This window comes from Rutidosis leptorrhynchoides, chromosome 1 (assembly GCF_046630445.1).
Source record: "Rutidosis leptorrhynchoides isolate AG116_Rl617_1_P2 chromosome 1, CSIRO_AGI_Rlap_v1, whole genome shotgun sequence".
NCBI lineage: Eukaryota > Viridiplantae > Streptophyta > Magnoliopsida > Asterales > Asteraceae > Rutidosis > Rutidosis leptorrhynchoides.
In genome coordinates, this window is record NC_092333.1 from 45,438,333 (window position 1) to 45,510,000 (window position 71,668).

The 71,668-nt window shown below is 33.7% G+C and overlaps 1 protein-coding gene across 1 annotated transcript; it reads left to right on the plus strand.

Annotated features, from left to right (window-relative positions):
• The first annotated feature begins 33,960 nt into the window (after positions 1 to 33,960).
• On the plus strand, positions 33,961 to 53,971 carry LOC139864363 (uncharacterized). The gene is made up of 5 exons (XM_071852966.1): positions 33,961 to 34,636; positions 34,703 to 35,079; positions 52,523 to 52,750; positions 52,847 to 53,298; positions 53,587 to 53,971. Exons 1-5 carry the CDS (start codon positions 33,961 to 33,963, stop codon positions 53,969 to 53,971), a joined length of 2,118 nt encoding a protein of 705 aa, XP_071709067.1.
• Positions 53,972 to 71,668: the final 17,697 nt, after the last annotated feature.

The following is a 71,668-nucleotide window of genomic DNA, read 5'->3' on the forward strand; positions in this document are numbered from 1 at the left end:
GGAATCAACAACCACAAGATCCAAACCAGTAGACTATGCCACCGAACTATTACGACTACCCGAATCCGAACCAATCCGGAAGCTCTTACTTCAGAGGGTACAGTTGGTGGTAATTTTTATGGTTGTGCTCTCGCTCTCTTTACTCTTTCTATGGTTAAAACATTTGGTGTTTGTTTGTGAAACGTTTTAATTTAAATCGTTGGCATGTAATAATTATGGGTGGATGGTTTGGGAAGTAGTTTAAACAATTACTCGGTGATCAGGATGCGTTTGAAAAAAATTTAATTTGTGTCTTGAATGTTGGTATTTGTATCCGGAGGGCATGTGTTTCCTGGATAAAACAATTTGAATTTGATCATGGCATGTAATAACTCAACACTTTGTAGGATCGTGATGTTTTTATCTATGGTTTTGTGTGTGTTTGATGTCGCTTTGATATGTTGGTTGATTCTTAGAATTATGCATGTGTGATATTGGTTTTTATTATCGTTATATTGTGCTATTTTGTGAAGCGTCGAGATTATCTTTTGCATACGATGTTGATGAAGTAGGTTGTTTGGTTGAGTGTATCATTATGACGATAGATGTTGATATAACTTGGTTGATATCTTTGAATCGTTGTGGCTTTATTGTGGGCGCTCATACTCACCCGAGTATGGCCCCGCACATTCTTGTACCTTGTAAGCATACTTCAATTGTAGGGAATGCCATATGCACTTGGCTCCTTCTTTTGGCTCAACAAGTGGTGCAACAACATGCAAGCAATTCTTTGGTGAATAAGTTTCTCGAATGGTGACAACAAAGATCAATTGATCTACTCCGATTTTTATTTTCTCTTCTCTTCTCTATTCTAATTCAAAACGTCCCTCAAATTTCTGAAAATTTTTCGTTTAATACAATGAGGGCATTGCATCAAACTAAATGTAGGGGGAGAGTAAATCTCGGGTCATTGTGAACTTTCGGGTTAAACTTATCACATATTCTCTATAAAGATTAAAACTTGCATTGTTGATCAATTTTTGGAACAAGTTTTTAACCATTGCATTAACTTACATCATAAACACTTAAAATGGTTAAAACTTGTGAAAATTTTCAAACTTTTTGGGAAATGTAAAGTCTTTTTCCCTTTGTGCTTCAAAATTTAGGAAGTAAAGCCTTCCCTTGTGTTGACAAAATCATATGAAAGTGAAAGTAAAGTCTTTCACTTTTCATGTGATTTTGTGCTCCAAATGATAAACTCAAAGAGAAATAAAAACTTGTGCTTGAAAGTTAAAGTCTTTCATGCACATTGCTTCAAAAAACCAAGTGTTTAAAGCTTTGTGCTTTAACACTTTCGGATGATTCAAGTCCATCCACTTTGGTAGGGAGTAAAGTCTCCCGAGTTTCGTACTACTTGGTGTGGGACACTTCCTAATCCGCACCATTTCATATTGACGTTGGTTATCTCATCATTTCAAGATGGTTCAACCGGTGTATCATACCGTGGGAAAAGGAGCCACCGAGCTTCAACGTGTGCTATCTTCTTGATGAAGAGCAATGGCTTCTTGCTAGTGTTGCTAGACAACACAACCCATAGCCAAAAGCTATGGCACTCCGTTGATCTTTCAACTAATGGAAAGGTAGTAACTACTTCCTACCTTTTCTTAAAATAAGCATAAAAGCTTGTTATGTGGGAAGTAGAACAACAAACACTTGGAAGTAAAGTCTTCCAAGTATTTTCGGGTACCAAACTTGAAAGTAAAGTCTTTCAAGTCAAGTTTTTGTTCCAAGCTTGGGAGTAAAGTCTCTCAAGTTAAGTTTGTCTCACTTAGGGAGTAAAGTCTCCCAAGCCGGGTGTTAAAGGTTTCATCTTTATCACTCCTGAGTAGCTCACACCCACTCATCAAGGAATTCAAATTCCGCCCAAAAATTTGGAATTGATGGATCTCTTATCTTAGCCACGTGGGGCCCTAATTCCACGAACCTCCGTCAATGCTTTCGCCCTACTATGAGAGAAACCATAGAGTTGTGATATAAAGCTTGATGAGTGCCGGTTGACCCGAGCCCGGTTGACCAATAAAGATAGGGGTACCCAGTCCACTAGCTTTGGTGCACCCACCTTAACCCTAAACTTAGAATTGACGATATTATATTTGGAATTGACAAAAAATAGGTGTTTTGGGGGCATGGAGGTAGAAGAGGGATAGCCATCGCGGGGTTGACTAAAGGATCATAGTTTTCGGGGCATATGCTTACTATACGAAGGAATTCTTAGCGAACGGTAATTTTGACAATTTTCATGACCCATTCTCAATTTGGGTACATTTTGTGAGCTTTATGGTGATTTGAGCTTGTTGCCTATATTTTGAGTCACCTTGTTTGTATTGTGGTGAATTTGATTATATTGTGAATAGCGTTGGTATTTGATTTGATTGATAGCTATCTCGCGAATCCTACATAATTGATCAAGGTCGAGGAGGTCAAAGTTTTGATTGTGAAAAGTCTTAGGCTTGATGATTTGGTGTTTGATGGCCTCTTAGGTGATGTAGTTGACTTTGACCGGGGAATGATTATTTCGGGTAGACCTGGGTTTGAATTGTAGTTGATCTGGTGGTGATTGAAGATTATGGAAGCGTTGATTTATGCTCATGCCACTAATAGAAGAAGGAGAGTAGAAGAATGCTTGGTCCTCGCCAATTTCAAAAGGGTTTTGGAGTTCATTATAGCCAACGAAGTGCTCATCTCAAAAGGTACTTGTTGCCTAATCATTGCACTTTGGCTTTAATCATTAAACGTTAAACTTCTCCGAGCCTTGTTCTATTGATTTGCTTGCTTGAGGACAAGCAAGGTTCAAATGTAGGGGGTTTGATATTGCTCCATTTAGATATGTTTATTACGCAATATCGACCTCATTTTATTCGGTTTTGATGATCGTTGGGGCTTAAAAGTTGTTTTCCTGCGTCAAAGTGTCCACTCAAGGCAAAATGCCTAACTTGGTGTAAAATTGACCAAGAAATGCTCAAAAAGTGCAAAGAAAATGACAAGTGTAGGAAACAGCTCCAAAAGCGCCGCTCCAGACAAAGGAGCGTCACTCCTCACAGCCCAAAAGCACCGCACCTCAACTAAAAGCGGCGCAATAACACACGATTTGTCTCCATTTCTTCTCAGTGAGCAGAAGCGCCGTTCTTCACGACCAAAATCGCCGCTCCTATCAGGCCAAAAGCGACTCACCTGCAGTTAAAGCACCGCTCCTGAAGGAGAAGCGGCGCTCCTGACGCTGTTTCAGCCCAATTTTTCACCACAATTAATAAAAAGTGATAGGTCATTTTTCAAGAGAGCTGCAGTTTTACTCCGAATTTCACACACTAAACCCTAATTTCATCATCCATTAGAGTTCTAAGGTGATTTGGAGGAAGCAAGCTCAAGTTTCATCATCATTATTGCTAAATCTTTCTATTGTTATCATTTTAGGTTGTAATCTTCACTTTACTTTTACATATTTTGCATCAATTATTTGTAATCTTCACTTTATCTTCATCTAGTTTGAATCTTTGATTGTAATCTTTGTTCATCTTTATTTATCTTTAAATCTTAGCTTGTAATCACTCAAGATGATGTTTATTGATGCTTTTATGATTATTACTAGTGTAATCTTTGCTATGAGTAGCTAAATCACTTGTGTTTGCTTATCTATGAATCTTTAATGCATAAGATGTGCCCTTAATCTATTGAATGAGGTTGTTTTGAATGAAAATACATGAGCTAGTGTTATTGAGTTAGCCATGAGGTCCATTGCTAGGTTTGTTATTGGTTTTACTTTGATTACATAGGTTGAGTAGCTCTCTAAGTGATTTGAGAAGTGAATCAATTTGTGCTTCAACACCTTTGGTGATCTAGACAACTAGAATAGGAATTTCAAGTGATTGTGTTTCTATACTAAGTTGGTTTTCAATTGACCTTTGTTCATCATAGTGGTGTTTGACTATCTTAGGTGACTTTTATGGTTAAAGGGTTTTAAGTGATTTCAACCTGGGCATAATCTCAATAATCAACTCATACATTGCTTGATCTTGTGATACTAAGCTTATGTGAATTTGCAAGGTAAAATTGGATTGGGATGTTAGACCCAGTTATTTATTGTACAGGGAATATTTATGATGTACATAAGGTGTGTGGACTGAGGTGTAAAAGAAAAGCTTGGAACCTGATCAGACCTGTGTGCGCGCCGCGCAGGGTCAAGTGTGCGCGACGCGCACTTGGCCTGGCGATAGATTTCTGCTTTTTCTAATTTTGAGTTAAATGAAAGGTAGTTTGGTCTTTTCGTGTATGGGTGATCTCAGGCCACAAATGGCAGATTTGGGGACTCATTCCCCATAATCTTATCCTCTCATATTCATCATTTCCTCCACCTTTCAAACCCTAGTAAGAGAAACTCACTTTTAGTGTGAGAGAGCTTATTTTGAAGAGGAAGGAGTTGGATTCTCACCCAAGTTCAAGTGTTAAAGTTGTTCATCTAGTCACTAGCTACGTTGTGATTGTGGTGGTAAGCTCTAATCTTGGTTTCCTTATTTTAATTTGTGTAAGGGTTAGGGTTTTGGGTTAATAATGAACATAAAACCCATTATTGGTGATTTTGAGGATTCTTGGGTAAGATTGAGTCATGAAGACTCAAAAGTAACTAACCTAGGGTTTCAAAGTGTTGATTGGTGTTTATGAGTCTAAATTGGTTAGTTAATTACTAGCACACCTAGTTAATTGGTAAATGGGTGTTATTCGGGTTAGTGCATGACCCGAAATGGGTGTGTTGACTTTAAAATGGTCAATTGGGAAATGATTGACCTAATTTGGGGGAAGATGGGTGTGAGATACCCCGATTTCATGGTAGTTAGTGTTGTTGGACCTTAATCACTAGCTTTTAGTGATTAATGATGGTCTTGACCTTAATTGGACGGTTTTGGTGTAAATGGGTGATTTAATGCATTAAGTCATTAAATGCACTTGAGTAGGGTGGTGGTGTTAGTCTAACTAGTTTGGGTGTTGATCGAGTACTTATTGTATTAGGTATTTGGCTTTGAAGCTTGCGGAAGGATAAAACCGTCACCGAATCGTTAAGGTGAGTGGAATAATTATGCGTATGTGTATATGGCGTATTTATTTGTGAATGTTATCGTATGAACCACGAGCCGGTAGTACCATAGCATGTATGTGACGAGTGTCATGATGTGAACCACGAGCCGGTAGCATCAAAGTGTGAACCACGAGCCGGTAGCACTATAAAATCATGATGTGAACCACGAGCCGGTAGCATCAAGTGTGAACCACGAGCTGGTAGCACTATAAAATAAAGTGTGAACCACGAGCCGGTAGCACTATAAAATGAGGTGCGAACCACGAGCCGGTAGCGCCAAAGTGTGAACCATGAGCCGGTAGCACTATAAACGAGTGAGACTCAAATGCGTATGGTGTGAACCACGAGCCGGTAGCACCATAGCGTTATGGTTAACCATATTATGTTGTTGGATATTATTTAGCATGCTATATATATATATATATATATATATATATATATATATATATATATATATATATATATATATATATATATATATATATATATATATATATATATATATATATATATATATATTGTGTTGAGTATATGCTAATGTGGTGTTGTGATAGTGTACGAGTTGTTAGTATTATGAGTATGACGGCATGCTATTTGAGTTATATTTTCGTATGAGATATTTTGTTGAGTGCGATTGCAAATGGATGGGTTATATATGTGTATGTATAATTATTGCACTCACTAAGCTTTGTTTACCCTCTCGTTGTTTATCTTTTTATAGGCTCCGGCGGAGACAAGGGTAAGGGCGTTCGTTTGGATTAGAGATCTCGTTTTGTTTGTTAGAGGACGCTTTTGATGTGATAGCTTTTGGAGTTGACCGAGATTTGGGTAGTTTAATCCCCCAAACACCATGCTCATAGTATCGTTTGAAAATTAAACTAATGTGGTCGAAACTCATGTTTTGTACAAAACTCGTAATTTGGGTCGATGTGGGCCCGTTTTGTAAAACTTATTTTATTATTGAATCGTGATATTTTTACATATAAGAACATGTTATGAAAAGCGTTTCGTCTAAATATGTCGGGAAGTGGGTGATCTTTATTTGAAATTTGGCAAAACCGGACAGAAGATGGAATGGCTTGTGCGCGCTGCGCACTCATGGGGCTGCGCGCCGCGCACCCCATCTGTATAAAAAAAAAAAATTATTACGCGTGTTTGATTGTATAATGGGTTGGGTTGTTACAAGTGGTATCAGAGCATGGTCTAAGGGATTTAGGCGACTTGAGATAGGTGCCTAGACTTAGACTTGATTGTGCGTGCGCTTTATGCGAGACTTGTAGGATTTCGGGTCGGACCGGGAGTGGTTATTGTCTAGGTTTATGTGAACTAACCTTACGCTAATTGTTTTATGTTGTGGTTGCAATCATCAAGCGAGATAGACGTTGTACTAGCAAGTTAATACGACGTGCTCGTGTAACAATGATTAGCTACCATTGTTACGGGTTCAAATCGTGTTAAACAAGCGATGTACGATGAATGTCAAGCAAGATGGGGCGTTGTGGTATATGTATGTCATTTCCTTTACGTTTCGTTGTTTAATCGGTGTGCATTCTTTAGAATGAAGACGGAAGATGGGATCAGAACGGACGCGCCTACTCATGAAAGGAAGGATGAGTTAACGGTGAGGGTTGAGGCCGTGCTCGGACAATATGTCTTAGGTTTGGCCAACGAGGTTAGACAAGTTTTCAAGGAGTCAATCGAAGGACGAGTAACCGAATTCATCCGAGACCAAGTGACTAAGATTGTAAGGCAAGAGTTTGAGAAGAGGTTTTCCGAACCTCGAGGTAGTGGTGATGAAGAAGTACTTGCAAGGTTAGAGTCAAGTGCTCCTAGTAAGAGGATAAGAAGTGCGCCTGAAGGCGTCGGAAACGTGAAAAAGAGGAGTAAGAGAGGTTACGTACCTTCGTGCTATAATTGTGCACAACGGGGTCATTTGTCGCGTGATTGCACAAATGCACCTTCAAACAATGACACGTGTTTTAAGTGTCGGAAAGAGGGACACCGCAAGTCAGAGTGTCCCGAGTCATTTAATGATCAAGGTAAAGGGGTAATGGAGAGTGCGGGTAGCAAGAGGAAGGGAATGTCGGGCTCCAGTATGTCTAAATGCTATAAGTGTGGACAAGAGGGACATAAGTCTCGCGAGTGTTCGTCGGGCAAGACAGTGTGTTTTTATTGTCGAAAGGAAGGGCACCGAAAGTTAGAATGTCCCGAATTGGTTGATAGACAGATTTGTAAGTTGGGAGATTTCGCGCCTACGTGTTATAATTGTCTACAACGAGGCCATTTGGCACATGATTGTGCGAGTATACCTTTGAGCACGATCAAGTGCTTTATTTGCCACAAGGAGGGACACCGAAATTCAGAGTGTTCTAAATCGTTTGCCGATCGGATTAAGAGGTTAGAGCGCGAGTATTAGATGGATAGTGAAGCACAGAAGTCCAACGATGCTGCCTCAGGTACTTTCGTTTTCGATACAAATATGCCTTATGATAAATTGTTGAGTATCGATGGATTCGAGTATGAGTTAGGAGACTTAATCCTCGTTTCGAGATATAACTAGTCTCGAGTGAACGTGCATGTAATTAGTACACATAAGGGTCCGGGGTTAGTGAACTCGGTGACGATCTGATTTGTTAACGAGTTCAATGACGGTGCACTGGGGTGATGCTTGAGTCGTTGACTCGTGACAGTGTGACCTGGGTCAAATGCATTGTATAAATACGTAGTATAGTTATGGGTAGCATTCCTAATGGAATTACCCTACATTGACGATTGGAGGGACGGACGAAGGGCGTAAGACTTAACTTTTCTAAGCATTCCTTAGTGTTTGGGAAAGTGTTTCTACCAAGCCATGGAGACGGGCTTCGGTGTTCAGATGTTAGAACGTGTTCGCTTTCGTGTGGAAGTTGATGAACCATGAGGTTCATCAGGTGGATGAAACCATTAAGACCAAGTGTTTGATCTAGATGAATGTTGGTAATGGAGTCTACAGAACGCAACGTTAGGTGCCTCTTTCATACCAACTAGCGTGGTATTCGACTTCGATGGTGTTCCGGTTACATCGAACATAGGGTACCGGCAAGAAATCCTTAGGTGTTCGAGTGATGGTGTGGAAGTTACAAGCGATAGAAACTCGATGATTGCTAGAATAATACTCGTACGGTTAGGTAAGTGCTTTGGTTGAAGTAGCAAAGGATAATCCGAAATCCTTCGTATGCTCAAGGGTGGAGCAAAGTTTGGCGATGTGCGTGTTATGAGATGCAAGATGGGTGAACTTCGTCTCTCTTTTACGAGATGGTTGTGTAAGATATGAGTACCGCGATTGTTATGATAACATTGTTCACTCTTTTACCAGAGGATAAGCATAGGTGTATTGTCGGTCGGACAAATTCGGGTACAATGGGTCGAATGAACCCACTAGCTGGAAAAGTCTAAGCTGCTGGTAGCGGCGTTTTGTTATACGAGGTACGGGTTATGTTGGCATTAGGTCGTTGCTTAATTGATGTCAACGGGTGAAAGTGGGCGTCGGTTTTATGGCAAAATGAGTTCGCGAGAGTTCGTGGGCTATGATCGATGAGGAGATTGGTCGTATAGTTCGGTGCGCTGTACCGTGGCTCTATTGTTTGAGCCTTTTATTGTCTAGGCCTTGCGTTGTAGGTTTTTGGGTCGCTAAGCTCGTTTGAGTGAGACCCCTAGGATTTATCGATGGTGTCGTGTATTGTTGCGCGTGTAAGAGTTCAACAACTAAGTGTATGGTGATGAAACCGTGTAAGGGGTAACCAGAATGCAAATATATGTTTGATGGTATTGACATATTGGATTTGTATCCACATGTTAAATTAGTGATTTGGTGAGTAAAGTGTCGGGTGACCTCCCGGCGTAAGGATTCGGCTTTTCAAAGGCTACATGATACAATGTGGTGAGTGATTCCGTAAGATCTCACTCTTCGTTAACCACGATTACGATTCGATGCGGTGCGTGTAGCGAGTGTTCGTAGACTTGCTGTGAGAAGGTAACCATGATGATGGTTATGACAAAGTTGGAAGAGTATAAGCCTTGGTGTACCAAGCATCTCCTTAGGGATGAGTTGAAAGGGAAATAGGCTAGTTGTGCGACCTAGATGAATTGTGACTAGCGGGTGTCGCTAGAAAGTTGTGGGCATTGGTCCGTAAGGTTCTAGGAAATTGCGTGACTTCGAGTAGTCAGAAGACGCATGACCCGAGAGTATGCCCCGTAAGGGTCGAGCTCTTGATGACTCGGTGATAGTAATAGGAGTTGCATAACACTGCGTCAGGTGCCTCCTCATACCTGCTAGTGAAATGCTCTACTCCGACGGTGTGATTACTATGATTTTGAGGTACCGGTGAGAAACCCGAAGATACAACTGTGGTTTATTGTGGTGTTTAGTAGGCGTTAACACTTAACTGATTTGAAATATTGAGGTTTGAATACCTTATAGTGAGTCTTTGGAAGGGCTATTGTGTATGACCAACGTCGAAAAAGGTAATGTGCGTTGTGGAATGTCAAAATTCCGTGAGGTGTTACCATCTTGACGGTGAAAGTATGGGGTTAAAACCCTAAATGGGGGAGTCAGGTACCAGAGAATGCGGAAAAATCCCTATCTAGAAGACGTGATAAGCGAATAGTTGTCGCTTATTTAGGAAAGGGAGACTTTGATGATCTTCGAAAAAGTCCCAAGTTGGACATTGGAATGAATTGTGAAAGTAGCTAGCGACGTGAGTCAAATAGCGAATTTCCTGATGGTAGTTACGGGAGATTTTAGGAAGGCGTCGGGATGATTCCCGAGTACTCTATGGTTGGAAGCCGTGATGACGTAGGTCATCAGGAGATTATTCCATTTTTGGGTCGACTGTGAATGTATTGTACGAGTTGGATACTCGGTGTAGGAGCAAACGGTTGCGATTGTTTGGTCTCGTGGGATGGTTAGCCTTGTTCGTTGTAATATGATGCGTTAGTGTACGAAGCGAGAACCCGGATGGGTGATTACTACATGTGTAACCCCGCACTGGAGGCGGAAATGTTCAAAGGTAGAAGTGCTTAACTTCTAGTATTTGGTGCGGATCACAAGGACGTGATCCAATCTAAGTAGGGGAGAGTTGTAAGACCCAGTTATTTATTGTACAGGGAATATTTATGATGTACATAAGGTGTGTGGACTGAGGTGTAAAAGAAAAGCTTGGAACCTGATCAGACCTGTGTACGCGCCGCGCAGGGTCAAGTGTGCGCCATGCACTTGGCCTGGCGACATATTTCTGCTTTTTCTAATTTTGAGTTAAATGAAGGGAAAATGGCACCAAAATGCATTGAACTTTCATCAAAATTCTATTGTATGCATTCAACTTTCAAAAGTCCTATTGTACGCATTCAACTTTGTATTTTCTCTTATTGTATGCATTCAACCTATTATAACAGGTTACCTTCTAGGTCACCTTCTAGATATTTACATCTTTAGTCCCTTATATTTGTAAACTCTATTTTCATTAGTCCTTCTGTTAGACAAAACATTTATATCTTCATACATTCATCATCATCTATTATTCATCATCTTGATCTTGTTTATATCCTTGAAAAAGAACAGAAAACACAAAATGACTAAATAGATTATAATAAATTTATTATCAGCAAACTAAATGGGTCATTATTAGCAAAATGTGTAATTATAAGCAAACCACATGGGTCATACCTTATTTGTTCATCATAATCAAACTAAATGGTTCATGACTTTTTTTGTTCATTATAGGCAAACTAAATGGGTCATAACTTTTTTTGTTCTTTATAAGCAAACCGCAAAATGCTAAGAACAAAGTTTGGTATCAAAAGGTGCAAAATGGGTATGCAAACTACAGGATATAAAGTAAATGGTCATGTGGGTCAAATTTGCAATATAAACTAAATAGGCCAACTGCAAATGGCCCAAATGCATATGACCAAATGACTACTCAGTTTGCTTTCAAATGCATATCAGGTTACTTAGTTTTACACAAATGCTTATAATGTGCTGACCAGATGACTACTTAGTTTTACACGAATGCTTATAATTTGCATTTAATGACCAAATGACTTCACAGTTTTATACAAATATACTTCAGATCAAACGCAGACCAAACGCAGTTTGACATAAAATGCAAACCAAATGCAATAACAAATACTTAAAACCAATATCAAATACTTAAAACCCAATTTCTGATTCTAAAACTGCAATAACCCATATTCTGATTCTAAGTTCTAACTTACAAACTAACCGTAGTCCACTCATATAACCTATTCCAACATATTATTAAAGCCTTGATATCTTGTATTAAAGATCAAATATGAACCCACGCACAACAAAATAATACTTATTCAGGCTTGCTATATGTAATGACAGAGAATTTGATCACCCCTTTGTTGGATCCTTCAGTCATCAATTGCACATATAATGCATTTATAACAGTCTTCCACCCTGGTATCAAATTAAATCAACAACAAAATTGTGAAAAAATAGCATATTAAAGTTACTGAAACTGGTATTTGTAATCATCTGTGTCATATCATTCATAGCAACATAAATCACAATGGTTAAGTGTCTCTGGATTAATCGATTTTTGATATAGTACTTAGCACACCACCAATTTATGATTTTTTATTTTTTTCAAGGTTGTGCATGGGTTAATCGATATAAATCACAATGTTTTCTGATCTTTTTCAAGGTTATATACAAGATGAAGATGATGAATAATAGATGATGATGAATGTATGAAGATATAAATGTTTTGTCTAACAGAAGGACTAATGAAATTAGAGTTTTACAAATATGAGGGACTAAAGATGTAAATATCTAGAAGGTGACCTAGAAGGTAACCTGTTATAACAGGTTGAATGCATACAATAAGAGAAAATACAAAGTTGAATGCGTACAATAGGACTTTTGAAAGTTGAATGCATACAACAGGATTTTGATGAAAGTTCAATGCATTTTGGTGCCATTTTCCCTTAAATGAAGGGTAGTTTGGTCTTTTCGCGTATGGGCGATCTCAGGCCACAAATGGCAGATTTGGGGACTCATTCCCCACAATCTTATCCTCTCATATTCTTCATTTCCTCCACCTTTCAAACCCTAGTGAGAGAAACTCACTTTTGGTGTGAGAGAGCTTGTTTTGAAGAGGAAGGAGTTGGATTCTCACCCAAGTTCAAGTGTTAAAGTTGTTCATCTAGTCACTAGCTACGTTGTGATTGTGGTGGTAAGCTCTAATCTTGGTTTCCTTATTTTAATTTGTGTAAGGGTTAGGGTTTTGGGTTAATAATGAACATAAAACACATTATTGGTGATTTTAAGGGTTCTTGGGTAAGATTGAGTCATGAAGACTCAAAAGTAACTAACCTAGGGTTTGAAAGTATTGATTGGTGTTTATGAGTCTAAATTGGTTAGTTAATTACTAGCACAACTAGTTAATTGGTAAATGGGTGTTAGTCGGGTTAGTGGATGACCTGAAATGGGTGTGTTGACTTTAAAATGGTCAATTGGGAAATGATTGACCTAATTTGGGGGAAGATGGGTGTGAGATACCCCGATTTCATGGTAGTTAGTGTTGTTGGACCTTAATCACTAGCTTTTAGTGATTAATGATGGTCTTGACCTTAATTGGACGGTTTTGGTGTAAATGGGTGATTTAATGCATTAAGTCATTTAAATGCACTTGAGTAGGGTGTTGGTGTTAGTCCAACTAGTTTGGGTGTTGATCGAGTACTTATTGTATTAGGTACTTGGCTTTGAAGCTTGCGGAAGGATAAAACCATCAACGAATCGTTAAGGTGAGTGGAATAATTATGCGTATGTGTATATGGCGTATTTATTTGTGAATGTTATGGTATGAACCACGAGCCGGTAGTACCATAGAATGTATGTAACGAGTGTCATGATGTGAACCACGAGCCGGTAGCATCAAGTGTAAACCACGAGCCGGTAGCACTATAAAATAAAGTGTGAACCACGAGCCGGTAGCACTATAAAATGAGGCGTGAACCACGAGCCGGTAGCACTATAAACGAGTGAGACTCAAATGCGTATGGTGTGAACCACGAGCCGGTAGCACCATAGCGTTATGGTTAACCATATTATGTTGTTGGATATTGTTTAGCATGCTATATATATATATATATATATATATATATATATATATATATATATATATATATATATATATATATATATATATATATATATATATATATATATATATATTGTGTTGAGTATATGCTAATGTGGTGTTGTGATAGTGTACGAGTTGTTAGTATTATGAGTATGACGACATGCTATTTGAGTTATATTTTCGTATGAGGTATTTTGGTGAGTGCGATTGCAAATGGATGGGTTATATATGTGTATGTATAATTATTGCACTCACTAAGCTTTGCTTACCCTCTCGTTGTTTATCTTTTTATAGGCTCCGACGGAGACAAGGGTAAGGGCGTTCGTTTGGATTAGAGATCCCGCTTTGTTTGTTAGGGGACGCTTTTGATGTGATAGCTTTTGGAGTTGACCGAGATTTGGGTAGTTTAATCCCCCAAACACCATGCTCATAGTGTCGTTTGGAAATTAAACTAATGTGGTTGAAACTCATGTTTTGTACGAACTCGTAATTTGGGTCGATGTGGGCCCGTTTTGTAAAACTTGTTTTATTATTGAATCGTGATAGTTTTACATATAAGAACATGTTGTGAAAAGCGTTTCGTCTAGATATTTCTAAAAGTGGGTGATCTTTATTTGAAATTTGGCAAAACCGGACAGAAGCTGGAAGGGTTTGTGCGCGCCGCGCACCCCATCTGTATAAAAAAAATTATTACGCGTGTTTGATTGTATAATGGGTTGGGTTGTTACATGAGAACATTTACTAGTTCAAACAACTTAAGAGATAACAATTTGGGTAAAACAAGGGCCATAAGCATAAAGATGATTAGATAAGTGAACACTCTCTATCATATTGCTTTATTCTCATTTTGTAATTACTTGCTACTTGTTGCTAGTTAAGTTTTAGTTTGTTCATTTCAAAGTTTAGTTATTAGTTGAGATCTCTCGCAAAACCCCCCAATCAAACAAACCCCCCAGGATAACTATTAGTTTCAAATACACAATTTACACCGCTTTCACGAGACGAACTTGATAAGAATTCTTACATTAAGTGCTATAATAACCGGGTTTTAAGTGCTCGATAGATTGTGCGTGCTTTTTGTAATATTTGCATCTTGTATAAATTTAGAGAGTTATGTTTGGTATATTCACGCCTCATCAGGCACAATACTTGATAAGCTCTCGTAGAACCAGGCTAATGTTCATGACCTAAACGAACATAACTATGAGGACTTGACGTTGTCAGGAAGAGTCTTGTGTGAAGCGTATTGTCGCATACACAAACGACAGACGAGTTCAAATACATCGTCGTCTACTCAGAGCCAGTAGACTAAGTGTGTTTTCACAAGCGAAAGTTCAAAGGTAACACCTACTTATCGTATGCAAGATTCAACCGCTGAAACTTAATCGGAATATTGTTGTTTCTGAGATCGATCTCCATTCATGTAGGGGATTGTTGAAAAAACTTGATAAAAACGTGTGTTTTCACCAAACTTTGAACAAATTAATTATATGTTCGAGTGACATATAATAGTAACTATTTAGTGAGTTTTGTAGTCCATGACGAGGGCTTTAATATGAGTTAAAGAGTGTCCAAAACGGATTAAAGGTGGATGAGATATCGAATCTCAAAGTTTCTAGTTTGGTGCAAAATTTAGAAGTTTTAGTATTTTGTCCCACATCGGTTGTGAGAACAAACCTAAGGCTATAGTCTCCACTATAAATAAAGGCCTTAGGCTTTGAAGAAAGATACACCAAAAATCATATAAGCATTCTTATATGATTAAGGTTTCCTCTCAACCGCAACAAGGTCTCCCCGTTCCGATTTCCTTTCAGGCAATTGGTCAAGTCCGGCAGTACGCTGCTTCGGACCGGTGTACCCTGGGAATAGACGTCGAATCTGTTTAAGAGAATTGTGTCAAACACAAGCCCGGTGCATCCTATCATCGTTTGTTCGTTTCGTATACAATTTTTCTACAACTGGTAATCTAAATTATACGGAGTGGCGTATATTATGATTAAGCTCGCTCCTTCTATGAATGCTATGAATGTAAATTCTCATATGATTTGACGTATATAAGGTTTTATGAACCATGGAATCTGTCTTATCGTTTTGTAATTTATGTGGGCCCTATTAGATATAATAATGTCAAAATCATAATAAACAAACTGGCGATTAGAATGACGTTATTACCCTTGTAGTTGGTAACTTAGATTTTTTGGACCATGTTGCAATTTTCTTATAGCAAAACGGGCCCGCGCGATGCTGCGGGGCATCTGGGTTGCGCATTCATAGTTAACGAAGCGTTATGTATTTACAGAATAGTTAGTACCTAGGTGTGTGTATGTATTAAATATATCCGAGGTATTTAGCGTTTTTTTAGAAGTCTCCGTTTTGCGTATAGTTAGTCTCGTTGTGTTCATAAGATTTTTTTGAGTTGAACGGTGTGTTCGAAAAAATTTAACGCGAGGAGGGCGGAAAGATATATCCCGTTGAAAATATGAGTGAAGTTTAGTTAAGTTTTTTAATTAAAATAATTAGTTTCATTTTACACCTCTGAGATGGGGATGAGATTTAAAAGTTGGACAAAATTTTGAGGGTGTTTGAATTTTTCTCCTCGTTGTTCACTATTGTCGTTTTGACCCATTTTTTGAGGTGGGTTTGGCCAAAATGACCAAACCCTTCATGGTTTTAGTATATAGTGATAATGATAATGATAATAATGATAATGATAATGATAATGGAAGTGAAACATTAGCTCATCTTAACCGCCACGAAAATTACATGTAGAAGGTTTCCAAATTTAACATGAGCACATGTGAATGATGTTTTGATACCAAAATATAAATAAATAATATCTCATCGTTAGAGAGCTACCATATTTGAAATCTGAAAGGGTAACAATATAATTTATAAAAATTTATTTAATTATATAAATAAAAATACGGAGTAATAATTATAGTTTCACTTTAGTTAAATTTACTTGACCTTTGACAAAGTTTTAAAGATGGCAAGGGTTTTATGTCCAACTAAAATTGAACATAAAAATTTTAGGGTAATTAATAGGAACGACGCGGTGATGGGGTCGGTTTCTTTAAGGTTGTGTTTGGGTGACTGGTTTTTAAAAAGTTATGGGAGCTTGAGCTTATAATTTCATTAAGCTATAAATTATAAGTTTTGTTTAATAAACAATTTAAAGTAGTGCACATAAAGAAGTTGTAATGTGATTCAGTGGTTGGTGTCATGCCTCCTTTAGAGGAGATCATGAATTTGACCCTCATCCCCAAAGGAAGGTTGGGGGGGGGGGGGGGGGGGGGGGGCGTCCATGCCTTGGGATTAGTGTGGGTTTCCTCCTGAGCATGCAGTTGAGGGCGGGTATTGCAACTGCCGGAGATGATCGAGTGGTGGTTAAATCTCCTGGGTGATCCCCAACTAACTGTTATTAAAAAAAAAGTAGTGCATATAAAAAAATAAGCTCTAGATTTTTAAGTTAACCAACTAACTTCTACAAAAAAAGTAGAGGTTATGAGAATTGAAATTACTAAAATAATCCTGTATCAATTGTTTTACATTTCATAATTGAGTACTTTTAAGTCAATTCACAACTATAAGACTCAGCTCGAGTTACTTTACAAAATACTTGCATTGGCATACCCTCATGCCAAATGTTTCATGTATGATCTTTTGTTGATTAATAAAATTCTGCTTTTCAAAAAAATAAAAAAATTCCGCTAAAACAAATAAGTTCTGGCTAGTTCGTTTAAACATACCCTCAACGTATTAGTAGCTTATTGAGAACATAAGTTATACAATTTTAAGCTACTTGAAGGGTGCGTTTGGATGAGCTAGCCGGTAGCTGGAGCTAGAATTTGGAGCTTATTTTTCTAGTTGGAATCTGGAGCTATTTTTTATTCTTTATTTATTTTTATTTTTTTGTAAGTGTTTGATAAAATAGTTGGGGCTGAAAGTTTATTGTTGTTCAAATGACTTAAAAGGACAAAATATAAAATGGTTAAATAAGATATCATAAAGAATTTTTGGTAATTTAGGTTGTGTTTGGATGAAACTAGTTGGAACTGGAGCTTATGGCTGGAGCTTAAGCTTATTTTTGAAGCTGATAGCTAGAGTTTATTATCTGTTATAAGTTTTTGTTAAACTAGTTGAAACATTTCTTAAATCATAAGCTATATATTTTTTTCCCATAAGCTTGTATAAGAAGCTTATTTTGTTAACAACTTATTGTTTTCACAAGCTCTAATTTTTTTTTTGTCTGCCAAATAAACCATATGACTTGAAATTTATTAAAATAATAAGATCAAACTCCTATAAGCTCTTATAGACTTCAAGAAACTGATGCACTAAACACACCCTTAATGTTTCATATGGTCTACATTTTTTTCAAAAGCTACTTAAAGTAGCACAAAATTGTAAAGCTTATGTTCTCGATAAGATACTAATAAGCTTATAGTTTTGTATGTGAAACAAAGCTTATAAAAAATAAGCCAGGAGCTTATGAAGTGTGAGATTACATTATTACCCCTTAAATTATTATAAACTATTACTTTTTGTTCTTATATGTCATTTTACATACATAAGCTCCAGCTAGTTTATGTAAAACAGTTTAAATAAAAATAAAAAAAATAAAAACTTCAACTTCTAGCTCAAAAAATAAACTTTAACTTTCAACTCCGGCTCCCAACTACTTCATCCAACCACACCCTAAATCTGCGACCTATCAACGAGTAATATTTTTCAACCATTTTTGTGAGCCGCGGATATCATTACTCGTAAATTTTAGGAATTTACAATTTTAATAATGTAAACATGATAACTTAATAACTAAAACTCAAAGAAATATATGCAAATGACATGCAATTAAATTTCTTTACTTTTGTGTTTGGCTTTTATTTTGTGGGTTTTACTTTATTGAAATTTATTATCTCGATACAAGTAATAATGCATTTTTTTCCGGCTAAAATATTAATATATATATATATATATATATATATATATATATATATATATATATATATATATATATATATATATATATATATATATATATATATATATATATATATATAAAGATCGTAAAGATCCGTTAGAGTACACAAACGATTACAATTGAAAGGTCTCGCTCTGATCGTCCTACACAATGGACAGTAACATTGAAAGAGAGCGAGCACATTGAAAATGAAATTGAAAGATACAATACATTCGTACAACCCACCAAACCTAAATCTAAACACTACATAAAACCGGGCTCGTATCTGACGCCGCTATTACCACAACTCAGAAGCCGCACACTAAAATGAATGTCGGACACTCCAGCAGCACCTAACCCGAGGCCTGCAAATCAAAGTAACCTCTTGTACCCGAAAAACCTCTAAGAACTCCGAAACCAGAGAACCACAAGCCCGTCGAATAAGATCAAACCCCCGTTCGAGCGGAAAAAAGGACCCCGAGAGAACCACTTCAATAAACATCAATTTTTCGAGGTCAACACACGTCGGCAACGACATCGAGCCCACCCGAATGGACTCGACTACGGGAGAGGTATGAACAAAGCAGTCAAGCAGTAACCAACCAGCGCACAACGCGTAGTCAAACCAAACATGTAACAACCTCACTTTGGGCCTAGTAGGTAATGACCTATTTACCCTTCTGTGTTATTAAAGTGATTTTAATAATTATGTGTTTTATAATTATTGGGTATGGGATAATGTGCGTTTTATGACAAGGGTCACAGAACATATTTTCTTTTGTGAATTGTACTTAAAATGAATAAGTTATTAAAGATTTTGAGTTTCAGATAACTGGTAAATACCCGTGTGTTAGACGGGAGAGCTTACCTTCATGTGAAGGAACCTAAACTAAATATATAAGCTTGTACGTTTCATTCTTTCCTCTTTTAGCAACTAAACAACCCTAATTAAACCCTAAAACACTCTCTTCTCTTTAAATCCTTAAAATCAACAAGTGCAAATTGAAAATTAAGTCTTGGTGTGTCTAATCCTTTGAGATTTCATAATCAAAACAAGGTAAGTATCTTCAATTTTGATGAATTCAAATGGGTTTTAAGTGGGTTTGGGTGAATTGGGTTTTAAGTGTTTGATTTGCTATGCATGTGTTAATGATTATGTTTTAGACTTAGAAACATGTTAGACTTATGCTCTAAGTTCTAATGGTGCTGTGAATTGAGCTAAAACTGATTTGATATGGTGATTTAAAGTTAGGGTTCATGTTAGTGTAAATTGGGTATTTTGATACTTTGATCCTAAACCTTGTGTATAAATGTTAGATTTTGATGTTTATGGTTAGGAAAAGTGTTTATACATGTCATGTATGTTTCCTTATGCTCAAATTTGACCAAAATAAGTGAAAATTGAGTTTTTGGGCATGAAATCAGCTTCATCAGCGAGCTGATGAAGAAGATACAGATGCTCGAAAAAAGTGTACTCGAAAACCTCTAGTGTTCAAAAATAGTGTGTGCTCGAAAACCTGTTACTGCTTGAAAACTATATTGTGCTCGAGAACTCTGCTCGAAAACATAGTGTGCTCGAAAACCTTTTGCTGCTCGAAAAATATATATTGCTCGAAAACATTATACTGTTCGAAAATTGTGTGGTGCTCGAAAACCCTATCTGTCTTGTGAATATTTTATGTTAAATGTGAAGTGTGATTCAACTTTTGAATACTATACTAACTTGGGATATTATGTGATGATTCTCAGGTGATAAACGGAAAGGTGAAGGCTCAGTGATATAAGACAACTGAGTACTTGTGCTTCCAGGTGAGTGAGATTATCTTTATGGATGTGATTATACAGTGACAAGTATAGTGATCCGTGCCATGCTTAATTAGACTGTGTAATGAGTCTGTGACCAGTACAGTGACTATATGTGATTATGTGCGCACCCAGTGAACGTCGAGGTGTTTTGTGCGACGTAAGAGGTCAATGCTATTTACCTTGTGTATTTAGGGTAATAGTATTGGGTCCAAGTGTTACTGATTTGTGGTATAGTGTGAATGACGAGTGCGTCACTTCTGGAAGACTATACCAGTGACTCAATAGTGTGGACTATCGGTATATTCCATCTTGATCAACTATGGGTTGACGGTCCTCTTGTGTATGGCTTTAGGTGATTAGTGACCAGTGCCTATAAGCTGTGCTTGATGCTTGTAGTGATGTCCACCTAGATATTGTCATTCATTTAGCGTTATGCTAATTCCCCCACAGTGTTTTTCCCTGCAGGTGTGTATTAGCAGCTTTTGGTGGGTTTTGCCGGGCAGCTGCAGATGTTTGACACAATGTCACTCTGATGTGTTTTGTAATAAACTATATGGTTAAACAGCTTGTAGTAATAACGTAACACCAGTGTTTTGTGTAATCATATGTTTCTGTAAATAATATATGATATGTAAATTAATTAGTCTTCCGCTGTGAGTATCTTTAAAAAAATGGGTAGGTAAAAAGTACGGTGTTACAAGTTGGTATCAGAGCATACGTTTGGCAGTATGTGCACTGTGTACGTGACCTACTCCCAAACTTATGAATGTGTCGTGTCAAACATCCGAGTGGGGAATAAGTGAATGTAGAAATATGTGCCTAGGTGATTGTGCTTAGTGATAGGTGCTAACAGGTTATCAACTAAGCTTTTGTGAGATGATGTGTTTGCAGACAGGTATGGCTGACTATACCAGAAATAATGATGCCCCTATGACTCCTGGACCCGAAATATTCAGAGCGCCGTCGGTGGAGCATAGTTTGGAACGTGATCCAGATGATTATGTTCAACAGTTAGAAGGTCAGTTACAGGAAACTCGAGAAAAAGTGAAGGAACTAGAGGCCCAAATCAGGCATTCAACCGTGGTGTCTGAAGCTAGTGATCCACCGATACCTCTAGGGTTTACTAGTACTCACTATACATCTGGCCCGTCGGGTAGTGCTTATCAACCACCCCAGTTTCAACCTCAAGTTCAACCCCAAATTCCATATCAAACTTCCCAACAATACCAGTACCCTCTTCAATATCAGTACGCGACAATGAATCCATTTCAAACTCCTATGTTTCAGCAAGTGGTGAAGGAGAAGAAGAAGTGTACGTTCAAGCAGTTTATGGACTGCAAGCCCTCTGAGTATTCGGGTCATCGCGATCCGATTGTGACAATGAATTGGTTAAGGGAAGTGGAACGGGCATTGAAAGCCTGTCAATGTGAACCAGAATTACGGGTAACTTATGCTAGCCGACCGTTAAAGAATCGAGCTATGGTTTGGTGGGATACAATTACTGCTCCGTTGTTCGAAGAGCAACTCAATCAGGTCACATGAGAACAATTTTCTGCAAAGTTCCAGGAGCAGTACTGCACCGCATTTGATATCAGTCGATTGAAGCAAGAGTTCATGCAAATGACGATGACTGAAGAAATGACAGTCGATGAAGCTTTTGAGCAGTTTATGGACAAGTTAAGGTTCGTGCATTAGTGGATACGTGACGAACAGTCCAGAGTGCAACGGTTTGTAGAAATTTTGCGACCTGAATATCGCACGATTGCACGGCTTGCTACTACTTTGTCACAAGCGCATATGTTGGCATAGGTAACTGAAAGTGATATTAAGGCGGCCAGAAGTGTGAAAACTGAAAGTGTGTCACAAGTGAAACCAGCGACAAGTCAGTCTAGCTAGCAATCAAAGAAATCAAGTTGGTTTATGTGACGACCCGAAAATTTCCGACCAAATTTAAACTTTATTCTTTATATGTTTTGACACGATAAGCATAGTCTGTTAAGTTGAATCTCAAAAATTTTGAACTGTTTCATATATTCAATTGACCTTTGACCATTCCCGACGATTCACGAACAACTATTTGTAAATAAATACATATATATTTAAATATATAGATATATATAAATAATAATTTGAAATATTAATTAAAATATTATATGAGTTAATTAATTGTATAAATAAAATAATATATGATATTATTATTAAAATAAATCTATATATATAAAGTATATGGAATATACATATATGATTTCGAATCTATTTAGTAAACGAAAATAGCACACGTCTATTGTTTCGATTGATAGTAAACAAGTAAAATGCGAGCTTGTGAAAGCATTAAAATAATTATTAAACGAGATGTTTCGAAGACTGTTATTCACCACTGATTAACAACGTAGCACGAAGTCTAGTCCGTGAGAAGAATAGTAATTAATAATTCTATGGCTGCTTTTTGAGAACACGTTTTTATTTATAATTATTATTATATTGTTATTATTCAATCACTGTTTTTGATTGATTACTTTTAAAACTTTAATCATACATAATAAACATATTCATGTATCTACTTGCTGTCTATTTGAGTAATCAAACAAACATTATCAATCCCCTCTATCCCTCTTCTCCCTTTCTCTCTATCTATCTCTGTTATTTTCATCATGATTCACCTCACCATCACACGAACAATGTTTGTTGCTTCTACTTTCTATCATGAAACATAACCACCATCAATCAAATCCTTGTTATACTAATCGAATACCATCGTAAAACAACACCAGCAACCCATTTTTCCTTCTCCATTATACGTATGAACTCTCTATGTTTTTCTGATTCTATCACAATCGAAGCATAATCACCAATTTATTATTACTTGATGTTGCTGTTATTTATCATAACCCAAAACAAAATCCACCGTAAACTCTTGTACAGGCATAATATTTCAGCGTATCTATTAACAGACCCAAGTTACTGCTGCAGTCTTTCTTCTTGTTCGAAAACCATAACAGCCACCTACAATTATACGGAAGCTACTGCTACAATTCATCTTTTCTGTTTCTTGTCTGTTACGGTACCAAACCACCACCAAATGAGCCAACAACCTGAACCATCAAAACACACATAAACACGACACCACTTGTAATACCAATTATTCTTCTAAAACGATCGCTACTGTTGTTATAAAACTTGACATCATCCATCACCAACCAACCTTCCACCACCAAATCATCACTAAATCACTTACGGTTTTCGTTTCTTTCTATTCCCGGTTCACACACCACCATTTTCCAACCTCAACAAATCAAAACTCAACAAACCTACCTACTGATTCGAAGAGTAGCCATTAACTTATGATGGTTACGCTGCTATAGTAGCTTCTGATGAATATTTGTTTCTTCTTGCAATTGTTAACCAACAACCATCTTTCTATCCCTCTCTAAAATTCTTTTTCGTGAATCATCAAAACGTTATTGTTGTTGCTCGATTAAATACTTCTATTTTGAGCAGCTGGAAAACAGTCCCAAGATCATCCAAACCACCACTATCGACACCCGTTAAACCACCATCTACTATTGCTATTTTCTTTCCACTTATGCCTAATGTTTCAGCTTGATCCAAAAGAAACCAACCTGCAAACTACTATCCTTGTAGCTATTATACGTTTCTGTTTTCTATGTCCTATTGCAGTCGTAAAACTTTCACCTTAAAAACCCCTAAACCACCATGATTGTATGCTGTTAAGAACCAACACACCCTACTCTCTCTCTCTCTCTCTCTCTCTCTCTCTCTCTCTCTCTCTCTCTCTTCGTCTCTCTCTCACTTTTACTCCCTGTTTATAACAGCTGCTACAGGGACTGTTATGAAAGTTATTCTACTTCTGTTTCTCGATTATAAGGATGAAGAAAGTAATGGACTGTGAGATAAAGATATTGATGAGATAATGATACTTGTGATCATATTTAAATATTTATGCAAAGCATTATTATTAGTGTATTTTTAGTGTCGGTAACCTGCCTGTTTAATTATGGATAATGGAGAATGACGCAACGATGATAAAGTTGTGGTACCAGGCGAACCCACTTGCTTTCTTTATGTAAACCGGTTGTTACCAGTTAGTTTGTCATGCCCTTTAATTGTTTTAGCGCAACTTGGGTTGTTTTTCTTTTATCTATCGGGCTGCATTAATTGGGCCTTGTTCCAATTGTTCTTGGGCCAAAACTCACCACACCATCAAACCCTAAGACCCAATAACTCGTTGTAGTCATTTGATCGGGGTTCTGTTGCAAATTTTATTCGATTCATGTGCAATGGTAAATGGTGATGTTTGGATGGTGATGATATAGATATAATATAGGATGATGATAGTGATGGCGACCGTATGTTGATGATGATCGTGATAATCATGGACGATGGTGATGATGAATGGCGTTTATGATCGATGACGTTTAGGAGGGTATAACTCTTGTTATCATAAAAGTTTTATTATTATTTTTATTATTATTATCATTATTATTATTATTATCATATCATTATTATGAATATAAGTATTATTATTATCATTATTATTAATTAAAATTATCATTTTATTAAGATTAACATTATTAGTAAAATTATTATTTTTTATCATTATTATCATAATTAGTAGTATTATTGCTCATTATTAGTATTAGATATTATTATCAATATTATTGTTTCTATTATAAAAATAAAATAACTTATTATTATTATTATTATTATTATTATTATTATTATTATTATTATTATTATTATTATTATTATTATTATTATTATTATTATTATTATTATTATTATTATTATTATTAGTATTAGTATTATTATTATTATTAAAGGTTATCATTATCATCTTTATTATTAGTATTATCATTATAATAAAGTTATTATTATTATTATTATTATTATTAATAAATCATTATTATTAAAACTATCATTTTATCAAATAAATATATACAACATATTTATATTAATATATATATATATATATATATATATATATAATTAATAGATGTAATTATTTGATTAGCATTATATGTGTTAATATATATATATATATATATATATATATATATATATATATATATATATATATATATATATATATATATATATATATATATATATATATATATATATATATATATATAAATGATATAGGTTCGTGAATCTGAGGCCAACCCTGCATTGTTCAGTTCCGTCGTATGCATATTTTTACTACAAAATATCGTATTGTGAGTTTCATTACTCCCTTTTTAAATGCTTTTGCAATATATATTCTTGGGACTGAGAATACATGCGCTTTTATAAATGTTTTACGAAGTAGACACAAGTAATCTAAACTACATTCTGTGGTTGAATTGTTATACCGGATATCGCCCTTGTTGAACTTGGTAGCCTAAGAATTGGTGTTTATTATAATTGCCACCAATTGACGCGAATCCTAAAGATAGATCTATGGGCCTTGACAAGCCCCAGTCAGAGAATTTGAACTGCTTTAGTACTTCAATGTTTATATATTTAGGGATATTCTAGATGCATTTTGTTAATGTCGGTTACCAGGTGTTCAATCTATATGAATGAATTTTTAAACACTTACAAGTGTATGATTATTGATTAAATGAAATCTTGTGGTCTATTAAAATTATGGAAATGATTGATTACGATAAACTAATGAACTCACCAACCTTTTGGTTGACACTTGAAAGCATGTTTATTCTCAGGTTTGAAAGAAATCTTCTTCTGTGCATTTGATCATTTTAGAGATATTACTTGGAGTCATTCATGACATATTTCAAAAGACGTTGCATTCAAGTCATTGAGTTCAATAAAGATTATTACTAAAGTAAATGACAGATTAGGTCATTTATAGTTTGGATGTTATGGAATGGTATGCATGCCTGTCAACTTTCGATGAAATGAAAGTTTGTCTTTTAAAAATGAATGCAATGTTTGTAAAATTTATCATATAGAGGTCAAATACCTCGCGATGTAATCATATATTATTGTATTCGTTCTTATGGATTTGGACGGGTCGTCTCATGTGGTATCAGAGCGGTGGTCTTAGCGAACCAGGTCTGCATTACTGTGTCTAACTGATAGTCGTTAGGATACATTAATGAGTCTGGACTTCGACCTTAGCTGCATGTCAAAAAGTTTTGCTTATCATTTCGTGTCGAAAATTTCCTGCTTATCATTCTTAAGTCTAGACACATCTTACTGCATTGATTGCATGAATAGTGTATAGACAAAATTCATATCTTAGCGCATCTGCTAATTCATATCTTAGCATATCTGCTAATTCATATCTTAGCGTATCTGCTAATCCATATCTTAACATATATGTTACTGTAAACTTTGCCTGACATATGCCGTAAATTCCTTCGTAGTTTACGAAATCTTTAGTACTATATATATAGATATTCTATGTAGTTAGAATATCATCCAATATTCGAAAATCATTACATATAAAAAAAAACCCTTTATTTAATTGTACGAAATGGAACTCGTCACTAGTTCAAGATCTTCGGAACCCGACAGCTATTCCGATATGGATGTTCACCTAACCTCCGGAAGCAGCGTCACCAGAATGAATTCAACCAATCAACCATCCCCAATTCATCTGATGGGTTCGTAGTTGACTAAACTAATGGAGACAAGAAGAAAGCAATTATTTCCATCCACCGAATTTTCCTCTTGGCGAAGAACCTGAAGCACTTACCGGAGAACCTGTTCGTAATAACATTTTCTCTCTCATTTTCAGAGTATCTCGCCATGACAATATCATAACTCATATTCTAAACCCTATTCATCCGCTCGTTCCAACCGACAATCATCCTGGAGTAATTAAAGAAGTCAAACAAGCTTCGCGCCCGAGTTGTAGCCTTGGAAAATATGGTGCAAAACATACCAGCTTCAGCAACATCACTGGCACCAATAGTACCATCAGTAACAGCACCCGTACCACCAACAATCCATGCCTCAACATCTCATTCTGTATCTCGAGAAAAATCATCATTCTACGTATCGTTCTACATCAATTATCTTCGTTCTTCATGGCGATTATGTAATCTCTAATGTTTTAGAGATTATGTATTCTAGTTCTAACGGTAAATCAAATGAGATTAATATTATATTAACTCATTAAATCTATGATTACATCTGAAGAAAATATATATATAAGTATATTTTCATAAAGATTGTAATTAAAAATTCTTTCGTACAAACTGTTAATGGTGAAAATATTTTAACGGGTAGGTAATACCAGAGGAATATTTAGATTTTACATTAATAAGTTACACTGTACACTCTTCGAATCTGATTCAACAGTCACTTACTATCCTACTTACACCCACAGATATACATATTCGTTCACCGCAGAATAACCATTTTCATTCAATTTCATATTTGGATTTTGACCTGTCAGAATCCAACAAGCGGCATAATGAAGAAAACATTGGACAAAATAAAATTTGCTAGAAACAAACAAATTAACTATGAGAAATTTTGTTAAGAATCCACGCTAACTGTTCCTAGCTAACTGTTCCTAGCTAACTGATTACATTTTATTTATCGCAATTTAATTATCGCAATTTATATTCTCGCAATTTTATTTAATGTCATTTAATTTCTGTTATTTATTTTACGCACTTTAAATATCGGGACACGTATACAAGGTTTTGACATATCATATCGACGCATCTATATATATTATTTGGAATAACCATAGACACTCTATACGCGGTAATGATCGAGTTAGCTAAACAGGGTTGAGGTTGATTCTACAATAATATATATACTTTGAGTTGTGATCGAGTCTGAGACATGTATACGGGTCACGATATGTATTAATTAATTCGAATATTATATATTAAACTATATATGAATTATTGAATTACTAACTGTGAACTACAAACTGTGAACTACGAACATTGGACAATTAAAATGAATTAAAATATTGATTATAACATATGAAACTAAACAATTCTTCAAGTTTTCCACTTGATTTCATCTTAAACCCCATTCGTATCTTGATGATTACAATCTACGTTCAAACCTTTCATGATTCTTGAAAACACCTCAATCGAGAGAATGAACCAACCGTACTTCATCTATGGAAGGAAGGATTTTTGCACATAGTTATGCACCTGAAAAACTCTCAAAAACTAAGTGAACATTTAACACGTAGCAGTGCCAATTCCTTTAGTGTTATTATTACCCAAAATAACTTGGTAATCCCTTTCAAAATAGCAAATTTTGTCACAGCTCCAGCAAATCAACTTTGACTTTTTGTTCGAAACAACCTTATTATAACTTGATATATATGCATGCTCTTTATTGTTACCGGGGTACCTTTTATATTCCACCATATTACCATCAGCGTTTAATCATCTAAAAACACAATTCCATTGAAACCACCTCGGATTGATGATCGACGATTCAGATAAGGCTGCATTAAATGCAGAGGAAACAGTAAAAATGTAGATGGCCTAAATGGCCAAGAGTTTGATGATAAATAATGGAGTGTTGGGAACGCTCGATAGAAAATTTGGTACTGAAAAACGGATTGAGCTAACCATGAAGGAGACCAAGGACAAATACAAAGACCAAACCCTATATTCAACGAATCCAGGTAATTCTGGATCCGATGAAATCTTTAGAGAATATCTGCTCTGAAGTCATGTTAAAATCTTGCGGAAAATTTTTCCTTAACAACTTTCGAACTTAGAAATTCCAAAATATCATCACAAATATCTTCGATACTTCTGAAGATATTTTCATGAATATTCTCGTCCGAAATTATATACCTCTTTGTGGTATCTGTAAAACATTATATTGGAAATTTCTGTAAAATCTAAGTATAAACTATGAATGAATTCTGAAGTAGTGTTGAGAACTGAAGCATGAGTTAGTATAATATAATGACACTTGATCAACGTGATTATATTACAATAAGTCATGCTGAGTTTCTAAATGGAACGTGATGATTCACAGATCATAACGTCATCATGTACCATGTTACACCACTCTTATATTCAATCTAATCTCTGAACATATCAAGAACATATCTTCCTGATAGTTCTATCTTTTCTCTTGAATTCTGGTAATTTAACCAATCAAGATCGTCCTATTTCAATCTCTCTCTTAGAACATTAATCAAGTTCATTCGAAAACTCCATACCTACGAATTCTGGACCATTACTCGTCTTACTATAGGTCGAGAAGAGAATAAAAAGGAAAAGATCTCCAAAATATAAGAGAAAATATCAAGCCCAATAACAACACGGAGGTTACAAACTGTGAATATTAATATGAATAGCAATAATAAATACACGTTATAATTAAGAATAGTATCACCCAAGGTAATAGTAGGAGTAAACAGATTTTTCTGGTGGAAGATTGAAAAGAAGGATGACAGAAATGATAATTAGGAAAATATCAAGGATTAGAACTGAATTAATCATTTTCACAATCTTTGGATGTATGAACTAAGAAGGAAAGTATAGGAATGGTGAGAATAATGGAATGGAAGAGTCCAATTTATAAGGAAAATATCAGACAGAGTAATCGGGGCAGATCACCATATTTAATTATAGAGATCTTAATTTCCTTATTCGCCGAAGAATCAAATCTTTTAGATTTCGAAGACTTTCTTTAAATCCCTTAAATTCTGAAAAAAAAATCAATCATGACTATGTTACTAGTTAAGACAAACTTGCATCTACTCATTTCACTCTTTTGTGATAGCTTCATTCGTACTCTTCACATAATCGAATTGTTTTATCTATATTACTTAATGATGATAAAACTCTATTTATCAACTCATATTCGTCATGAAAACAATTTTATTGTTAGCCATGACCACCTCACTCAAATTTCGGGACGAAATTTCTTTAACGGGTAGGTACTGTGACGACCCGGAAATTTCTGACCAAATTTAAACTTTATTCTTTATATGTTTTGACACGATAAGCATAGTCTGTTAAGTTGAATCTCAAAAATTTTGAACTGTTTCGTATATTCAATTCACCTTTGACCATTCTCGAAGATTCACGAACAACTATTTGTAAATAGATACATATATATTTAAATATATAGATATATATAAATAATAATTTGAAATATTAATTAAAATATTATATGAGTTAATTAATTGTGTAAATAAAATAATATATGATATTATTATTAAAATAAATCTATATATATAAAGTATATGGAATATACATATATGATTTCGAATCTATTTAGTAAACGAAAATAGCACACGTCCATTGTTTCGATTGATAGTAAACAAGTAAAATGCGAGCTTGTGAAAGCATTAAAGTAATTATTAAACGAGATGTTTCAAAGACTGTTATTCACCACTGATTAACAATGTAGCACGAAGTCTAGTCCGTGAGAAGAATAGTAATCAATAATTCTATGGCTGATTTTTGAGAACACGTTTTTATTTATAATTATTATTATATTGTTATTATTCAATCACTGTTTTTGATTGATTACTTTTAAAACTTTAATCATACATAATAAACATATTCATGTATCTACTTGCTGTCTATTTGAGTAATCAAACAAACATTATCAATCCCCTCTATCCCTCTTCTCCCTTTCTCTCTATCTATCTCTGTTATTTTCATCATGATTCACCTCACCATCACACGAACAATGTTTGTTGCTTCTACTTTCTATCATGAACCATAACCACCATCAATCAAATCCTTGTTATACTAATCGAATACCATCGCAAAACAACACCAGTAACCCATTTTTCCTTCTCCATTATACTTATGAACTCTCTATGTTTTTCTGATTCTATCACAACCGAAGCATAATCACCACTTTATTATTACTATTTGTTGCTGTTATTTATCATAACCCAAAACAAAATCTATCGTAAACTGTTGTACAGGCATAATATTTTAGCGTATCTATTAACAGACCCAAGTTACTGCTGCAGTCTTTCTTCTTGTTCGAAAACCATAACAGCCACCTACAATTATACGAAAGCTATTGCTACAATTCATCTTTTCTGTTTCTTTTATGTTACGGTACCAAACCACCACCAAATGAGCCAACAACCTGAACCATAAAAACACACATAAACACGACACCACTTGTAATACCTATTATTCTTCTAAAACGATCACTACTGTTGTTATAAATCATGACATCATCCATCACCAACCAACCTTCCACCACCAAATCATCACTAAATCACTTACGGTTTTCGTTTCTTTCTATTCCCGGTTCACACACCACCATTTTCCAACCTCAACAAATCGAAACTCAACAAACCTACCTACTGATTCGAATAGTAGCCATTAACTTATGATGGTTACGCTGCTACAGCAGCTTCTGATGAATATTTGTTTCTTCTTGCAATTGTTAACCAACAACCATCTTTCTATCCCTCTCTAAAATTCTTTTTCGTGAATCATCAAAACGTTACTGTTGTTGCTCGATTAAATACTTCTGTTTTGAGCAGCTGGAAAACAGTCCCAAGATCATCCAAACCACCACTATCGACACCCGTTAAACCACCATCTACTATTGCTATTTTCTTTTCACTTATGCCTAATGTTTCAGCTTGATCCAAAAGAAACCAACCTGAAAACTACTATCCTTGTTGCTATTATACGTTTCTGTTTTCTATGTCCTATTGCAGCCGTAAAACTTTCACCTTAAAAACCCCTAAACCGCCATGATTGTATGCTGTTAAGAACCAACACACCAGAGTCTCTCTTCGTCTCTCTCACTTTTACTTCATGTTTATAACAGCTGCTACAGAGACTGTTATGAATGTTATTCTACTTTTGTTTCTCGATTATAAGGATGAAGAAAGTAATGGACTGTGAGATAAAGATATTGACGAGATAATGATACTTGTGATCATATTTAAATATTTATGCAAAGCATTATTATTAGTGTATTTTTAGTGTCGGTAACCTGCCTGTTTAATTATGGATAATGGAGAATGATGCAACGATGATACAGTTGTGGTACCAGGCGAACCCCACTTGCTTTCTTTATGTAAATCGGTTGTTACCAGTTAGTTTGTCGTGCCCTTTAATTGTTTTAGCGCAACTTGGGTTGTTTTTCTTTTATCTATCGGGCTGCATTAATTGGGCCTTGTTCCAATTTTTCTTGGGCCGAAACTCACCACACCATCAAACCCCAAGACCCAATAACTCATTGTAGTTATTTGATCAGGGTTCTGTTGCAAATTTTATTCGATTCATGTGCAATGGTAAATGGTGATGATATAGATATAATATAGGATGATGATAGTGATGGCGACCGTATGTTGATGATGATCGTGATAATCATGGACGATGGTGATGATGAATGGCGTTTATGATCGATGACGTTTAGGAGGGTATAACTCTTGTTATCATAAAAGTTTTATTATTTTTTTATTATTATTATCATTATTATTATTATTATTATTATCATATCATTATTAGGAATATAAGTATTATTATTATCATTATTAGTAAAATTATTATTTTTTATCATTATTATCATAATTAGTAGTATTATTACTCATTATTAGTATTAGATATTATTATCAATATTATTGTTTCTATTATAAAAATAAAATAACTTATTATTATTATTATTATTATTATTATTATTATTATTATTATTATTATTAAAGGTTATCATTATCATCTTTATTATTAGTAATATCATTATAATAAAGTTATTATTATTATTATTATTATTATTAATAAATCATTATTATCAAAACTATCATTTTAACAAATAAATATATACAACATATATATATATATATATATATATATATATATATATATATATATATATATATATATATATATATATATATATATATATATATAGCATATAATTTAAGATATAATATATATAGAAAAAATGTAATACAAATTCTATATAAAACTATAACACTAAATGTATAAATATTATATAATTAATAGATGTAATTATTTGATTAGCATTATATGTGTTAATATATATATATATATATATATATATATATATATATATATATATATATATATATATATATATATATATATATATATATAGGCTCGTGAATCTGAGCCCAACCCTGCATTGTTCAGCTCCGTCGTATGCATATTTTTACTACAAAATATCGTATTGTGAGTTTCATTACTCCCTTTTTAAATGCTTTTGCAATATATATTTTGGGGACTGAGAATACATGCGCTTTTATAAATGTTTTACGAAATAGACACATGTAATCGAAACTACATTCTATGGTTGAATTGTTATACCGGATATCGCCCTTGTTGAACTTGGTAGCCTAAGAATTGGTGTTTATTATAATTGCCACCAATTGACGCGAATCCTAAAGATAGATCTATGGGCCTTGACAAGCTCCAGTTAGAGAATTTGAACTGCTTTAGTACTTCGATGTTTATATGTTTGGGGATATTCTAGATGCATTTTGTTAATGTCGGTTACCAGGTGTTCAATCCATATGAATGAATTTTTAAACACTTACGAGTGTATGATTATTGATTAAATGAAATCTTGTGGTCTATTAAAATTTTGGGAATGATTGATTACGATAAACTAATGAACTCACCAAACTTTTGGTTGACACTTGAAAGCATGTTTATTCTCCGGTTTGAAAGAAATCTTTCGCTGTGCATTTGATCATTTTAGAGATATTACTTGGAGTCATTCATGACATATTTCAAAAGACGTTGCATTCAAGTCATTGAGTTCAATAAAGATTATTACTAAAGTAAATGACAGATTAGGTCATTTATAGTTTGGATGTTATGGAATGGTATGCATGCCTGTCAACTTTCGATGAAATGAAAGTTTGTCTTTTAAAAAATGAATGCAATGTTTGTAAAATTTATCATATAGAGGACAAATACCTCGCGATGTAATCATATGTTATTGTATTCGTTCTTATGGATTTGGACGAGTCGTCTCAGTTTAAGCCAAAAGGGAAATCTAGCCAGGGTGGATCAGTGTCACTTGGTCAGAAGAGATGGTGTAAAATGTGTAAGTCTTCACATAGTGGGCAGTGTTCAACATTAATGAAACGGTGTTTGCGTTGTGGTATAATGGGACATGAGCCTCAAGATTGTTCGTTTAAAAATAATGTGTGTTGGAACTGTCATAAAGAGGGTCACAGATCTGCAGAGTGTCCAGCTGCAAGAAAGAGTTATTCCGAGGTGGGGTCCGGGTTAGGGGTACGTTCTGTGTCAGCTGAGGGATCATTTGCTTCTTCTGTGGGGCAGAAGCACAAGAATCCTCCACCACCTGAAGCTAGAGCGTTTCAGATGTCAATAGACGTTGCCACTGCTACTGAAGATGTAATCACCGGTATGTTCTTAGTAAATTCTGTGCCGGCTCGTGTATTATTTGACTGTGGAGCAAATCGCTCGTTTGTGTCAAATACATTTTGTACTAAGTTAAATGTGCATGTTAGTGTAATAAATGAACCCTTGAGTGTCGAAGTGGGTGACGGTAGAACTGTTCCAGTCACAAAGTTTGTGTCTGGAATTACTATTGACATAGAGGGTAGTCTTTTCCCTGTGACTTGCCTAGTGATGCCTATACCAAGCTTTGATGTAGTACTAGGCATGAATTGACTTAGTGACCATAAGGCCAATATTAAGTTCGATAGGAAAGTCATTTCTTTTCCAGTGGCCGGTGGGAAATGGGTAGTGGCTAGTGGTGATCGCGGCGGGTTCCGTTGTCCACTGTTGTCGGTGATGAAAGCTCTAAAATCTTTGGCCAAGGGATGTGATTCTTTCTTAGCTTATGTGATCGATGTAAAGAAGGAAAAAGAGATAGTGTCCGATATTCCGGTGGTGTCTGAATATCCAGAAGTGTTCCCAGATGAATTGTCAGGCTTACCATCGATCAGGTTAGTTAAATATAAGATCGAGTTAGTGCCAGGGGCTACGCCGGTTGCTAAAGCTCCGTATAGATTAGCTCCATCAGAAATTCGTGAAATGATGTCCCAAATTCAAGAACTGTTGGACCGCGGGTTCATTCGTTCGAGTTCTTCGTCGTGGGGTGTGACGACCCAGAAATTTCAGACCAAATTTAAATTTAATCTTTTATGATTCCAACACGATAAGCAAAGTCTGTAATATTAAGTCTCAAAATTTTTTGAACTGTTTCATATATTCAAATGACCTTCGACCATTCCCGACGATTCACGAACCACTATTTGTAAATATATATGTGTGTGTGTGTGTGTATATGTGTGTGTGTGTGTGTATATATATATATATATATATATATATATATATATATATATAATAATTGGAAATATAATTTGAAATATTATATGTTGTTGTTATTATAAATTAATTATGTAAAATAATATAAAAATATGATATTATAATAATTATTATTTAAAACATATCTATATATAAATAAAAGTATATTAAAAAAATAAATATTAAATGATTGTAATAATACTCGTTTGATATTCCGATTGATATTAAGCCAGTTAAATTCAAACTTATATGATTTTAAAATAAATGGTGATCCAAAAATGAGTTATATAAATTATAGGCTTATTAAAAATATATTTAGGAACTATTTGATGAATTTTAAAACTTTTTATATTTTACTTGAGGTTGAGAGTGAATAATTAATGTAATTTTTATTTAATAGTTAATGACCGAATTTTATACCATAATGACTGAAATAATTAAAGAAACTTAATATAAAAATTTGGGATTTTTCTGAACACTTTTTATCCGCCCCTAATTAACAACGGAGTATGATATAGCAGTCCGTGAAAACTGTCGGCCGAATATATTCGATTATATGTCACGAGAATTGAATTATTATATGATTACTGTACCTAATTGAGAATTACTATTCTAATCACTATTAGTGATTTGTTTCCTTTTCCATTCAATCACACGGATATATGGAGTATATATTTACATATGCATGTCCAGAGAAATTCACAAACCCATTTCCATTCTATTTTCTGTTTAATCGATCATCTCTATTTCCAAACCATCACCTATATCAAAGACTACCTTGATTAACCATGATCGACACCTGAGAACAACTATCCTCACCATCACACTACCAAACCCACCTTGTCGAGTTGATAGTAATCTTTGAGCCAAGATAAATGACACCACCTTCATTATATAAATCACTATTATTACATCACCATCATTGGCTATTTAAACAAACTACCACCTTTGATCACCATCATACCCGTTTTATATTATTGCTACACTTCACACTACTGTCAGCCGAAAACAACAATACTCTACGATCATTTTCTCTTACAACCTGCTGCTACACGAGCTGTATATTTTTCTGGTTCGAACACTATTAACCACCTTTATCTTTCGCTTCTTTCCAAACATCCACCTGATTCCCTGTGTTTCTACTTCCACATTCAGTATGCAACTAATACGTTGATGAAACCGAGTAAGTTGTTAAAACCCATCTCTACTATATTTTATTTATTTATTCCTGTTCGAACGGCTATCAAAACAAGACGACCATGACACCCAAACCACCACCCTAAACCATCATACAATCATCCCCATCTGAATACCCATCGAACTTAACTGCTACTGCTCAGCTACTTATTTATGTTTTCTAACGGTGAAAGGAAAAAGAATGATGACCCATGAAATCCTAAATAAAGATAATGATAACTAATATAGTATTGGGTCACAGTTTAAAGTGAGTCAATATGGGTGTAATTGAATATTAAAATACATATCATTATTAATCTCCAAGACATGTGTTAATACATGTGGGACAATGATAAATGTTATGGCAGACAAATTGGGTAACGAGTTGGATTATATTAGTTGGATGACCTTTATGGTAGGGTTGCTAGGATAGATATTTTACCAGCGAAATAATTCGGGATATGATGGAATGAACGCGGCTGAATAAACTTATATTAAATAGGCTAGATTTAAACATTTCATGTTATCCAATGGGCTTTAGGATCCAACCGAGAATTATTTGATAAGTGGGCTCCTGTCATGTTTCTAATTTAAAAGTGAAAACCCCATAAATACTGCTGTAACTTCTGGTTAAGTTCCTGTAATAAAACGGAAGGTGATAGTGAGTTAATTATGATGATATGAAACTGAATGATGATGAAGCAAGTTCATTGAAGATGAACGTGAATATGATAAAAGGTGATGATGAATTGATTATGGTGATAAGACAGTGACGATTAATAAAGATGTATGATGATGAACATATCTATTTCTATTGCTGTTGGATTTCGATCCATTTAACCATCAAACCATCACCACAACTGCAGCCTGAATCCTTGTTGTTATAACAGTTGTTCGATCAGTCAAGACTCACTCAACAACTACTCATTTATAAACCACAAACACCATCCCTTCAATCACCTTCATACCATTGATACTACAACTACTCGATACCTTTTTCTGTTCTATATAAAACCACCAAACCCATCGTTAGTATTTGTTATGGTGCTGTACTCTTCTCTTTCTGTTTCTACTTGAACTTGATCACCAAATCAACCTATAACTTATCTGTTATGCTGCTCTTTTTCTGTTTCCTTCTAACATCGAAGAGGAAGAAAATATTATTAATGATGAATATCGATTATTCTTTCTTTCTTCTGTTTTGTGAATGGGTGTGTACACCGAAACCCACTTGAATCGTGAATGATCTAGGGCATTTATGACTTGGGCCATATTATTTCTTTGGATTTCTGTTTTGAGCCGCGAACTTGTTAAATTCTATTGGGCCGTCACTCGCATTTCCTGTTGGGCCGTGACTTGCATATTGGACTAGTTAATTTGGGCCGAGAGGTTAAATACTTTTGGTATATAATTTAAATCAGAAAAAAGAAAACGGAAGGATGGTTAAGGTGTGTGTTGGATAAGCGAGAGGTCTTGGGTTCGAGCCCGGGCATAGTCAATTATTTTTGGAACTTTTCTTGAGAGGTAGTTATTATTATTACTCTTATTATTATTATTATTAATATTATTATTATCATTATTTTTATTACTAGTATTATCATTATTATAAGTATCATTATTTTTAATATATTATTATAATCATTATTATTATTACTACAAATAAAATGACTAGTATTATTATCAAAAATTAATATTGTTGTTATTAAATCTAATTATTATTATTACCAACACTATTTTAGTATTATTAAAGTCATTATTTAAACAAACCAAACGTTATTTATATAAAAATATATCAAATACATATATAATAACTATATAAATATTACATTACTATTTTAAATAAGTAATATATAATTAATATATACAAACGGGTTTGATTATTATTACATGTTAATTATATGTGTTAATATATATATATATATATACATATATATATACATATATATATATATATATATATATACATATACATATATATATATATATACATATATATATATATGTATACATATATATATATATATATGTATACATATATATATATATGTATACATATATATATATATATGTATACATATATATATATATATATACATATACATATATATATATATACATATACATATATATATGTATACATATATATATATATATATGTGTACATATATATATATATATGTGTATATATATATATATATATATATATATATATATATATATATATAAATGATATAGGTTCGTGAATTCGAGGCCAACCTTACACTTGTTCAATGACATCATATGTATTTTTACTACAAAATAGAATATAGTGAGTTTCATTTGCTCCCTTTTTAAATGCTTTTGCAATATATATTTTGGGACTGAGAATACATGCACTGCTTTTATAACTGTTTTACGAAATAGACACAAGTACTTGAAACTACATTCTATGGCTGAATTATTATACCGGATATCACCCTTTTTAGCTTGGTAGCCTAAGAATTTGGGAACAGACCCCCAAATTGACGCGAATCCTAAAGATAGATCTATCGGGCCTAACAAACCCCATCCAGGTTATGGATGCTTTAGTACTTCAATTTTATATATAGATGAGTGTACCTGTATATTTGGGGATATTCTAGATGCATTTGTTAATGTCGGTTACCAGGTGTTCACCATATGAATGATTTTTAATTCGCAGGTTATGCGTACTATTTTGTACTCGGGTTACGTGTACAATTAAAATATCTGAAATCTTGTGGTCTATTAAAATATTGAAATGATTGTTATGAGAAACCTATGAACTCACCAACCTTTTGGTTGACACTTTAAAGCATATTTATTCTCAGGTTTGAAAGAAATCTTCCGCTGTGCATTTGATCATTTTAGAGATATTACTTGGAGTCATTCATGACATATTTCAAAAGTCGAGTCGTTGAGTTCAACAAGATTATTATTAAGTCATTGATAGTTTGATATATTATGAAATGGTATGCATATCTGTCAACTTTCGATGTAATGAAATTTTATCTTTTAAAAATGAATGCAATGTTTGTAAAATGTATCATATAGAGGTCAAATACCTCGCGATGTAATCAACTATTATGAATCATTTATAATCGATATGAACGGGGTATTTCAGTTGGTATCAGAGCGGTGGTCTTAGCGAACCAGGTCTTGCATTAGTGTGTCTAACTAGTAGTTGTTAGGATGCATTAATGAGTCTGGACTTCGACCGTGTCTGCATGTCAAAAGTTTTGCTTATCATTTTTGTCAAAAATTACCTGCTTAGCATTCTTAGTCTAGACACATCTTATTGCATTGATTGCATGAATAGTGTATAGACAAAATCCATATCTTAGCGTATCTTCTAATTCATATCTTAGCGTATCTATTACTGTAAACTTTGCCTGACATATTTCGTAAATTCCTCTGTAATCTACGAAATCTTTTGCTCTATATATATAGATATTCTATGTAATTAGAATACCACCCGATAGCCAAAAAATCATTTCATATCGAAAAATCCTTTATTCAATTGTACTAAATGGAATTTGTCATTAGTGAAAGTCCCTCGGATTCCGAAATAGAATCCCACTCAAGCTCCGAAAGCAGTGTGACTGGGATGGATCAACCAATCAGCCATCATCTATTCTGGATGAATTGGGGATGGGTTCGTAGCCTCCTCAATCATTAGAGATAATAAGAAGGTGATCCCTTCCATCCACCACATTGCCCTCTTGGTGAAGAACCTGAAACACTTACCGGCGAACTTGTTCGAAACAACATTTTCTCTCTCAGAGAATCTCACCACGAATATATCATAACTCAGATTCTAAACCTTATTTATTTGCTCGCTCCTATCGACAATCATCCCGGAATAATAGAAGAAGTCAACGAACTTCGCGCTCGAGTAATCAATTTGGAAAATATGGTGCAAAACGTACCAGCTTCAACAACATCAACAACACACGCCTCAACATCACAATCTGTACCTCGAGCATAATCATCGTTCTACATGACGTTCTACATCACTTATCTTCGTTCGACATGGAGATTATGTAATCTTTAATGTTTTAGAGATTATATATTCTTGTTATAACGGTAAATCAAATGAGTCTAATATCACATTAACTCATTAAATCCATGATTACATCTGAAGAGAATATATATGTGTGTGTGTATATATATATATATATATATATATATATATATTTTCATAAAGATTGTAATTAAAAATTATTTTGTACGAACTGTTAATGGTGAAAATATTTTAACGGGTAGGTAATACCCGAGGAATATTTAGATTTCACATTAATAAGTCACATTGTACATTCTTCGAATCTGATTCAACAGTCATTTACTATCCTACTTACATCCACAGATATACGAGTCCGTTCACAACAGAATAACCATTTTCATTCAATTTCATATATGGATTTTGACTTATCAGAATCCAACAAGTGGCATAATAAAGAAAACATTGGACAAAAATAAAATTTGTTAGAAATAAACAAATTAACTATGAGAAATTTTGTTAAGAAACCACGCTAACAAATCCTAGCTAACTGTTAATTCCTTATTACATTTATTTATCGCAATTTATTTATCACAATTTTAATTCTCGCAATTTTATTTATCGTCATTTAATTTCTGTTATTTCTTTTACGCATTTTATTTATCGTCATTTAAATACTGTTATTTACGCATTTTAAATATCGGGACACATATACAATGTTTTGACATATCATATCGACATCATATATATATATATATATATATATATATATATATATATATATATATATATATATATATATATATATATATATATATATATATATATATATATATATATATTATTTGGAATAACCATAGACACTCTATATGCGGTAATGTTCGAGTTAGCTATACAGGGTTGAGGTTGATTTTCAAATAATATATATACTTTGAGTTGTAATCGAGTCTGAGACTTGTATACAATGGGTCACGACACGTATTAATTAATTTGAATATTATATATTAAACTATATATGAATTATTGGACTACTAACTGTGAACTACTAACATTAGACAATTAAAATGAATTAAAATATTGATTATAACATATGAAACTAAACATTTCTTCAAGTTTTCCACTTGATTTCATCTTAAACCTCATTTGTATCTTGACGATTACAATCTGTGTTCAAACCATTCATGATTCTTGAAAACATCTCAATCGGGAGAATGAACCAACTGCACTTCATCCACGGGAGAAAAGATTAATGCATATAGTTATGCACCTGAAAATACTCGGAACCTGAGTAAACGTTTAACACTTATCTGTGATAGCTTCTTTGGCATGATTATTACCGAAAATAACATTGCAATTCTTTTTCAAATTAGCCAATTTTGTCACAGCTCCAACAAATCAACTTCAATTTTTTCATTCGAATAAACCTCATTATAAAGATTACCCCTTCATCGTCGATACCGGAGAACCGTTTATGTTCCAACACATTAGCAGTAAACTTACCAGCAACTTCACTACTCATCAGCTTAAGTCTCTCCAAAAAACTATTATAATTGTTCATTAAAAACCCTATCATATACTCATCCGCATCTTGTAACGAGAATTGTCATACCAAATACTGAGAAGCATTAATCATTAATTCTCAAATTTCGCAGCGTTCCTACGTCAATAGTTATATATCTATATATAACGTATATCTTCTGGACTGATGAATTTCAATTCAGAATCTCTGAATTCCTGAAAAGCATTCTAGCTTACAAATCAGATCTCTGAGTTTTGAAAAAGCTGATGAAGCAGTGAAAACTGAAGACTGCCTTAACAATCAAAAGTTTAATGATAAAGATTGGAGTGTTGAAAAAGCTCACAGATTTTGATAAATAAATTGAGCAAACCATTAAGGAGACTCTGAACAAATCACAAGGACTAAACTTGTACATAAAGAATCCTGATGATTCTGTTTCTGATGAAATCTTTAGCGAATACCTTACTCCTTAATCACTCCAAATCATTGTGAATGAATTTCTTCATCACAATTTGATTCTAAAACTCTAAGATATTAACGTATCTTTCATTATTAATATCCTCAATATTTCTGAAGATATCTTCATAAATATTCTTGTCCGATATTAATTATCTCTTCGCGTTATCTGTATTATATCATAAATGAAACTGTTTTAGTTTCTAAAATTATGAAAAATTCGAATTTGAATTATGAATGATTTTGAAGTAGTGTTGGAAATTGATGCATGAGTTAGTATAATATAATGACACTTGATCAACGTGATTATATTACGGTAAGTCATGCTGAGTTTCTAATGGAACGTGGTGATTCACAGACTATAACGTCAACATGTACTATATTACACGACCCTTACATTCTACCAAATCTCCAAACAAATCAAGAACATATTTTCTTGAAAGTTCTATCCTTTCCCGTAACTTCTGGTAATTTAACCAATCAAGATCGTGTTATTACAATTTCTTTCTATGCACATTAACTATGTTCATTCCGAAATTCATATCTACGAATTCTGGATCATTACTCGCTTTGCTAGAGGTCGAGAAGAGAATAAAAAGGCAAAGAGCTCCAAAATATAAGAGAAAATATAAAGCCCAATAACAACACGGAGGTTACAAACCGTGGATATTAATACGAATAGAAATATAAAGACACGGTAGAATTAAGAATAGTATCACCCCAAGGTAATAGTAGAAGTAAACAGATTTTTCTGGGGGAAGATTGAAAAGAAGGATGACAGAAATTAAAATTAGGAAAATATCAAGGATTAGAACGGGATTAAGCATTTTCATAATCTTTTGGATGTATGAACTAAGAAAGAAAGTATAGGGATGGTGAGAATAATGGAACGGAAGAGTTTAATTTATAAAGGAAAAATCAGACGTAACAATCGAGACAGATGACCGCATTTAATTAAAGAGATCCTAATTCCCTTAAATCTCGAAGAATCTGATCTTATAGATTTCGAAGATTTTCTTTAATTCCTTGAATTCTGGAATTCAACGTCAAAAGATAAGGCGCACCTTATTTTCTAAATTCAAACATGACTACGTCAAAAGTTAAGACGAAACTTTATTTCTTCAATTCACTCTTTTGTGATAACTTCACTCATACTCTTCGCGTAAAGGAATTGTTTTATCCCTATTACTCGATGGTGATAAAACTCTATTTATCAACTCATATTCGTCATGAAAGCATACTTATTGTCAACCATGACCATCTCTATCAAATTTCGGGGACGAAATTTCTTTAACGGGTAGGTACTGTGACGACCCGGAAATTTCTGACCAAATTTAAACTTAATCTTTTATGATTCCAACACGATAAGCAAAGTCTGTAATGTTAAGTCTCAAAAATTTTTGAACTGTTTCATATATTCAAATGACCTTCGACCATTCCCGACGATTCACGAACCACTATTTGTAAATAGATATGTGTGTGTGTGTGTGTGTGTGTGTGTATATATATATATATATATATATATATATATATATATATATATTTATATATATGTATATATATATATAATAATTGGAAATATAATTTGAAATATTATATGTTGTTGTTATTATAAATTAATTATGTAAAATAATATAAAAATATGATATTATAATAATTATTATTTAAAACATATCTATATATAAATAAAAGTATATTAAAAAAATATTAAATGATTTTAATAATACTCGTTTGATATTCTGATTGATATTAAGCCAGTTAAATTCAAACTTATATGATTTTAAAATAAACGGTGATCCGAAAATGAGTTATATAAATTATAGGCTTATTAAAAATATATTTAGGAACTATTTGATGAATTTTAAAACTTTTTATATTTTACTTGGGGCTGGGAGTGAATAATTAATATAATTTTTATTTAATAGTTAATGACCAAATTTTATACCATAATGACTGAAATAATTAAAGAAACTTAATATAAAAATTTGGGATTTTTCTGAACACTTTTTATCCGCCCCTAATTAACAACGGAGTATGATATAGCAGTCCGTGAAAACTGTCGGCAGAATACATTCGATTATATGTCACGAGAATTGAGTTATTATATGATTACTGTGCCTAATTGAGAATTACTATTCTAAGCACTATTAGTGATTTGTTTCCTTCTCCATTCAATCACGCGGATATATGGAGTATATATTTACATATGCATGTCCAGAGAAATTCACAAACCCATTTCCATTCTATTTTCTGTTTAATCGATCATCTCTATTTCCAAACCATGACCTCTATCAAAGACTACCTTGATCAACCATGATTGACACCTGAGAACAACTTGTGACAACCCGGAAATTTCCAACCAAATTTAAACTTTATCTTTATATTATTCCAACACGATAAGCAAAGTTTGTTAAGTTAAATCTCAAGAATTTTAAATTGTGTTCATGCATTCATTATAACCTCGACCAAATTCCAACGATTCACGAATCGTTATATATAAATAAATATGTATATATATGTATATATATTATAACTTGAGAATATTAATAAAGTATTAAACATATAATACTTTACATGAACGTATTTGTTTCAATATGTTTATCGATGGAATTAGAAGATAATATCAAATGATTAATTTATCAGATACATTGTGATATGATTACGGGTCTATGTTATGAGGTCCACTGTGATTTAAGAAATCTATTATTTTTTACAACATTCGGAAAATGGTAAAGTGATTTATAAGTAAGAACGTGAAGTGTAACTAACTTAGATGTTGGATATCGACAAGTAAGTAACTCTACATTTTTCATTAAGATGATTTCATACGTTTATTTAACCTTTGAACTTTATCCCATGCTTCACCAACAGACTGTAATTTAAAAACTTGAAACCTATTATGAATATATATGATTCTACTTTTCTAAAACGTTTTATGATATAACGATTTCCATTATTTTAACCTTTAAACAAAATGATTCTTAAAAATATATTTGGTTTTGGAAAACAAAATTATTATATTTATTTGATTTAGTTTCAAATGTACAAAAACGTTTTCAGTTTAAAAAGAACTTTATTATTAAAACGTATATAACTTAAATATCTAGAACCACTTTTTACAACTCATTACTTAACCAGTATGATAAAGATAACGATATTTATATTTTATTTTATTAAATATATATAACGATTTAAATTAATATTATATATATTTATACGCGTATTATACGTACATAGTTTTATACTTTTACTATACTTAAACTTTACCTTTACTTTATTTTTTACTTTACTTTGACTTTAATAATTCACTTTAATAATTCATACTTTAATAATTCACTTTAATAATTCATACTTTAATAATTCACTTTAATAATTCATACTTTAATAATTCACTTTAATAATTCATACTTTAATAATTCACTTTAATAATTCAAAAATCTATTATAAATAGAATTCAATAGGTTTCATTATTTCATAAAAACTTGAAAATATTTTTCTCTAAACTCTCTCAATCGATTTACATATATATATTTACTCCGTATTATTTCAAGATAATATTAGTATATATAAAATATTACGTCGGATTGCGGTCCGGGTGATTTCGAAATTGTTTTTCGAGTGGGATTGGATTAAGGAAATTATGGGTTATAGCTATGGAGGTGATTGGGTATGGTTCATGGGTATGCTCATGAGGTCAATATAGTGTTTATCATCTCCGTTGCGTCTACGTACCTTTCCTGCAATATTGAATCTCAATATTGATACGTGAGTACTCATAATTTAACTTTTACATACTAATAGTGTATCCCTGACTAGTGCTTGAGTATATAGGATTATGCATGTTTGTACTTTTGATATTGCCTTTAGTTAGATTATGTTGAATCCTGAATTAGTTATATATGCGACTAAGATAAGGTATAAGATATGCATGTCATTGGAAAGCTAGCGAAAAATTAAGAACTTTTTATTTAGATATCGAATGATTTCGATGAACGGATTTGAAGTTATAGTCCATCGAATTTTTGTATTATTATTAAAAATGATTATTATTATCGTCGTTATTATCGTCGTTCTAGTTTTATCTTATTATTATTATTATTATCTTTATCAATAAAAGGATTTATCATTAAAAATTGTTTTTTTTTATTATTACTATCGTTATTATCGTTAAAGTTATAATTAGTATTATTATTATTATTATCTAATTATTATTATTATTATTATTATTATTATTATTATTATTATTATTATTATTATTGGTATTATTATTATTATTATTATCATTATTAATATATATATCATTATTTAAAAATGGTTATTGTTATTGTTATTATTATTATTACTATATTATCATTAAGATAATTATTAGTATTATCGTTAATAATGTTATAGTAACTATCATTATTAATATTAGTGTAATTAAAATAAATATTTGTAACACCTAATTATTTTGATTACTATTATTATCATTATTACGAACACGATATAAAAGACGATTAAAAGCTATTAAACGAAACGATTAGGAAATAATGGGTAAGAGTATCATGATGAAATTAAAATATTATAAGATATTGATTTAGATAAAATTATCGTTCTTATTATTTTTATCATTACTATTATTATTAAAATTATCGTTAGTATTAAAACTATCATTTTAACAAAAATTATCATTTTAATAGAAATGTCATTGTTACTATAAAATATCATTATTATTATTATTTTAAATAGAATTATTATTTTAAAGATAATATTAAAAATTATCGTAAATATTAAAGTTATCATAATTAGAATTATCGTTTTATCATAATATCACCTTAGTAATTATAAATATTGATATTTTTATAATAATAATTATTATTACAAAATAATACCACTTTTACTTACTAACATTATAGATATTATTTTATCAAATAAATATGTAATACAAACATATTTTACTACGTGTAATAAATTACTTTAATAATACCTATCATATTATCTTTATGATATTAAATGAACCCTATAAATTTTATTACTTAATATATATAAAAGTATATTTTATTATATAAATTTTAATATAAAATTTTATTTATTAATAATTGAATTATATTATTTACTCTAATAAATCTTTTACAAATATTTAAAAATATAAAACGACGATATTTAAAATATATTATAATCATGTATAAATTTTGGAAATCATTTTGAGTCAAATTGACTTTTGTTGACTTTTGCATATTAGTCTCGAGCATTAGGATTGTGGTACACTATGACCTGACCTAATTGTTAGACAAATATTGACCAACATATAATTATATATAATTAATTTAGGTTCGTGAATCCGAGGCCAACCTTGCACTAGTTCAATGACGTTATATGTATTTTCACTACGAAATACAGTATGGTGAGTTTCATTTACCTTTTTACCCTTTATATTTTTGGGACTGAGAATACATGCGCTTTTATAAATGTTTGACGAAATAGACACAAGTAATTGAAACTACATTCTATGGTTGAATTATCGAAATCGAATATGCCCTTTTTTATTAAAGTCTGGTAATCTAAGAATTAGGGAACAGACACCCTAATTGACGCGAATCCTAAAGATAGATCTATTGGATCTAACAAACCCCATCCAAAGTACCGGATGCTTTAGTACTTCGAAATTATATCATGTCCGAAGGAGGATCCCGGAATGATAGGGGATATTCTTATATGTATCTAGTTAATGTCGGTTACCAGGTGTTCACCATATGAATGATTATTTTTGTCTCTATGCATGGGACGTATATTTATGAGAACTGGAAATGAAATTCTTGTGGTCTATTAAAATGATGGAAATAAATGATTATGATAAACTAATGAACTCACCAACCTTTTGGTTGACACTTTAAAGCATGTTTATTCTCAGGTGTTAAAGAAATCTTCCGCTATGCATTTGCGCATTTTAAAGATATTACTTGGAGTCTTTCATAGCATATTTCGAAGAACATTGCATTCGAGTCATTGAGTTCATCAAAGATTATTATTAAATCAATTTATAGTTGGATAGTGGATATTATGAAATGGTATGCATGCCTGTCAATTTTTGATGTAAAGAAAGATTGTCTTTTAAAAACGAATGCAATGTTTGTAAAATGTATCATATAGAGGTCAAATACCTCGCAATGTAATCAACTATTGTGAATCATTTATAATGTATATGAACGGATCCTTTCACAACTATCCTCACCATCATCACTACCAAACCCACCTTGTCGAGTTGATAGTAATCTTTGAGCCAAGATAAACGACACCACCTTCATCATATAAATCACTATTATTACATCACCATCATCGAGTATTTAAACAAACTACCACCTTTGATCACCATCATACCCGTTTTATATCATTGCTACACTTCACACTACTGTCAGCCAAAAACAACAATACTCTACGATCATTTTCTCTTACAACCTGCTGCTACACGAGCTGTATATTTTTCTGGTTCTAACACTATTAACCACCTTTTTCTTTCACTTCTTTCCAAACATCCACCTGATTCCTTGTGTTTCTACTTCTACATTCATCATACAACTAATACGTTGATGAAACCGAGTAAGTTATTAAAACCCATCTCTACTATATTTTTTATTTATTCCTGTTCGAACGGCTACTAAAACAAGACCACCATGACACCCAAACTACCACCCTAAACCATCATACAATCACCCCCATCTGAATACCCATCGAACTTGACTGCTACTGCTCAGCTACTTATTTCTGTTTTCTAACGGTGAAAGGAAAAAGAATGATGACACATGAAATCCTAAATAAAGATAATGATAACTAATATAGTATTGGGTCACAGTTTAAAGTTTGTCAATATGGGTGTAATTGAATATTAAAATACATCTCATTATTAATCTCCAAGACATGTGTCAATACATGTGGGACAATGATAAATGTTATGGCAGAAAAATTGGGTAACGAGTTGGATTATATTAGTTGGATGACCTTTGTGGTAGGGTTGCTAGGATAGATATTTTACCAGCGAAATAATTCGGGATATGATGGAATGAACGGGCTGAATAAACTTATATTAAATAGGATTGATTTAAACATTTCATGTTATCCAATGGGCTTTAGGATCCAACCGAGAATTATTTGATAAGTGGGCTCCTGTCATGTTTCTAATTTAAAAGCGAAAACCCCATAAATACTGTTGTAACTTCTGGTTATGTTCCTGTAATAAAACAGAAGGTGATGGCGAGTTAATTATGATGATATGAAACTGAATGATGATGAAGCAAGTTCATTGAAGATGAACGTGAATATGATAAAAGGTGATGATGAATTGATTATGGTGATAAGACAGTGATGATTAATAAAGATGTATGATGATAAACATATCTATTTCTGTTGCTTTTGGATTTCGATCCATTTAACCATCAAACCATCACCACAACTGCAGCCTGAATCCTTGTTGTTATAACTGTTGTTCTATCAATCAAGACTCACTCAACAACCACTCATTTATAAACCACAAACACCATCCCTTCAATCACCTTCATACCATTGATACTACAACTGCTCGATACCTTTTTCTGTTCTATATAAAACAACCAAAACCATTGTTAGTATTTGTTATGGTTGCTGCACTCTTCTCTTTCTGTTTCTTCTTGAACTTGATCACCAAATCAACCTATAACTTATCTGTTGTGCTGCTCTTTTTCTGTTTCCTTCTAACATCGAAGAGGAAGAAAAGATTATTAATGATGAATATCGATTTTTCTTTCTTTCTTCTGTTTTGTGAATGGGTGTGTACACTGAAACCCACTTGAACCATGAATGATCTAAGGCATTTATGACTTGGGCCATATTATTTCTTTGGATTTCTGTTTTGAGCCGCGAACTTTTTAAATTCTATTGGGCCGTGACTCGCATTTCCTATTGGGCCGTGACTTGCATATTGGACTAGTTAGTTTGGGCCGAGAGGTTAAATACTTTTGGTATGTAATTTAAATCAGAAAAACGAAAACCGAAGGATGGTTAAGGTGTGTGTTGGATAAGCGAGAGGTCTTGGGTTCGAGCCCGGGCATAGTCAATTATTTTTGGAACTTTTCTTGAGAGGTAGTTATTATTATTACTCTTATTATTATTATTAATATTATTATTATTATTATCATTATTTTTATTACAAGTATTATCATTATTATAAGTATCATTATTTTTAATATATTTTTATAATCATTATTATTATTACTACAAATAAAATGACTAGTATTATTATCAAAAATTAATATTGTTATTATTAAATCTAATTATTATTATTACCAACACTATTTTAGTATTATTAAAGTCATTATTTAAACAAACCAAAAGTTATTTATATAAAAATATATAGATACATATATAATAACTATATAAATATTACATTTCTATTTTAAATAAGTAATATATAATTAATATATACAAACGGGTTTGATTATTATTACATGTTAATTATATGTATTAATATATATATATATATATATATATAAATGATATAGATTCGTGAATTCGAGGCCAACCTTACACTTGTTCAATGACATCATATGTATTTTTACTACAAAATACAATATAGTGAGTTTCATTTGCTCCCTTTTTAAATGCTTTTGCAATATATATTTTGGGACTGAGAATACATGCGCTGCTTTTATAACTGTTTTACGAAATAGACACAAGTACTTGAAACTACATTCTATGGCTTTATTATACCGGATATCACCCTTTTTAGCTTGGTAGCCTAAGAATTTGGGAACAGACCCCCAAATTGACGCGAATCCTAAAGATAGATCTATCGGGCCTAACAAACCCCATCCAGGTTATGGATGCTTTAGTACTTCGATTTTATATACAGATGAGTGTACCTGTATATTTGGGGATATTCTAGATGCATTTGTTAATGTCGGTTACCAGGTGTTCACCATATGAATGATTTTTAATTCACAGGTTATGCGTAGTATTTTGTACTCGGGTTACGTGTACAATTAAAATATCTAAAATCTTGTGGTCTATTAAAATATTGAAATGATTGTTATGATAAACCTATGAACTCACCAACCTTTTGGTTGACACTTTAAAGCATGTTTATTCTCAGGTTTAAAAGAAATCTTCCGCTGTGCATTTGATCATTTTAGAGATATTACTTGGAGTCATTCATGACATATTTCAAAAGACGTTGCATTCGAGTCATTGAGTTCAACAAGATTATTATTAAGTCATTGATAGTTTGATATATTATGAAATGGTATGCATATCTATCAACTTTTGATGTAATGAAATTTTGTCTTTTAAAAATGAATGCAATGTTTGTAAAATGTATCATATAGAGGTCAAATACCTCGCGATGTAATCAACTATTATGAATCGTTTATAATCGATATGAACGGGGCATTTCATGGGGTGCACCAGTGTTATTCGTGAAAAATAAAGATGGTACGCTCTGAATATGTATAGAATATCGTGAACTAAATAAAAGAACAGTGAAGAATAAGTATCCGCTTCCAAGAATAGATGACTTATTTGATCTGCTTCAAGGAACTTCATTCTTTTCGAAAATAGATTTACGTTCGGGATATCACCAGGTTCGTGTTGCTGAATCTTACATTTCTAAGACTGCATTTTGTACTCTTTATGGTCATTATGAGTTCTTAGTGATGCCGTTTGGGTTAACCAACACTCCAGCAATTTTCATGGATCTCATGAATAGGGTATGTAAACCATTTTTGGATAAGTTTGTTATCGTGTTCATTGATGACATCTTAATGTACTCCAAAACCGAATCCGAGCATGCTGAGCATTTAAGACAAGTGTTGAAACTTTTGAAACGTGAACAATTGTATGCAAAGTTTTCAAAGTGTGAATTCTGGTTACGTGAATTCAATTTTTGAGTCATATTATCTGTGCAGAAGGTGTAAAAGTAGATCCGTCTAAAATTAAAGCTGTGATGAATTGGAATTCACCAAAGAATTCGACAGAAATCAAGAGTTTTCTAGGATTGGGTGGTTACTACCGACATATTATTAAAGATTTTTCAAATTGCAAGTTCTTTGACAAATTTAACTAGAAAGGATGTGTCTTTTCAGTGGGTTAATGAACAAGAAACTGCGTTTCAGACTTTGAAAAGTTTGTTGTGTCAAGCGCCAGTGTTAGCCTTACCCGAGGGATCCGACTACTTCATTGTGTATTGCGACGCGTCTTTATCTGGTTTGGCCTGTGTATTAATACAAAGAGATCGTGTAATTGTGTATGCTTCTCGACAGTTAAAACCAAGTGAAAAGAATTATCCAGCACATGATTTAGAAATGGCTGCAGTAGTGTTTGCGTTAAAGTTGTGGAGGCATTATCTTTATGGTACGCATTGTGTTATCTGCACCGATCATAAAAGTTTACAGTATATATTTTCGCAGAAAGAGATGAATATGCGCCAGAGACGGTGGCAAGAACTAATCAAGGATTATGACTGTGAAATCAGATATCATCCTGGCAAGGCACACGTCGTGGCTGATGCGTTAAGTCATAAGAAATCCACTGACCGTGTAAAGTTTATGCGAATTGAGATTGTGTCTGATTTAGTGGATCGACTAAAGATAACTCAACTCGAAGCATTACAAGATGAACATTTGAAGTCCGGGTTAATGGTGAAAAGAAGAGTAGAATTGTTGAATGATTCTCGAGGATTAAAGACTTATCTTGAACGAGTTTGGGTGCCGTTATTTGGAGGATTGCGGGATTTAATCTTAAATGAAGCACATAAATCGAGATTATCCGTGCATCCCGGTAGTACAAAAATGTACCATGATCTGAAAGTGTTATATTGGTGGCCAACTATGAAAGCATACATCGCGCAATACGTGGAAAGGTGTCATATTTGCGCCCAACTGAAAGCAGAACACCATAAACCGTATGGGTCTTTGCGTCAATTAGAGATTCCAGAGTGGAAGTGGGAACATATCACCATGGATTTTGTGACAAAACTACCCAGAACCCAGAAAGGTAATGACATGATTTGGGTAATAGTGGATCATTTAACCAAAAGTGCGTATTTCCTAGCTACTAGTGAAACAGCTTCGATGACCAAATTAGCTCAGTTGTACCTAAATGAAATAGTATCATGACATGGTATACCGCTGTCTATTGTGTCGGATAGAGATTTCCGATTTGTGTCTAGTTTCTGGAATAGTCTACAAGAAAATTCGGGTACTCGTGTCAACCTTAGTACAGCTTATCATCCTCAGACTGACAGTCAAAGTGAACAAACTATTTATACTTTAGAGGATATGTTAAGGGCTTGTGTGTTAGAGTATGGTGGATCGTGGGATTATCATCTGCCGTTGATCGAATTTGCTTACAATAACTCCTATCATTCAGGCATTGGCATGCCGCCTTATGAAATGTTGTACGGTATAAAGTGTCGAACTCCATCGTGTTGGTTGGAGGCAGGTGAGAAACAGTTTGCGGGTCCAGAAATTGTGCAGCAGACTGCAGAAAAAGTGACTATCGCACGTGAAAAGCTGAAAGCTGCTAGAGATTGACAAAAGATGTATGCAGATCCTCGTCGACAACCAATGACGTTTACTGTAGGTGAACATGTGTATTTAAAACTGTCACCGTGGAAGGGCGTAATTCGATTCGGTAAACGAGGAAAACTAGCTCCGAGATACATTGGTCCTTTTAGAATTCGTCAAGTGCTGAACGATCAAACCGTAGTGTTAGATCTTCCTCCAGAGTTAGCTGGTATTTATGACACGTTTAACATCTGCTATATTCGTAAGTGTAAAGTGGACGATGAAAGTCAGATTCTTCCTCTACAAGATCTGAAAGTAGATTCTAGTAAGAAATTGGTGGAAGAACCAGTGAGAATCGTCGACAGAAAAGTGACTAAGTTGCGCAAGAAAGAGATTTCAATGGTGCTTGTGGAATGGAAGCATAGTTTAGGCACCAATCTGACATGGGAGACCGAGGAGTTAATGGCCTCTAGATACCCACAATTGTTTAACCTTGACCAGATTCCGAGGATGGAATCTCCTTTGAGGAGGTAGATTTGTAACAACCTCACTTTGGGCCTAGTAGGTAATGACCTATTTACCCTTCTGTGTTATTAAAGTGATTTTAATAATTATGTGTTTTATAATTATTGGGTATGGGTTAATGTGCATTTTGTGACAAGGGTCACAGAACATATTTCCTTTTGTGAATTGAACTTAAAATGAATAAGTTATTAAAGATTTTGGGTTTCAAATTACTGGTAAATACCCGTGTGTTAGACGGGAGAGCTTACCTTCATGTGAAGGAACCTAAATTAAATATATAAGCCTGTACATTTCATTCTTTCCTCTTTTAGCAACTAAACAACCCTAATTGTAACGACCCGACTTTTTCGACTTGCTTTTGTGCTTTGTGTTTTCACGAAACTGCGTATTTTTGCGTACCGAGCTATATTATACTCTGGGAACTCCCTAAATGTTGACTACTTTCATTTATATGTTAAGACGTATCATTAAGTACGTAGGATACTTAGCTTAACCCTCGGAAGCCTTTATGACCGTTAGTGTCACTTGACGTTTTTAACGAACTGCGTACTGCATACAAGTTTAACTTTTGTCATAATCGAAATATTATGACTACGAAATACTAATTGTTATTTTATAATAACAATTACTTGGGTCTTTAGATGTTTAATTACGCTTAGTAATTTACTATAGCACACTAGTTAGTCATGTTGGACTTTCTACCTTGTTGGACCTTAGCCCACCCTACACTAGTTAGTGGACTATTTAATTAGCCCAATTATAAGTAACTAGTGACCCATTAATAAGTAAGACAAATGCCCATTTATTAGAGGGAACATGCTAGCTTTTTTGTCAAGTATTATCCTTAATGTTGCATGGGATCCTAACACAAGCACCAACTTTAGATAACCATTAACCAAAAAGCAAAAAGGTGTCCCCCTTATCCCCCTTGGAAACCTACTGCCTAACCACCACCACCCTCACCTCACCTCCTATAAATACTAAGCCATTTCCTCACCATTCACACTTGATTTCCATTCACAATTTACACACACTTATTCATTTATTTTCTCTCTAGTCTAAAGATTTTAAGTATTTTGAATTTCTTTTTTCTTCTCCTTCTCATCATCACGAGTTCATCATCATCAATAGAAGATCAAGCTTTTTAGCTTTTGATCTTGATTACATCTTGTAGATTCAAACATGGATTTGAATCCTTCAAGAACATGGAACATTCAAGCTTTCTAGCTTTGAATCTTCACCTACTTTGTAGATCTAAATCTTTTAGCTTTAATCTTGTTATTTTGTTATAAAGATTCAAACTTGTGTTTGTAATCTTCATGTATCTTAAAGATCCAAGCTTTATGCTTCAAGATCTTCAAGAACACTAAAGATCCAAGCTTTTTAGCTTAAGGTCTCATTATTATGTTAAAGATCTTAGCTTTTTAGCTTATGGTCTCATTACTTTCATTATTTTGTTAAAGATCTTAGCATTATAGCTTATGGTCTCATTAATCTTGTAAAGATTCAAGCTTTCTAGCTTTGTAATCTTATAACTTGTGTGAAAAGGATCCAAGCTCTCTAGCTTAGCGTTCCATCACTTTATTTGATTTAGATTATGTTCATATTTGTTTGATTAAAGTAAAGTTTGTAGCTTTAGTTGTAAATAGAACTTGTATTTATGTTAAGACTAAGGATATGATGTAACCTTGGTTCATCATCCATCTAAGACTCTTAAATGAGTTGTATTCTTACTTAGTCTTAACATATTGTGTGTTGATGGATGAATCTTGGTTAAGGTGATGCTAACCCATCAATGAGTTGTACACTTCAAGCTACAAGCATCAAGGATGAGAACCGTGATGAGCATCAAGCACCAAGAACCCCACCGGAGCACTTGTTTACTGTTTTTTGGGATCTGATCAAATTCCTGGACTTCTGGAAAACTGATTTTCAGTTAGTTCGTTTCGAGTAGATGACTTTTCATTTAGGCCTCGACTTAATCCGACATACGATTTAGGATTTATAGCCCTCCGAAAGTCACTACGCCGTTGTAACGTTGTGCTAAAATTTCTGACCTACTCGCACTTAAACCATCGTCACGGTCAAACGAAGACGAGTTAGGTTCTGAAAATTATTCAGTGGTTAGAGGACTCATATACGGAGCCATAGCCACTGACTACGCGTCTTTTCGTTTTGTATAGAGGTCGTAGCTGCTGACCGAAGTCAGCCTATTGTTTCAATCTCTATTCTTGTCAAACTTACTTAGCTTTTATGATGATGAATGATGATGATGATGACACTTAAACTTAATTTATTAACTTTTAAACTTATTGGGACAACATACTGACCTAGTTACCTTCGACTTAGGTTGACGACCTTTTGGACCGACTTACTACCTGCATACGTTTCATATCGACTTTTACTGCTTATTCACTGTGAGTTATAGCTTCCCTTTTTACTTATACTATTTTTGAGACTGAGAATACATACGCTTTTTACGTTTTACTTACTTGACACGAGTACTTAAACTTTACATATGTGTGGGTTATATAACGGCATAAAGATTCCCCTTAGCACGGTAACGTTTAATCAACCGGTGAACGCGAATATTAGATATGGATCCATAAGGTTTGACATCCCCACTCGGGCTAGTCGCGCTAGCATTTAACAGGTGTTTGATACTTCGAGGACATACGCACTCGCCAAGTGTACTTTTAGGGGGTATTACTATTACGTTAACTTAGTTACCGGGTGCCCACGGACAAGCATATACTTTTCATACTGATTTAAACTGCTGGTTGAAGCACTGAAATCTCGTGGTCTACATTACTTTACTGATTACAAACTATAGCTCACCCACATTCGTGTTGACTTTTAAGCGTGTATTTCTCATGTGCTTACACGATGTTGCTTTCGCTGTTAGACTTGCTATCTTGGTGTTTTAGACTTGCTATTATGGACCTGCTGTGTTAGATTTCTGCTGCATTACTTAGAGATGTCTCAATCATGGAACTTTTATCTTGCATTCGTAACTTATGTTATTTTCAAATAATAACTTTGTAACGACCTTTGTGTCACGTTATCTTTTGTAAACGCTATCTTTTTATGAATGCAAACTGGTTTTCAAACAACATGTAGTACTTGACCGTGTAAAGATCCTGTTGTTGATGAATCGTACACGATGGTTTTGTACGGGGCGTCACATTTGATATCAGAGCATCGGTTGTATGGAACTAGGTTGCATTAGTGAGTCTTGACCGAGTCGAGTAGGATTCGCTAATATGACTAATCTACAACTTGCTTGTTTAACTGTTTCTACGGAACTTACTGCATGCTACTGCTTACTTTTACTACTATGTGTACTTGCTGTATGCTACTGCATGCTACTATCTGTTTTCGATTGCATGATACTTTTGTAGGATTTTGTTAATATTGCCATGATATGTACTGCTAGGATGTTGTAGTGCCTAATTATGTGCTTGCTATATGTCTGAATGACATGGAAAAAGTTATTTTTCCTTGTTCAGATGTCAGACATGCTGCCCATGACTGTTGCCTCGCCTACCATTGTTGCTGACTCACCACTACCCGTCGACGACTCTAGCGATTCACCTTCTAGTGGACTCGTGCTTGACCTTATGGACGTCTCAGATGGAGACAAGGATTCAGAGGAGATTCCAGCTCCACCTAGCCCTAGACTGCCGGGGCCACAGCATCATCCCGGTGGTACTGTGATTCCTGGGGGAAATGAGGACGGTCCTTTCCATAACGAGCATAGACATTAGGCTAGACACACCGCTGATGGACGTGTTGTGCCGATTCCACCAGGTAGATATTGACTTATGACCACCGGCCGAGCAGATCCACCTTCAGATGATTCAGACGATTCATCATCCGATGACTCCAGCGAGGAGGATTCCGAAGAGGATCCCGAGGATGATTTCGAGGAGGACCCTGAGGAGGAGACCATGCAGCCGCCCTCTACCTCGCCGAAGAAACGGTATCGTTTCGATGGTACCGTTATCCCAGGGATTAACGGAGGAAGACCATTAGTGGATGCACATGGACAGTTGGTTAGGGTCACGGCCCGTAAGAGGGTCATACCGTATCCTGCCGATCCATTCGTGCATAAGACCACCTGCACTGTGCGGTCTATATCTGCACCACCTGCACCGTCTGCCCCACCAGCATCCCCCATCGTCGAGGAACTGACGAGGGAAGTGCATATCCTCCGTGCTAGGGTAACTGAGCTCGAGGATCAGATGTCCCACCTGATGGACATCATTTACCCACCACCACAGTAGGATTATTGTATTAGATTTCCTTATGTAACTCTGTTAGTAGTTTCATGTTTTACTCATGTATTGTACGAACCTTATGCGGATGTATGCTACTTTCTTATTAATGAATAGAAGTTAATGTTGTTTAAATTTTGTACGGTGTTCTATTTACGCTACTGTATGATGATTTTGTGGTATCTGTATCTGGTTGCTTTACTTAATTATGTGTTGTGTTCCATACTTGGTGCCTTATGCTATAATATTATTGAATGCGGAATTTTAACGTAAATCGAAACTTTTGTTCAGAGGAACAATGGCAAACGGAAGAGTCCCAAGGGAAACGCCTACAGCGGCACTATTGAGGAAATGATTGCTGCTCGAATAGCCGCAGCTATGGCGAATACCAACCATGCTCCAGCTCCACCGGCCAACCCAGCTGTTCAGAACGAGTGTACCTATAAGGAATTCCAAAGCTGCAAGCCCAACAATTTTAGTGGTACTGAAGGGCCAGTTGGACTGACGAGATGGTTTGAGAAGTTGGAAGCTGTGTTCCGTGTGAGCAACTGCTCGAAAGTGAACAAAACTAAGTACGCCTCCTGTACTCTATCGAACGGCGCTTTAACCTGGTGGAACACGCTTGCTCAGGCTAAAGGAATTGACGAGGCTTATGCTACACAATGGGAGGAGTTTAAGAGTGCTATGATCGAGGAGTATTGCCCCCGAACCGAAATTCAGAAAATGGAAGCTGAGTTTTGGGAGCTGAAGGTTGTGGGAACCGACCTTGATGGCTATAACCGAAGGTATTTGGAGTTAGCTTTGATGTGCCCCACGATGGTTACCCTTGAATTTAAGCGAATGGAACGATACTTGTGGGGACTTCCCAAGACCATTTAGGGAAATGTCACTTTTTCGAAACCAGCAGATGTCCCGGAAGCTATGCGCATGGCGTACACCCTGATGAACCAGATCATCCGCAAGGAACCAGAGAAAGCGAAACCAGAATCAGGAGCTAGTTATGAGAAGCGTAAGTAGGAAAGCAACAAAGGGAAGGTCTTTGATCAGAACCCAGCTAAGAGGCATGAGGGTTTCAAGGGAAACAACGACTGGAGGAACCCCAACCCGAACCCTAGCTCGAACCCTAACTACAAGGGTAGTCTTCCGCAGTGCAAGAGATGCTACAAGCATCATACAGGGTACTACAACGTGGTATGTGAAAAGTGTAAAAGGACTGGGCACATTGGCAGGGACTGCAAGATTACCACCCCAGCTGTGAAGACAAACCCTACTGGACGTTTGTTAAAGCGAAGGGGTACGTAATACTATTAATTTTTACTACAAAATACTATTAAATATTACACAAGTTTTATTTATTTATTTATGGGATATACCTAAACCTTGCTACAACACTATAGGCAGTGTACCTAATCGTAGAGCATTGTAGTTTTTTTAGTAAGTCCAGTTCGTTCCACAGGGAGCTAGTGATAACGTACTATATTTTTAATAACTATATTTATACAAATATATGTAATTATATATAGGTAGTAATATTATAAAAGGGGATTTTATCGTTTAATGACCGGTTTGTCGATTTTAAATATTAAGCGTAAAGATAAATGACGATAATTAAAGTGCGTAGAATAAATAACAACATTTAAATGACGATATATAAAATTGCGAATAATAAAATGACAGGAAATAAAAGTACGATGAGAAATACAATAAAAGAATTATGCTTATTTAAACTTCCGTAATCATGATGTTTGACGTTTTTATTTTAATTTATTTCTCTAGGTTAATTGTCCTTTGTCCTGGTTTATTTGATACATATCTGGTTTTTGTCCATAATAGTCCATCGGTCATAATTATAAAATGCTCGTCAAATTAACCTTATTCCCGAAGTCAAATATTCCAACTAATTAGGGATTCGAACTGTAACAAGGTTTTAATACTTTGTTAAGAATTACACTAGGTTATCGACTGCGTGTAATCCAAGGTTTTAATACTTTGTTAAGAATTACACCAGGTTATCGACTACGTGTAATCCAAGGTTTTAATAATTTGTTAACAATTACAACAATTATCCTTGTATGTAATCCACCCCTGTTTTAATTAGTCCATGATACATTAATTTATTCACTTGGCCATAATGAATAATCAATTACCCAATCCAATTGATTAATTAAATGATTGTAAACGATGTTGTATAAACGTCACTAAATAGGACATTCGTAATCATTTTAATAATTATTAGGTTAACTAATTTGAAGATAGGTTCGACAGGTTCCAATGAATTGTCATTCAATTAGACAATACCCCCCACCTATTAATAGTCAATAGTTCAATGTTCACAAGTGTCGGTCTTTTGTCCAAACCCTAATTATGGTACAAAATCCAATAACCTCGTCTTTAATATTTAGTCCAACATCACGATTACTTCGGCTCAAATAAGCATAATAATAATTTATTTACGAGACATTAATTTAAAAAGGAAGAACATAGCTTACAGTGATTATTAATAGCGTAGCATTACACGGACAGAGTTCCGACTTTAAAACCCGTAAAACATTTCTTATAATAACCCAAATTATTATTAATATTAAATTAAACTTTAATATTATAAATATAAATATATATATCATATATAGATAGAGAGATTGAGTGAAAAAAGATGTAGAATTCGAGCAGAATGCGTGAGCTTTTATAGGCCCACTTTTAACTGTACAGCTCCGCCAGTGCGGTACTTTTGTGCCTTACAGCTCCGCGAGTGCGGAGCTTCGGATTCCAGCTCACCATATTGAGTTAAACGTGGGCTGCTGAATATTATAATATATAATATAATAATATATAATTTTATATAATTATATATATATTATATTATATTCTTGTGCATACTTGACTTGTAATTTTAGCTCCGTTGAGTCGTACGTTGATACTCGGTTTATGTCTCGGTTTCGGATTTTCGAACGTCTTTTCGTACGTGTAGATATCTTGTACTTTGCATTCCGCGACTTGTACTCTTATCAATATTTAGACGTTAATTATCAATAATTGGAACCACTTGGATTGTAACTTGTACATTTGAGATTTTTGGTCATTTGCGTCTTCAAATCGTCATTTTCTTCTTTTGTCTTCGCAATTATTTATTTAAACGAATATTACATAAAAATAGAACAATTACAACTAAAAGCTTTACATATTGGAAGGATATTGATACTAAATATATGCTCATTTAGAGCACTATCAAATATCTCCACACTTGAGCGTTGCTTGTCCTCAAGCAATACATAACTTGAAATAAAATCACACTTCACTCGAATCACTTTTTTTTATTTTCACACTTTATACATCAGTGATTTTAATACGGCGGTATACACAATGATAGTAACGATGTGGTTTACAGTCCCACATGACTATGAAAATTTAGATCCTTTAGGAAATTGGATCTTTATGAAAACATTTGAACTTTTGAAATTTCAAGCTAGATTTTACCCTAGACAAGTTTTCCGGAATAACCCTTCACCGGTGTTTGAAAAATATTTTTGTGGGTTTTGTGGGTTTCAGATTTATAAAATTTTAGCTCAAAACTTGTGGTTTTGTGTCACCCACTTGCTAACCTTGTATTAGAAAAGCAACACGTCCAGTATACTTGTCCCGTATATTATCTTTCGGTAAACTACCGTCCGGTTATAAAGAAAAATCGATGAACAAGCAACTATTAAGGCAATGTCTAATGACATGCAGATGATCATGGTCAAAAATGTGTCGGATGCAATTACTATCCTTTGTAGGAGAAATAGTCAAGATCACCCTATAAATTTTTCGATCTGGCATAAGGTCCTGTCTCCAACCATGCTATGCAACCATCGTTCTTACAGTTGACACCCGATTTGGTTCAGGTGACCTAATGAATTCCACGTGAATTCCTAGGATTTTACTTTCAATGGTAATGAACGCATTGAAAATAGGTTTTCAGAAAACAAATCGGTTTTAATTTGATCAAAATATTTTCTCGTTCAAGCTCAAGTTTAGATATCATCGAATTTCATGAGTTTGTAATTCTCAATCTTCAAAGTCAATCTCAAGGATTGAGTAATATCAGGCTTAAAAGCTGATTTTTAATCTTTAAGGAGATTATCCTTTCTGGGGGTCTGATTCATTAGTCTTATCAAGCTAATTTGCACGGCGCCCTCCCCATTTTACGAGACAGATCCTCTCATGGTTAGTATAAGTCTGACCACATGGCGACCCTGTTTGATGCTGAGGTCCGTGGATTTCCAGCTTATTTTCGAGAAAACTTTTCAAGGTTTTTCGTAGATTCTACAACTGGTCTGGACGACAACTTCCTGACCTAAATCAAGAAGCGCGTGTCTTTTTCGAAAGACTTTACTTCCTTTTAATGATTGGATTGATTCATCGTGTAGATCCAACTTTCTTTCAAATATATTACAGTAATTCGGGTAAAACTGATTAGTATCATCCAAAACAAAAGTACCTGCAATAATCTTGTACAAAAATATGTGATATATGTCTTTCTTTGCCTTTTTATTCTCTTCTATTCCATTTTAAATGAATTCAAGCGTTTTGAGTTGTTTCTCAATTTATGTCCTTTCCGAGGTAACAATAATTTCGGTATTATCACCTAGTTTTATCGTTCATAAATATGTATAAACATGATTTTGAATTCATTTAATTGAAAATTTTTCAAATTTTCACAAAATTTGGCTATTAAACTAAGTGTAAACCCGAGAGAATTTATAACCCTTCCCCACACTTGAGATCATGCAATGCCCTCATTTGCATGAAATCAGACTATAATTATAAATTCATGAGGGTGATTAGTGTAAAAAAGTGATTAAAAATACCGAGTTTGCAAACATATTATTTTATATCACATTTGATATTTTACGTCTTGTCGTTAAAATTAGTAGTTTTTGCTGAACTTAATGTCAGTCTTTGAAAGTGAGATGTTTTACCCTGTTTTGTACATAAGATAAACTACAAACATATATATAATATATGTATATATTTTTATAAAACCTTTATTTATTAAAACAATTTAAATGAATAATTAAAATTTGTCGTTTTAAAGAGAGTGTTTTAAAAGCAAAGATTTTCAGGTTTTTTTATTTTTTGGCATACTTTAGATCAATAATATTAAAATAATGATAATAAAAATTTTTGCCCCGCCCTCGGGTAAAGCAATTTCGGTTCCATGACCTAGTCTTCAACTTACGATGAATTTTATAAATCATTTTTTTAAACTTAATGAAATAAAGTAAATTTTGTTTTTAAATTCACACAAAACTTAAATTTAAAAATGCATATTAATTTTATTCAAAACCTACAAAACAAAAATTCAAAATGGAGGGAAGAAAACTAGTTCTTTAGTGTCTGCTAGCGGAAAAGACCAATCGGATTCCATTCTCGGAACTACACGAGAACAGAACGACTAACTCTAGACAGTGTTTTCTTTTTAGAACATTTGAATCTCCCCACACTTAGGTAGCTGTGGTGTCAAAATTGTGATTAACTTCATCGTCAATTTCTCTTGGACCATAATCAACTTGCATATCTTTGACTTTTGCTTTAAGCCATTGGTCGGATTCCTGTGTAATATCCACAAATTCGACTAATTTCGCCTTTTCTTTAGGCGAAAGATTGGATACTAACCGGTTACATAACTTAAAGTTCCCCTTGGTTCTGGCATCACGAATCCGTTTAATAAGTTTCTTCATTGAACTGTTAATAACGGGGTCATGTAATTTCGTATCAACAACGGGGTTCTTTGTTATCAGGTCATCATTAGGTGTTACTTCATCTTCCCCACACTTAGGGGTTTTATTATTGCTAAGCACTACCGTTGGAGTTGGTAAAACAATATGGTTCTTATCAATCATTTTTGTTGGTTCAACGGTTTTGGTTGGTGGAGATTTAGACTTTCGACTCACAAAGGTAATCAATTTTTCATCATTACTAAGTGTCATTCTACCCTCTCTTACATCAAATAACGCCCCGGTGGACGCTAAGAATGGTCGATCTAAAATTAGAGGAACGTTTGAGTCCACTTCTATGTCAATCACAATAAATTAGATTAAAAAGGTTAAATTAACCACTTAAACGGGTAGGTTGTCAGTAATTCTAACTGGGTGCCTAATGGTTTGATCAAAGAGTCTAACACTCATTTTTATTGGACTTAACTCACCTACTCCTAATCTCTCATATAATTAAAGAGGCATAACACTTATACTCACACCTAAATCTGCTAGTGCATCATACATGACACAATCACTAAGTAGACAAGGAACAATAAATTCACCCGGATCACCCAACCTGGGTGGAGGTTTCGGTGGAACTATCTTCACCGGGTTTAATTCTACGGTTTTTGTTTCTTGCATTTTCTTATTCTTCTTCTTCTTTCCAAAGGTATCACAAACTTTATTACCTATTACTTGCTCATACTCAACTCCTTTTCTTGGAAACGGGATGGGTAGTCTGTATGGTGCCACCGCTGGCTTTACATACTTGGGTGGTGGTGGTGGTGTAACTTCTTCATTGTTACTTACATCTAAAACCTTCCCATCTTCTGTTTCTGGTTTTTCAGAATTTGTTGACACCATATTAACATTCTCATTCCGAGGATTTACTTCAGTATCACTCGGTAGCTTTCCTTGTTCCCTCTCACTCATCATGCTAGCAAGAGTACCTAAGTGTTTTTCTAGATTCAAAATGGAAGTTTTTTAAGTTCTTAATGACTGGTCAAACCTCTCATTCATTTGGGTTTGAGATGTAATAAATTGTGTTTGAGATTCCATTAGCTTTGCCATCATTTCTTCGGGATTTGGCTTTTTCTCTTCAATTTGTTGTGGTGGTTTATACAAGCTAGGTCTTTGTTGATTGAAAGTGTTGTTTTGAGTTAGTTGGTTATTTGGACCTTGTTGGTTGTACGAGTTATTGTTGGGTCCATTTGGATTGTAAAGAATGTTTTGATTTCGATTGAAGTTTGGCCTTGGCGGTTGATAATTATTTTGATAATTATTTCTCGGCCTTTGGCTCATGTAGGAAACATTCTCACGTTGTTCCATCGTTTATTCAATGTGACAATCTTTCGTTAAGTGTGGTCCACCGCATTGCTCACAACTGATTCGTATTGCGTGAATATCTTTAGTCATCTTTTCCATTCGTCTTTCGAAAGCATCTATTTTTGCGGAAACAGAATCAAAGTCATGGCTAGAATCGGCGCTAGCCACTTTAGATGAATGAAAGATATCTTTTTCTTGATGCCACTCATGCGAGTGGGATACTGTGTTATCAATGATTTTCTGAGCTTCGGTTGCTGTTTTCTTCATAATGGAACCACCAGCTGCTATGTCGATGTCTTTTCGTGTAGTAATGTCGCATCCTTGGTAGAATATTTGTAATATTTAATAAGTGTCTAAACCGTTTTGAGGACATCCTCTCAACAACTTTCCAAATCTCGTCCACGCCTCATATAGAGTTTCATTTGGCTTCTGCGCGAACGTAACAATTTCTCCTTGAAGTCTCACGGATTTAGATGCCGGAAAGAATCTTTTAAGAAATTTCTCAACTAAAACATCCCATGTGTCAATCGCTCCTTCAGGTAACGATTCTAACCAGTCTTTGGCTTCTCCCTTTAAAGTCCAGGGAAACAACATGAGATAGATCTGTTCATCCTCAACTTCTCTGATTTTGAATAGAGTACAGATCCTATTAAAGGTTCGAAGATGTTCGTTTGGATCTTCTTTTGGGGCACCACTATATTGACATTGATTAGTTACGATGTGTAGGATTTGTCTTTTGATTTCATAATCTGACGCATTAATGTCTGGTTTAATAATGGCGTGTCCTTGGCCCGTGCGTGTAGTGACCCGAACTTTTCCATGTTTATATATATTAATTGAGATTGATATTTACATGACTAAATGTTTCCAACGTGTTAAGCAATCAAACTTGTTAAGACTTGATTAAATGAAATAAGTTTCATATAGACAATTGATCACCCAAGTTGACCGGCGATTCACGAACGTTACAAATTTGTAAAAACAACATGCTGTGGTATATATAGACATATATATATGGTTGACATGAGATTATGATGAGTAAGTATCTCACTAAGTATATTGACAATGTGTGTTATACATAAGAAATGAGATTACTAAGTTAAGAAACTCGAAATGATATATATAACGATTATCGTTATGATAAGGTCTACTAAATACATATGTATCATATTAAGATGTTGATACACTATATTTAACATGATAAAATGATATTTAAATATATCATTAAGTGTGTTAACAATGAACTACATATGTAAAAATAAGAATACTAACTCAAGAATTACGAAACGAGACTTATATGTAACGATTATCGTTGTAACGATATTTTAATGTATATATCATATTAAGAGATATTCATACATCATAATATCATGATAACATAATAATTTAACATCTTATTTGATATAATAAACATTGGTTTAACAACATTAATTGAGATTGTTAACTTAAAGGTTTCAAAACAACACTTACATGTAACGACTAACGAAGACTTAACGACTCCATTAGAATGTATATACATGTTGTGTTTTGATAAGTATTCTTACACTTTTGAAAGACTTCAAGACACATATCAAAGTACTTATACTTAACAAAAATGCTTACAATTACATCCTCGTTCAGTTTCATCAACAATTCTACTCGTATGCACCCGTATTCGTACTCGTACAATACACAGCTTTTAGATGTATGTACTATTGGTATATACACTCCAATTATTAGCTCTTAGCAGCCCATGTGAGTCACCTAACACATGTGAGAACCATCATTTGGCAACTAGCATGAAATATCTCATAAAATTACAAAAATATTAGTAATCATTCATGACTTATTTACATGAAAACAAAATTACATATTCTTTATATCTAATCCATATACCAATGACCAAAAACACCTACAAACACTTTCATTCTTCAATTTTATTCATCTAATTGATATCTCTCAAGTTCCATCTTCAAGTTCTAAGTGTTCTTCATAAATTCCATAAGTATAGTTTCATAAAAATCAAGAATACTTCCAAGTTTGCAAGTCTACTTCCAAGCTTTCTAATCCATTCCAAGGAATCATCTAAGATCGAGGAACCTTTGTTATTTACAGTATGTTATCTTTATAATTCAAGGTAATATTCATATTCAAACTTTGATTCAATTTCTACAACTATAACAATCTTATTTCGAGTGAAAATCTTACTTGAACTGTTTTCGTGTCATGATTCTGCTTCAAGAACTTTCAAGCCATCCAAGGATCCTTTGAAGCTAGATCCATTTTTCTCATTTCCAGTAGTTTTATACAGAAAACTTGAGGTAGTAATGATGTTCATAACATCATTCGATTCATACATATAAAGCTATCTTATTCGAAGGTTTAAACTTGTAATCACTAGAACATAGTTTAGTTAATTCTAAACTTGTTCGCAAAAAAAAGTTAATCCTTCTTACTTGAATTTTAAAATCAACTAAACACATGTTCTATATCTATATGACATGCTAACTTAATGATTTAAAACCTGGAAACACGATGAACACCATAAAATCGGATATACGCCGTCGTAGTAAAACCGGGGGCTATTTTGGTTTGGATAATTAAAAATTATGATAAACTTTGATTTAAAATTTGTTCTTCTGGAAAAATGATTTTTCATATGAACATGAAACTATATCCAAAAATCTTGGTTAAACTCAAAGTGAAAGTATGTTTTTCAAAATGGTCATCAAGATGTCGTTCTTTCGACGAAAATGACTACCACTTTAGTAATTGACATGTAACTTAAATTTCTGACTATAAACCTATACTTTTTCTGTTTGGATTCTTAAATTAGAGTTCAATATTAAACCATATCAATTTGATTCACTCAAAACGGATTTAAAATGAAGAAGTTATGGGTAAAACAAGATTGGATATTTTTGATCTTTTTAGCTACGGGAAATGTTTAACAAATCTATACAAATCATATCCTAGCTAACTTATATTGTATTATACATGTATTCTAATATATTATGTAATCTTGGGATAACATAGACATGTATGTAAATGTTTTGACATATCATATCGACCCATGTATATATATTATTTGGAACAACCATAGACACTCTATATGCAGTAATGTTGGAGTTAGCTATACAGGGTTGAGGTTGATTCCAAAAATATATATACTTTGAGTTGTGATCTATCCTGAGACGTGTATACACTGGGTCATGGATTGATTCAAGATAATATATATCGATTTATTTCTGTACATCTAATTGTGGACAACTAGTTGTAGGTTATTAACGGGGACAGCTGACTTAATAAACTCAAATCTTTAAAACATAATAAAAATGGTTGTAATTGTATTTTGATCATACTTTGATATATATGTACATATTTGTATAGGTTCGTGAATCGATCCGTGGCCAAGTCTTATTTCCGAGGAAGGAAATATCTGTGAAAGTGAGTTATAGTCCCACTTTTAAAATCTAATATTTTTGGGATGAGAATACATGCAGGTTTTATAAATGATTTACAAAATAGACACAAGCACGTGAAACTACATTCTATGGTTGAATTATCGAAATCGAATATGCCCCTTTTTATTAAGTTTGGTAATCTAAGAATTAGGGAACAGACACCCTAATTGACGCGAATCCTAAAGATAGATCTATTGGGCCTAACAAAAACCCCATCCAAAGTACCGAATGCTTTAGTACTTCAAAATTTATATCATATCCGAAGGGTGTCCCGGAATGATGGGGATATTCTTATATATGCATCTTGTTAATGTCGGTTACCAGGTGTTCACCATATGAATGATTTTTATCTCTATGTATGGGATGTGTATTGAAATATGAAATCTTGTGGTCTATTATTACGATTTGATATATACAGGTTAAACCTATAACTCACCAACATTTTTGTTGACGTTTAAAGCATGTTTATTCTCAGGTGAATACTAAGAGCTTCCGCTGTTGCATACTAAAATAAGGACAAGATTTGGAGTCCATGTTTGTATGATATTGTGTAAAAACTGCATTCAAGAAACATATGTCGATGTAATATATTTTTATTGTAAACCATTATGTAATGGTCATGTGTAAACAGTATATTTTAGATTATCATTATTTGATAATCTACGTAATGCTTTTAAAACCTGTATTGATAAAATAAAGGTTATGGTTGTTTTAAAAATGAATGCAGTCTTTGAAAAACGTCTCATACAGAGGTCAAAACCTCGCAACGAAATCAATTAATATGGAACGTTTATAATCAATATGAACGGGACATTTCAGTGCGTGTGGCTCTCATTCGGTCTTCCATACTTAGAGGTTCCGTTACTTCCATAATTGAATTTGTTGAATACGAATCACTAGAGGATTCTGATTTAACGGTTTGTAGTTCAGGAGGAATGATTAGTGGTTCGGGATCTTGGAATTGTCCTCGAATATCCTCCGGGTTCTCAATTGTGAAGTCGGTTTCAAAAAATAGATTATCGGAAATTTGAATTGGAGTTCTTGTTCGACTAGATGATGATTCTAAAGAAAAATCAACGGCGACAATATTGGCTAGATGTCTTGATCGAGTTACAGGTGGTGAACGTATGAAAGGTGGTGAACGTTTTGCTCGGTGCATTTACTGAATATCCTATTAGTTATTAAGATAAAAATTATATAAGTTATCAAATTAATAGACTTTTCTGATTTTGCCCACATTTCGAATAGCCAATAGATGCAGCAGGTAGCCAGGACCCTTTAAATCGGAAGTCCACAACTCGCCACTAACAAATCCAACTATTACTACGAACCAGAAAATTTTGGATGTCTATCAATTTAACCGCTTAAAATAATTTTTCGTCGAAATTCAAAGAAGATAAAAATCTATGTCCTAAAAACTAGAGCGTAGAAATGAGAAAGAAAAAGCGCGTCGAAAATAAGAGGTCGAAAAAAAACATCGAAAAATAAAAAGTCAAAAAATAATAAAAAGAAAGAAAAACGTCGAAACTTAAAAGTCTAAAAACTAACTCTAAAAAGTTGCGCCTAAAGGTATTAAAACTTAAAAGGAATTCTATATCCGAAACGACAATAACTTAAAAGGCACTAAAATATATAAACGATGTCGCAAAATTCTAAAGCGCCTAAATCTTAATTCTAAAGAAAAAGCACTTAAGGGATTTTACGGCAAAGCCTAAGAATCTAGAAATATAAATTAACAACGGCAAAAACTAATCTTAAAACTAATTACGAACGAAAAATATATAAATTACGAATAAACGATAAAAATATTTAATTTATAAAAAGAAACAAAAAAATGATAAAATTACTTATTTTTATAAAAATATTATTTTTATATTATTATTTTATAAAAGTATTAATTTATATAATTAATAATAATATTAAAACTTAATATTACTAATTATAAATTAAAACTAAAAACTAAAAACTAATTAAATAAATAAAAATCTAATTAGGTTAATAATAATAATAATAATTAATTAAAACCCTAAATACATAATTAATGCGTACAAGGTTGCAGATGTCAGACAGCTCCGCGAGTACGGATGCTTGATGCCCAAAAGTCTCCGCGACTGCGGAGTAATGCAGTTCAGACTTCGTGCAGGCCAAAATTCGTGCAGGTTTAGTTTACTTTTTTTTTTCTTTCTGTTTTTAATTTCTAGAAAATAGAAAATATAACTTAAATAAAACTTAAAAAGAAAAAAAAAATTACTTATTAGTTTTTATAACTTTTAACAATAAAAATATAAACTTTTTTTTAATTAAACTAAACTTTAAAAATATAGATATATATTTTTTTCTTTTTCTTTTTTTTATATTTTTGTTTTTAATATTTAAAACTTATGTAAATATATTTTTACAAATATAGATTAAAAA

Excerpts from the sequence above, each read along its gene's own strand:
- LOC139864363 (XM_071852966.1), top strand. The coding sequence starts at position 33,961 with ATGGATTTGGACGAGTCGTCTCAGTTTAAGCCAAAAGGGAAATCTAGC. Across the intron at positions 35,080-52,522 it reads CGAGTTCTTCGTCGTGGGGT|TGGGTTAATGAACAAGAAAC; the intron begins GTGACGACCCAG and ends GTGTCTTTTCAG. Across the intron at positions 52,751-52,846 it reads ATGATTTAGAAATGGCTGCA|AAAGAGATGAATATGCGCCA; the intron begins GTAGTGTTTGCG and ends ATATTTTCGCAG.